This window comes from Cibotium barometz, chromosome 5, assembly GCF_041138505.1.
Source record: "Cibotium barometz isolate CiBa-2024 chromosome 5, ASM4113850v1, whole genome shotgun sequence".
Taxonomy (NCBI): domain Eukaryota; kingdom Viridiplantae; phylum Streptophyta; class Polypodiopsida; order Cyatheales; family Cibotiaceae; genus Cibotium; species Cibotium barometz.
The window spans coordinates 18,758,502-18,830,590 of record NC_141050.1 but is presented as its reverse complement, the minus strand read 5'-3'; the positions used below and the strand labels follow the sequence as shown (position 1 = coordinate 18,830,590).

Here is a 72,089-nt window from a genome sequence, read left to right as displayed (position 1 = left end):
GAAATTGAATCTAATGAAAATAACACTTTTATAGTAAAAAAATATCCAATATGCATCTTTCTATGCATAGAAATTGAATCTAATGAAAATAACACTTTTATAGTAAAAAAATATCCAATATGCATCTTTCTATGCATAGAAATTGAATCTAATGAAAATAACACTTTTATAATAAAAAAATATCCAATATGCATCTTTCTATGCATAGAAATTGAATCTAATGAAAATAACACTTTTATAATAAAAGAAAATCCTTTTATACATCTATTTATGCATAAAATAGGAATAACACTTTTAAAATAAAAAGAATTTCTTTTAGAATGCACAAAAACGGTGGGGATTATTCTTTTTGAATAACATAAAGATAAAACTTATTTTCATAAAATTTAAGAAAATTTTGCCATAACCTCCTTTGTATAGCTGACCATTTATCAATTTTTACATTCTAAATTTACTTTAAAATTTATCCCAAGATGAAATAAAGCACTCTAATCTAATCAATTTTTCACTTCTAAAGAGTAATCAATAGGAAAAGTTTAACTCAATTTATTTGTTACTCATTTTAGGATAAAGAAAGGCTGAAATTCTTAATGAAGAGAAGGGGGCCTTTTCATCAAGGCTTATAATCCATAATCACATTAAAAAGCAAAGAATTCAGAAAACCATAGATTAGAATTTAAAAAAAAGTAGAATTAATAACTTACATGGAGTTTTCTGAGCTTTCCTTTGGCTTGAGGGATTGAGGGTTCTACTCTTGTTTGGATCAAGAGTGGCTACCAATTCTTTGTAGAGGACTTTACTTGGTAATGTAGAAAATTTACAGTTTAGTGTCTTCTAACCACACCTAGACCTTTTCGAAAATCATTTTGATTTTGGAAAAAATAGAAAGGGTCAGATTTACACCTTCTACGAATGGGTCACCTACCTCCATCACTTTACTTACACTTTGCATGTGGCATTGATTCGCTCGCTGTTGACATCCTATTTACACTAATTATTAGTTGGCCATGGCTAAATTAGAATTAACAGAATGTTCATGGCAATTATAACTGACATGGGCTCTATTCTGTGCTCTAACTAGCTATGGCAAGTTGTGAAGAACAGACGACTTGGGACAGAGTTTTCGTTACAGCTATTCAGGCATCGGCTCGCTTCCACCTATAAATACGGCAACTGGTGAGTGCTTTGTCACTCACTTAGCCTGTGTAATCTTGTATGTGCACCATGTCTATTATGCTTGTTAGTCGGGGTTTCTCCTTCCTCTCTCAAGTAATACACTATTTCTTATGTGATAAGCGTTAAACACATTATGTGATTTTAATCTGCATACGAGTATGGGTTAAGGACGTAATGGAAGCCCATAGTATGCTTTCAATCTAATTTTTGTACTACAAATCTTTGATAGTGTACATACTGAGCATCTCTTAGTTTATCTGGGATTAATGATAGATGGTTCCATATGTTCTCTATTCAGTATTGCATCTTGTATTCTGCACACGAGTTTTTGCATCGAAAAATGCATGCACTATCTGATAATTTCAGCTTTGCATGGCTCATACCTCTCAGGGTAATGTATTGGTGATTCGCCTCTAGGTAATGAATACATGTTGTATGGTCACTTTTATTTCAAACTTATATGTGGTAATTCTACTATCAATGCCCTAAAATCTCTCATAAATGTGATGGATTAGTTAGGCAATGTGACTGAGCCTAACTAAGAATGGCATGAGATACTCTAGCCATGTTGACTTGCTATGATAAGATAGCTTGTTGTTTCTGCCGAGATAATATGGTTCTCATCTAAGATTAATGGCAGATGTTTCAATATGTTCTTTATTCATTATTTCATGTTGCATTCTACACATGAGTTTATGCTTTGTACTTGGGGAAAACGCATGCATGCTATGTATGTTATTTTCATTATATCAAGCTTCACATATTAACTTGACTCATATCTCTCACGGTATTGTATATGTGATTTGCCTTTGAGTAATGACTACATGCTATATAGTCTCTTCTTAGTTGCATGTGGCAATCCTATGGTAAGCATTTTTTTACTTTGATGGCTGCCCTAAAATCTCTCATATATATGGTTGATTAGTTAGGATACGTGGCTGTGCCTAACCATGAATGGAATGAGATGGTCTAGCTGGGTTGACTCGATATGATAAGCTATCTTGCTATCTCTGCCAAGATAATCCCTGTGGCCGAACTATTGATGGTTATCATGAGATCCCCGATGGGCAAAAATAGGAATCGAACTCTAATATATACATGTTGTTTAATTGCTTAGATAAAGGGTTACATACACATTACCTCGGAAACCAATACATGAGGTCTAGAATTATTTCTTGAGGGTAACTGATGTTCCATTCTCATTCAGTTTTTTGTGAGCAATTGCATAAATGCTCCTATGAGATGTTCTGAACCTATATACTGCCTTTGAAATATGTACATGACTCATTATGTTTTCTTTCTTATAGTAAGATACTAACAAGAAAATAGAAATTCATTGGTTTATGATGAGGGTAACTTTTTATATGAAAGTATGATACACATACATAATTATTTTCTATCTATGTGATAAAAGACAAATTGAATATATTAGGGTATACTAATTGTCATGAGAGTATTTTATAGACAACTCTCTTCTATACATATAAACCAAGATAATGTCTGATTCCTTGACTCCTAAAGGACACTAGGATAATAAACCTAAGTTATATCAAAGGTCCACTATCCCTCTACCGCATAAATCATAAGATAGTTTGGGTGACATCTATAACACATGGTAGATCCTATGACACCTGCAAGACACACACACAAGCTAACTTTTTGGATGGATGCAGGTAACAGGATCTACTCTCTCAAAATATATTCGTCGTTTATGCTCAGAGGCTCAAAATTCTCTTTCACCTAATGGAGTCACTGGCTCCAAGTATCTGTAAACATGGTTATTGTAAACAATTTGTTACATAATCATGTTTAATGTTTTCACTAGTCAAGTTGGATAAGGTTCTTAGAGTCTCTCTGACTGATTGAAAACACACAATATAACTACAGTATATATCTCTTTATAAGGGAGATATATGGAACCTCTAGTTTGATACTTTTGACCCTAGAAGTCTAGCTCTCTTCACTATCATTATGCTCCATGAGATGATAGGTTTCAAGTAGGGTGCTTTACTTTTAGGAGAGATCGGGACTCACAGCAATTTTGCTGCATGATGGTTGAAGGTAGACCTTATCTCATACTTTTCTCAATATTATCTCAAAGTCTAATACCTTTCTTTTTATTTTCAATCCTGCCACTTCTAAGGGGTGTCGAGATTCCAATGGAACATACCCAGGATAGTATGCCACAATGTTTTTGCGATGAATTCATAACATATTCCAAATGAATTTTGGATTTTGGATTACATGTATGCACGACAAATATAAACATTGTTTCAGATACTAGTATGAGAAACCTGTTTTCCAACGGTTTGAATCACATTCCCACTAAACCATTGAATCCACATTTAGCAATTAGTGCTATACTAAATTGCCTGGCAGACATTGCCAGTAAACTCTAACTAATAGGGGAGACGAGACTCATGAACATACTATACAAGGTATGCAACATGATATTTGAAAAAAGAAAGAAGGAAGGATTTTATAAGATATCCCTTAGACACAACCTTCCACGATGGATTAAAAAACCATTAGCTACATTCCCAGATATAGTTGATGGAGAAGAGATGTAACATTTGCTATTTTGGCTCTTTAACCACAACTTTATTCAACTCGGCTCACAAGTCTTTAAACTTATTCCCCTCTTAAATAGAAGAAAGATCTTGTTTTACCCTATTTTGGCCTAGAGAGAGAAAAAGTCTAGATTCCGATGGGGTTCTCTTGCTCCCATGTGATGTGTAACATATACTTTGCTTACTTTGAATATTGTTTTGTTACATCTCATGCGGATCCTATTCACAAATCCATGTTAGAGGGCATTATATATTCCTTCCGATACATGGACGATATCCTCAACCTTAATTACCGTGCTTCTCTACTTAGAGAAGTCTATCCAACTAACTTTATCTCCATAGAACCCACGCTCTATAATGGGATAAAGATTGATGACAGTGGTCTTCATCACTAAAACTAATTATTTGAATATTGAATTTTCCCTCTTAAGCCCGTATACAGGTAATTGCATTACGAGATATACCTGGAAACGTGAGAAACTCCCTATTGAACCTTCTGAGTTTGTAAAAAGAAAAAGCAACCGTCCTTTTATCCAAAGCCTAAAAACAATTTTGGGACCTTTTCACCTCGTTGTCTATTCTTCCACTAGCCCTTTTGTGGCTTATGAAGAGATATCCAAACTCATTGATAAGTTTTACAACAATGGATTCAAAAAAAAAGACGTACTTAATAGTAATCACTAAAAGTCTAGCTAATAATGAATGGCATGGAGCTAGATTTGATCCTTCTTTGATTATCAATCTTTTGAGGCAATAGGCCGATACTCATGGCACCTATTGCCTCAAACTACTATGCTTGGGTAGGGATGGGCACACACACACACACAAACACTCTTACTTGAAAGAAAAATATTTTTCTTATTAGTAATCCGGATCTTTGAATGGTTAACACACACATTTTACTTGGTAATGTGGAAAATTTGCAGTTTATTGTCTTCTAACCACACCTATACCTTTTCGAAAATCATTTTGATTTTGGAAAAAATAGAAAGGGTTGGATTTATACCTACAAATGGGTCACCTACCTCCATCATTTTATTTACACTTTTCATGTGGTGTCGATTCGCTCGCCTTACCTCCCATTTAAACTGGTTATTAGTTGGCCATGGCTAAATTAGGATTAAAAAATTGTACATGGAAATTAAGACTGACATGAGCTCTATTCTACACTCTAGCTAGCTATGGCGGGTTGTGAAGAACGGACGAGCGACCTGGGAGGATAGAGCTTTCATTACAGCTATTCGCAGCACTGGCTTGCTTCCACCTATAAATACTGCAATTGGTGAGTGATTTGTCACTCACTTAGCCTGTGTAATCTTGTATGTACACCATGTCTATTGTGCTTACTACAATCGGGGGGGGTGCTTCTTCCTCTCAGGTAAATCATAGCAATATGCTATTTCTTATGATGATAAGCATTAAACACATTATGTGATTTTAATATACATACGAGTATGGGTAATGGATGTAATGGAAGCCCATAGTATGCTTTCAATCTAATTTTTGTAGTACCAATCTTTGACAGTGTAGGTTTCAAGTAGGGTGCTTTACTTTTAAGAGAGATCAGGACTCATAGCAATTTTGCTATGCATGCTTGTTGAAAGGTAGACCTTAACTCACACTTTTCTCAATATTATCTCAAATTCTAATACCTTTCTTTTTATTATAGATCCTTCCACTTCCAAGGGGTATCGATATTCCAATGGAACATACCCCTTCAAAAGCTTGACAGGATAGTATGCCAAAATGGTTTTGCAACGAATTCATGACATATTCCAAATAATTTTTGGATTTTGGATTACATGTATGCACGACAAATATGAACATTGTTTCATATACTAATATGAGAAACTTGCTTTCCAAAGTTTTGAATCACATTCCCATTGAACCATTCAGCAATTAGTGCTATACCAAATTGGTTGGCAAATGTCTATTCCCAATAAACTCCAACTTGAGTCTTCACAACTTAATGAAATTGTAGAAGTTGTGCCCCACTTATTTATAGAAAAAATCAAATGGACTCCCAAGAAATGGCTATCAAAGGATAGCTCTTGGATTAATCTTGATTTTTTACACTCGATAAAAACACTACTCGATAAGTTCATGGTGATTGGGTTGGACAAAGCACCCAACAATGTATCTATCATTTGTAAAAAAAACTTTCATATGTGGCAGGGAATCAGCAACTATCTGGCTACAACGAGTTTTACAAACTCACTAATAATCCATTTCAAATTGCTATTGACTTACAAGAAGAACTACTACGTAATATGAATATTGAAATAACTAACATAAGGCTACCAGTGTTGGTCCCGACGTTCAAAATCCAAAAAAACAAATTTAGATGGATCTCTAATGCGGCTAATTGTATCTTTAATGATATTAGAGTCATCATTACCAAAGTGCTTAACTTGGTTCTTGAGGACTTTCATAAATTTTGTGGGACAAAGATTAAAATGTTTCTTAAAATACAAACGAATCCTTTTTGGATTATTAGAAACGCCACAGAAGTGATACTAAATCTTCCAAATACTATCTTTCACATTTATACTGCGGGTATCACGCAATTCTATGAAAATATCCCACTAATAGGGGAGACGAGACTCATGATATGAACATACTATACAAGGTATGCAACATGATATTTGAAAAAAGAAAGAAGGAAGGATTTTATAAGATATCCCTTAGACACAACCTTCCACAATGGATTAAAAAACCATTAGCTACATTCCCAGATATAGTTGATGGAGAAGAGATGCAACATTTGCTATTTTGGCTCTTTAACCACACAACTTTATTCAACTCGGCTCACAAGTCTTTAAACAAACGAAAGGTATTGCGATGGGGTTCTCTTGCTCCCCCGTGATGTGTAACATATACTTTGCTTACTTTGAATATTGTTTTGTTACATCTCATGTGGATCCCATTGTAACGTTACATCTCATGTGGATCCTATTCACATGAGATGTAACATATACTTTGCTTACTTTGAATTTTGTTTTGTTACATCTCATGTGAATCCTATTCACAAATCCATGTTAGAGGGCATTATACATTCCTTCCGATACATGGATGATATCCTCAACCTTAATTACCCTGCTTCTCTACCTAGAAAAGTCTATCCAACTAACTTTATCTCCATAGAACCCACGCTTTATAATGGGATAAAGATTGATGATAGTGGTCTTCATCACTAAAACTAATTATTTGAATATTGAATTTTCCCTCTTAAGCCCGTATATACAGGTAATTGCATTACGAGATATGCTTGGAAACCTGAGAAACTCCCTATTGAACCTTCTGAGTTTGTAAAAAGAAAAAGAAACCATTCTTTTATCCAAAGACTAAAAACAATTTTGGGACCTTTTCACCTCGTCTATTCTTTCACTAACCCTTTTGTGGCCTATGAATAGATATCCAAACTCCAACAATAATGGATTCAGAAAAAAAGACATAATTAATGTAGGTCTAGCTAATAATGAATGGCATGGAGCTAGATTTAATCCTTCTTTGATTATCAATATTTCGAGGCAGTAGGCCCATACTCATGGGGCCTACTATCTCAAACTATTACAAGTATGGTGCCTGGTAGGGGTGGGCACACACACACACACACACACACACACATACACAAAAATCACACATTCTTCTTCTTTTTTCTTTGATAAACTTCTCTCCCACACACACACACACACACAAACACTCTCACTTGAAAGAAACATATTTTTCTTATTAGTAATCCAGATCTTTGAATGGTTGACACACACATTTTACTTGGTAATGTGGAAAATTTGCAGTTTATTATCTTCTAACTGCACCTAGACCTTTTCGAAAATCATTTTGATTTTGGAAAAAATAGAAAGGGTCAAATTTACACCTACGAACGGGTCACCTACCTCCATCATTTTACTTACACTTTGCATCATGTGGTGTCGATTCACTCACCTGACATCCCATTTAAACTGGTTTTTAGCTGGCCATGGCTAAATTAGGATTAACAGACTGTTCATGGCAATACATAAGCTCTATTATGCACTCTAACTAGTTATGGTGGGTTGTGAAGAACAGACGACCTTGGACACAACTTTCATTATAGCTATTCACGGCACCGACTCCTTTCCACCTTTAAATATGGCAACTAGTAAGTACTTTGCCCCTCAGTTATTATGATATTTCCTCACTCCACTCAGGCAGCACCATATCAATTTTGATAAGATACATCTAGAAGGTCATCATCGATGCTAGTATGCAAGTTCTCCATTTGGAATTCTAGACATATGGTCTGCTAAAACATGTTGTGTTCCTTTTCTCACCGTGACCATAAAGTTGAATTCCAGCAGGAGTAAAAGAAACTAGCATGTGATTCTCCCCATGGTGCATGGTTTATTCACTAGTTATAATAAGGCTTGGTTATCAACAAAGAATACAAACTTGTTGGCCAACAAGTAATGTCAGTATTTCTTTATAGCATAAACCATGACCAACCCTTCACGCTCAGAAGTTGTACTGTAGTTTATCTCTGCATAATTCAATAGATGACTGGCAAAGTAAACTGGGTAATCCAATTTGAATTCCCTCGGTTACACCAATATGTATCCTCTATCAAAGTTTGATGCATCGATGTGCATATAGAATACAAGATCCCAATTGGGTCTCAGAATTGGTGCACTAGTGTTAAAACCCTAAGATCTCTCTAGATAATTGTTATGCATAAATCAGGCATAAACTCATCCACCCGACCATCCCCGAGCCCAAGAGATGCACACATGAATTATAATGAAGTACATCATACCTTTACCTTGATGTCCCATACCATCAAGAGAGGTATAACTCCAATCCAATAGCATGTAGCTATAGTGTGAAATGGTAGGTGAGTAGTTATAATCATCTACACAAGAGAACATAACATAACCTAGCCTCAAGATAACATCAAGAGATCATAGCCTAAGCCTCAAGATAACATAGCCTTGGCCTCTCTTGAGTGTGCCCCATGCCCCTATTATATAGGAGGACCCTCAAGTGACTCTTGACTCTCCATTTCCCATGTATGACCCTTGGATGCCTGACCCTAACCTTAACCCTTAAGGTTAGTCCTAACCCATGCTCCACGAGAGCTTGTTCCCATGCTCCATGCTCACAAACCTAATGTGAGTTAGCCTCCTAGTATATGCACACATAATGTGCATATAACATACTTTTCCTCTCTCAAAACATTGCACTCTTGCAATGAAAAAAAGGAGAACTGCGTTGAACAATCTCAACCGACTCCCAAGTCGAATCCTCTATTTTCCAATCTTTCCACCTAATTTTAACCTCAGCGATTAGTCAACTACAAAATTTCCTTTCCCTGAATTCAAGTACCTTATCAGGTTCATGTGGAACATAGGATAATTCTTTGACTTCAACGAGTTCTTGAGGAGTAACTATGTTATCCTCACCTCCCAGTTTCCCTTTCAATCTATTGATATGAAAGACTAGATGAACTCTAACATGTGGAGGTAGTTTAAGTTCATACGCAACTGTGCCAGTCCGATGTATAAATCGAAATGGACCACAATATCTAGGAGATAAATCCGAGCATTTTCCTTTTGACAAAGTCTGAGAATCTTTAGGAACTTTTAAATAAACCAACACTCCTAGTTCAAAAGACCAAGTTGAGCGTCCTCTATCAGCATAGAACCGTGCCCTGTCCTAAGCACTCTTGATAGAATCCCCAACTTTGGTCAGCATTTCCTACATATCACGCAAGAAATCCCTCGATGCATCAAGCTCGATGTCCTTTAAGACTGACATCAATAGGTGCCCTAAGTTGATACCCATACATAAGTATGCACGGACTAAATCCAATAGCCGTATGTTTAGAACTGTTATAGGTAAATTCCATCATAAAAAATTCCCCATTCAGAATAAAGTAGGAAAACATAGCATTATAGCAGGAACCAGGTATCCATTGGCGACTCGACATATCCATATCTGCACATGGTATTATTGACATCCCAAATTACCCATATCAACATAGAGAGTCATCAACGTCTCGATGAGTCACATATGACCATCAGGTGGACTGTATAAATCACCTAAAGGATGGAACTAGAGAAAGAAATGCCAACAAAGGAAGAATCCAAATTTCCTTAATCCGAACACAACAAGATAAACTCGTTGAACTCTAATGAAAGAGATTTCAACAAATGAATATGCTGTGACGAGATTACACTCATCAATACATGCAAGCTATAGATAAAAGAAGTTTATCTAGAGAATGCCTACACTATAACTTCAAGTGAAGTCAAAAAATCAGATTGTCTTTGAATGTTGAGGTCAACATGCCAAGTGATGTTAACAAGGCAACAATCTTGAGTCCAAATTATCCCATACGATAATATATATGAGGAATCTCTAGCATCCCATACCACCATAATACCACCCATACATACCTCATCAATTTGAGAGTCCCTAGTATGAGATCTAGGAAATATGAATAAAATCCTATACAAAAGGAATACAATGGCCTTGTCCTAGACTTTCACATACTAAAACTTGTCTCTATATTCCTAAGACCACATCAAGGAATAACTCTTTCCGAGTATATCATTAGAAACAAATTTTGAATTATTGGCGCCTTTCTAATGATAACTACCCAAAACACAATAAAGTTAGGGTAGAAAAATAACTCACCTAGATACATAAGCAACTAGGTATTCGAGTTGGAATATGTACAAGAGTACAAGGAACATAGTCCAAAATGAAGGCAAATGCTACCTTCAAAGCACATGAAATTATCCAAAAGATCAAAAGATCCTTATAAAACCATGGATAAAAGCATAAAAGCTCCTCAAATCCATGAAAACCATAGTTGATCATAAAAATCAATGCATGCCATCTAATGGTCATTAATCATGCCAAAAGAAGCATTAAAATTGGTGGCCAACTCATCAATCCAGAGTATATGAATGTGGTGTCATTCAAGTAGCAAAACTCTAAAGTAAGCAAGTGAAACACATGTGTAACACTCAATAAAAAACCCCTAGACACAAGTGATCTAGGTAAAACCTGATGAGTCCATATAAAACTTGGAAAACATCTAATAAAATCGACCAAAATAAATAGATCAACAAACCCATGATAGAATTTATCTTGGGCTTAAGAAATTAAGCATAGACCACACTTAAAAAAGTGTAAAATAAATTATCATGGAAAAGTGTCAAAGGTGAGACACACTTTATACACAGATTCTAGCCATCATTGAAGAAATTAAGGAACATGTCCAAAAAGAATGGCTAAACAAAGGTAAAAAATCATGAAAATATTATTCAAAATTAATCTAACAAGAAATATCTACTAATACGAGGTACAATCATATTAATAATATGCGAATAACCCGCATCTATCTAATGTCAATACGAGAAAACATACTTCAACATTAAATAACCCTCAAAAATATTAAATTCTTGAGAAAAAGAATTATCATGATTTTCTCCAAATTTTTTCTAATTTTATAGGGCCTCAAAATATGATAATTTTTAATTCCACTAAACCTATCTTATGGCATTCCAAACCTATTATTTTCCAAAAAAAAATTCAGCAAATAGATTTACTAAAATACCATTGATATTTTAAAAAGTATCAATTTTTATGATTTCTAAAAATAATTTCTAGAATATTCCTAATTTCTCCTGAGAATCCCATCGTTCACAAAATTTTCAATTCCGCCTGACAATTCTCAAATCCAAATGAAAATTTACAATTTTAATGGATTTTCTAGTTTTTTTGGGTCAAAAATATATATTTTTAAAGGAATTTGAATGGTCACGGGTGCCCGAATGGACACACCACATGCCAAACACCAACTACACATTTTCCACAAATTTAAAATAATCTTTGTCTAATTTTTCACCAATTTTTAGGAATTTTTAAAAATTTTTAATTTACTCCGAACGCATTTAGAATAGGAACAGTCAAAAAATTTTGGAATCCCAACGGTCTTCCCGGAATACGAAAAGCCAAGAGTTTCGGGAAAATGAAAAGACAAAAAAATTGAAATGTGAAAGGTCAAAAGTTTCCGGAATCCAAAAGGTCGAAAGACTTTCCGGAATTCGGAAAGCCAAAAGGTTTCGAGAAAGCGGAAAGCCAAGAGATTCCAGAAAAAAATTTCAGTGAAAAAAAAATCAGATAACATCTCTTTTTTCCCTTTCTTTCAAGCTTTTTTGAAAAGCATTGAGAAGATTTTTTTTTTGAAAAAAACTCTTTTTTTAATATATTTTGAAGCTAAAAAAACTTTTTGTAAGCTTTGAAAAAAAGCTTTTATACCTAAGGTTTTTAAAAAAACCCTTTTAAAAATGCATATCATGGGGGGGGGAGGGGGGGCAAATTTCCCCCCTCCCTCCCCCCAAGCGTGCACACAAAATTGAGAGAGAGAATACTCTCTCCTCTCCAACTTCTCCATTCCATCTCTCTTTCTCCACCCACTCCTTCTCTCTTAACAGACAATTGGATTAGCATTTAATTAGAAAAACTTAATCATAATCAAATACTAATTATGATTAAAGTTTTAAGCAAATTATGCCATATAAGAGATATTCACACGGGCGGGAGGAAAATAGAAGGAAAATTTGGAATTGAGAGAGGCGAAGAGAGTCCCACGCACACGGGAGAGCATTTCATGCATCAACATGCTACCCCCTACTGCATTTCAGCAAAAAATCGACAGAAATTTGATAGCATACCCGCGGAGAAACCCGCAAAAATGTATTAAAAATACATTTTTAGCCATAAAAATGCTCAAAATAATTCTAAAAAATTAGAAAAAAAAAATTCTAAAAATTCTAAAAATTTAGGGAATCCATTCTACCAAAAATATCCAAATAAAATATGTGGTATTTTCATAAAAATTTTTATTAATACTTATTTTAAACCATAAAAAATAGAAAAAATAGCATTAAACTCACGAAATTCCCCCGCAACGTCGATTAGTAGTAACACGCATTCCAACTGCCATGTCAATTATCCACGTGTAAATCATCAACACAAAAATCAATAAAATAATATTTTTTATTTAGTAAATATTAAAATTTACTTTAAAAAATGCTAAAATTTACAATAAGAAAGAAAAAATAACAACAATTAACTAGAGATTGCTCTGATACCACTGCTAAAACCCTAATATCTCTTTAGATAATTGTTATGCATAAACATATATAAATCAGGCGTAAACTCATCCACCCGACCCCCGAGCCCAAGGAATGCACACATGAATTATAATGAAGTACATCATACCTTTACCTTGATGTCCCTATATATAAGAGGTATGACTCCAATGCAATACCATGTAGCTATACTGTGAAATGGTAGGTGAGTAGTTATGATCATCTACACAAGAGAACATAACATAACCTAGCCTCAAGATAACATCAAGAGATCATAACCTAAGCCTCAAGATAACATAGCCTTGGCCTCTCTTGAGTGTGTCCCATGTCCCTATTATATAGGAGGGCCCTCAAGTGACTCTTGACTCTCCATTTCCTATGTGCGACCCTTGGATGCCTTACCCTAACCTTAACCCTTAAGGTTAGTCCTAAACCATGCTCCACTAGAGCTTGTTCCCATGCTCCCATTTTACAAGCCTAATGTGGGTTAGCCTCCTAGTATATGCACACATAATGTGCATATAACAACTAGCCAGTGCTTTCTTTAGCTTATCATATGCATTTTGGCATTCCTTAATCCATTCAAATATGATGAGTAGTCTATACAATGGCCTGGCAATTTCAGCATAGAATATGATGAATCATCTATAGTACCGAACGTGTCCCATAAACCATTGCCCTAAGATTACACCATGCTTGACCCAAAATTGACACTTTAAAGGGTTTAAGGATATATGATATAATCGACATCTCTCAAACACCTTCCTTAATCAAACCAAGTGGTTAGCCTAGCATGACTATGCACATAGATCGTCAATGAATACCCTCAGCCACTTTTGCAAGTAGTCTTTGAAGGCCATGCACATCAATCGTCGTTGTTGGAAGGTTGTTGGGGTGTTGGTAAGCATAACCTTATAAGCATAGGTTCCCCACATCATGTTAAAGGCCATCTTGTGTAGGTTTCCTAGTGCTATGGACACCTGATTGTAGCCTGAAAACCCATCTAAGATGCTGTAGGCTTCCTTGCATGTTACCCATTCTAACACATGTTCCGTGTACGACAGTGTGGGTAGTGGTTTTTCCTAGTGGCCAGCTGCATTGACCTTTTTGAGATCAATCGAGACTCTTAGTTTTCCATTCTTCTTTGGCATAATCACAATTGGTGAGAGACGATATGTGTTCTTAATAATGTCATAGATGAAATCCGCATCAATGAGTTTATTAATTTCCTCCTTTATAGTCGTCGCATATTTTGGATTCATCCGCCGATACGTTTTTTGCCTGACAATTTCAATCCTTCCATGATCAAGATAGTGTGTTGAACCACCTTAGGTGGTACACCCTTCATTTTCATGATCAAGATAGTGTGTTGAACCACCTTAGGTGGTACACCCTTCATTTTCATGTATTTCCAAGCAAAACAATCCTTGTACTCTTTAAGGAGAGCAATGAGTTCCTCTTCTTCAGCAGCAGCCGTTAAGTCTTTAGCAATGTAGACAGGTTTGGTATCCTCCCTTGGCTTTGTAATTTCTATCTCCTTAACTTTTGTTGGACGGTGTAGGAGGATGCAGATTGGCCATTTTCCTTCACTCTTTTGGCTATCAATTGGACCACTTTTTGTTCATCAATGGTATAGGTTTTGAAATGGTTCAGCACTGAGAGCAAGCATGTCTTGTCATCCTCATCATCTTCTGTCCTAGGCCATTGCCTTCTTTGCCTCTTACTCAGCTTCAACCAGAGCCTTATTTTGTTTTCTTCTTTGCCATTGCCTTCTTTGCCTCTTACTCGGCTTCAACCAGAGCCTTATTTTGTTTTCTTCGTCTTGCCTTAGAGAGTTTTGGTGTATCTGGCTCTTGAGGCATGGCTTTCTCTTCTTGTTTTCCTACCTAGGTTATCTTACACAATTCCTCACCCCAATTCTTACAAACCTCCTTGTGCACCTTAGTGACTTCGAGATATCTTAGCCCCACTAGGCATCCATGGGTTTACTATGTGTAACAAGGCATTTCGTCGAGCGATATACCTCTTTTGTTTTTGCCCCTTCCTTAGGCATTGGGTGCTATTGCGATCTTGTAGTCTAGACCCTTCTATGTTGGAGGTTTCTTCCTCTGTTTCCTCTTCTCTTGATTGCACATCTACCATGCACACTGAAGTGGTGGGAATGGTTCCCTATTTAACGTATTTGTTTTCTATGGGGGGCAACACATCTATGGTGGGCGAGCACATGCATCCAATTTTCACTAAAGTCCGGAGGTGGAAATGATGCTGTATACATTTCGTCCTCTTCCTCTTCTCGTAATTCTCACTAAGACTTGCAAGGATGTGGTTTGCTCTATGGGGTGACTGAACCATCTCCAAATAATTTCCCTTCCATCATGGGGTGTGCCTTCCACGTATGGAGATCAATTTTCAGGACTCTTTCAGGATTTGCAAATCCCTTTAAATATACACTTGGTCTAATGTCCAATCATGCACCACCTTAGATTCCCTCATGAAGGGTCTGCCTAAGATAATATTGTAAGAATTTGGTTGGCACAAAAATTCCATTACAACAAATGTATGATGGTAACGGAACAAAAAGACCTTAAGCCGAATGTTTTTCAATAGCCCCATAGGTTTTGAAGATGTCCCATCTGCTATCTTGACGATTAGATCCACCCTTTCTAATTCTATTTTTCCCCAGTTCTCCCAAAATCTCTTGGTGATGATGCTCACACCCGCACCTCCATCCAAGATAGCCAGTTCTTGGTACTTGTTATTACGGTGAATTGGGATTATGGCATTCGTGACTCTCATAATACCGGCCCAATTGGTTGACAAGTATTTAGATGAATCTGGGGCTCTCCCTTCCTTAGGCACTAGGTTCTTTTCTACTAGAGGTGACTGACTCTCTTACTTATTGGACATTGGGTTCATTCTTCCTTCTACCCAATCCTTGACATCTGCGCACAATGCCAACGTGTTGCATAGCAACGGTCCTAGCAGCATTTTGACAGTTGTGGACAATATGGCTGTGAGACTGCCTATGTCTCTAGGTTCTCTGGCAAGTGAGGGCTCCTTCCATGTGTTCGCATGTTCAACCCTAGGGAACGAATGGATCAACAAATCTTCATCTGCCTCCTCAAACATTCTTGCCATGAGGTCACTATGAGTCCCTTCTTTGGACTCTTCTAGAATTGGAGCAGGCACATCCAATTTCCTTTTGCTAAACAGCTCATTTTGTGGATACATTGTATCCATAGCCTTGTTAGCCCTCAATTTGGCTTTGTGGTTGCATTGACATTCCTCAACAAGGATCTTAGCTTCCTCCAACTTCCTTATCTCTTCTTCAGCATTAGGGCATTGTCCAACACCTTTGGGGGGGGGCGCAACTTCCTTATCTCTTCTTCAGCATTAGGGCATTGTCCAACACCTTTGGGGGGGTTGTTGGTCCCTCTTTTGGCTGCTCATCTAGTTTTGGCACTTGGTCATCTCCTTCCTTTGATTGGGTGGATCCGATGTCAATGGTATCTTCCTCGGATCCATCCTGAATTATGACCATGGTATCACCCTTACCTACTTTTTTCACTCTTCTCCTTCTTCTCGTCTTAGAGGTTGTAACACCTCCTAGGTGTTTCCCTTTTTCTACTTGTTTTGCTTGGGCACATGTTAGGACATAAAGTGGCATGATATTTCCAGGTTGCACACTTATAGTCCTAATGGTGGCATGGTTTGAAGTAGAAGTAGAGCCATTGACACGATATGGATAGTCCTCGATAAAATGATCAACACTGCACTTAACACATGAAAGTATAGGCATGACATTGGTCTGTGCTGTGATTCGCTAGGTTTGGCCCCGCATTAGTCACATTCTTTAGAGGACATTATTCTACTCAATGGTCCACTACAATGAAAACATTTATGGGTCCTGAGTTCATGTCTTTTCTTTTCCATTGTATCGTGGTTTGAAACATTGGTACTAGCATGTTGTTTTGTAATACATAGTACTCTTGTGTGATCTCCGTGGGCTCCTAGTAGTAGTCGTATTTATTGACTTCTACCTCGCAGGCTCCTCATAGTAATCATTTGACTTCTACCTTACGTATGATTCCTCCCTCTTCCAAGGGTTCCTCGATCAACACCTGGTTGATCTTGGCCTGTGGAGGCTATGGGGGTAGGACAGGTGGCAAAAATGGCGACATGTCCTGCATTCTGAACATCCCCCTTTTGGTAAGTGGGAGGTATTCAGATACCATGTAGCTGCATGGGTTTGCATTGGAGGGGCTAGTAAGGCTAGAGGCACTTTGGGTGCTAGTAGTTGTGCTAGATGTTGGATCCTTGGGGATATCTACACATGGCAATGTCATGGTTCCCTATTCTTTGAATAAAGTAATTTCCTTGCTCTTAAGTGAGGGCATTCAGTGCTTGTGTGATTTTGTCTACAAATAGAGCACCAAATCAACTCTCTTTGGGGGTAGAGATGGGCATACCTTTAACTTCTTCAAGATGGCATTACTAAGTTCCTCGATTTTCATGTTGCCAAATTGCTTATTCTTGGATCCTGTGTCTTGATGACTAGACATGTGATGCTGCCACTACCAAAGCTACCTTGGGGTCTTTTGGCCATGCGGAGGCAACTTGAGCATGTTATCCTCATATTCAATTGCTAGCTTACAGCACGTATCTAGAGTGGTCCATCGGGATAACACCAAATAATCATGCATCTTATGATCTCAGACTCCTCTCCGGAAGTAGGGCAATAATTGATCACATCATTTAGCCTTTCCTTCACTTTACATCTTGAGTTCAAGTGTTTGAGATGAGAAACATAATCTTGCATCATGGACTCATTGTCCTTTTTCTTGATGTTGTGGAGTTGTGCCACCAGGACTCCACCTATCACCACTTCAAGGCGAAGCTCGGTATGAAAACATTCTTAAACTAAGTGAAATTGACTTTATCCTCAAGATTTAGGGCTTGGTACCATTGGTGGGCTTTCCATTCTAGGGTCAGAGAAAAAGCATGTATCATGGTTACATCGCTCTCACTGGCCTACATGTTTCGCAAGTTGAATCAAAGACCTCTATGTGTTGGATAGGATCTCCATCTCATGAAAACTTTTGCACCAACTTTAAAATGTTGTGTGGCTTCATCATAAGATGGTCTGGATTCAAGGGCAGTGCCTAGTTCCCTAACCATACCTCTGCCCATTTCTACAACCATATTCAATAGATCCGCCCTTGTGACCGCGTTTAGATCTATGTTAGGATCCACAATTGGTCTTTGAGGAGCTATCCTCTCTACCTAGACCTTGTCCTCTTCCCACATTTTGGCTATTCTAATTCCTCATCACCTGGCTCATTGTTAGTGGCTAAATTCGGGTCTATGGCTAAATTCAGGTAGTTCCTCATCACCTGGCTAAATTCGGGTAGTTCCTCATCACCTGGCTAAATTGAGGGAAAATTTATAATTTTCTACTAATCCTAATTAGCAAAATGATTAGCAAGATAATAGGCTCACAAAAGTGATGGATATGAATGCATGTGATGTGATAGGATGTGAATCAGGATAGATGTGAATGAATATGAATGAATGTGATGTGGCATGGCTCTGATACCATGTTGAAATTAGAGCAATGTGATAAGCTATGGTGGATCAAACACTAGAATCAACATCATTAACAAAGTGATTAGTAAATAATTAAGATGTGATTAGTGAGTAATTAACAACAAATAGCTTAATGTAGGCATGGATAATCAAAAACCAGCAAATTCTTATCAGGCCAATGCCTCAATTAATAGAGTTTACATCCAAGCATCAAATCCCACTGATTTCTCCTTGATTCACTCCACCTCTTTTGCTTGATTCTCTCCACCTCTTTTGCTTGATTCTCTCCACCTCTTCACTTTTCCCAAAATATCTCCACACTTCCTAAATCTTCTCATGCTGCCCTTTATTCTCTCTCCCAGTAGATTCTTCTCACCTTTTCACAGGTTCTTTCACATGTACACATCCTCTTTTACAGCCTCTTATCCCAAGGGCTTGTTCCCGCACACACCCTATTCACTTGTGTATTTCAACATGACCTAAATCATCACTTGGGGTATTGTCACTTGGGCCACCAAGGCTAGAGTGGTCAAGAATTACGAGGAAGATGGGGGAGGACTAGCCCTTCAGCCCCCCCACCATCATATTGTAGCAGTAACAATCATAGCCCCACCGGCAGGTGTATGGTGACCAGGCTCATGCCAACGATGGGAGATCTGCGTAGCATAGCAGCCTGGCACATCTGTCATGCTAGATGTAGCGAGGCCATCAAGGGTACCCACACTTCGCCGACTAAGACCATCAGGAGCATATGGCTCGATATCATTCACACCCTTCGTGGTCAGTGGGGAAAGCTGCAGGGAGGTTCTGACCTCAGCACGAAGCCTTCTTGATACCTTGGAGGCATGGCCCTTTCCTCACAGATAGAGGCGATGATCCCATTTAGCATTACAGACCACCTGTATGGTTGTTTCCCCCCCCTCCCACATACGAGATAGTCTTCTCCTCACAAAGCGGCCAGCCGCCGTAGGAGAAGCATCTCTTCCCCTTTGATCATTTGTCTCCTGCCCTTACGCGAGGTGAGGCTTTATTTAGCCCATCGTGATTGTACTTAGCCCTTTGCGGGTGTTTTTCTTTAACTAATTGAAGGATCTTTTTCTCGAAAAAAAAATAAAAAATAAAAAATAAAGGTACTAGATTCAAAACTCTCATTAGGTAGAAGTGTTATTAATTGAGAGCTTGTAAGGTGACGATAAACAAGAGATCACCTGAGAGATAATCTCAAAACTTTCATTAGGTAGAAGTGTTATTAATTGAAAACTTGTAAGGTGACGGCAAGCCCCAAAAACAATCTCAAATTGAAGGCAAAGACATATTATACTATAATGATAATAATAATCTCCTTGTGGTGATCTACAAAAGGTGTCTACCTTAGTTTCAACCTTCATATCATTAATTTGTTCGTCTAATTAGTTTCAACCTCCGTTAAGGCCCCTGGTCACTTCAATTAAGGAACTGCAATGACCACGAGGCGACACACACATATACATGCACGCATAAATATAAACACACGCACACACACACACACACATAAGCACTACCCTAGGACAAGGGGAACACACACACACACACACAAGTACTACCCTAGGGACAAGGGACACACACAAGTACTACCCTAGGGACACACACACACACAAGTACTACCCTAGGGACAAGGGACACACACATAAGCACTACCCTAGGACATGGGGAACACACACACACACACACACAAGTACTACCCTAGGGACAAGGGACACACACACACACACACACACAAATATACACACATGCACACACCTTACCCGAGGGGCGGGGGTGCAGACACACATACTATAGATGCAAAAATTCATATACACATTTTATTTAGACCTTATTTAAAATAACCCTAGCAGATTGGATATCAATGTTTTGGGCCTTTAAACCACGTAGGAGGCCTAGCATGATGACTGCTTTTCTCTAATTTTGACTTTTTGACATAAATAGTACTGCTCAACACGAGCAAGAGTTATTGCATGGCATTCTTGGGCTCATGTATACACAGACTTGCTTCTCTTGCATGGCTGGCATTTTGAGGGCATTATCGCCTAATTTGACAGTATACGAATATAGGGAAATTGATTGTTTAGTGGACTGTGGTATGGTGCTCTACAGATTATACTCTAACGGATTTGCATTGACACCCCAAGGCAGTGTTAGCTAGCTGCTTTGATGCTTTACAGATATAAAATGGCTTGCATACCTATGAGTTTACTCACTTAGCCTCTGTATGTTCTACGTGGTTCTTCTGCCATGTCACTTGTTCTGGCTTCCACGGGAAGTTCATCTTCTTCTCAGGTATTTGTAGTGTGGGAGTTTGTGGCTACTTGCCCTAATGTCATGGATTTATTATGTACACTCTGTGTTAATGACTTTTGTGAGAATCATCTGATGGTTTTGTGGCTAGGGCATACACTTGATAATGGTATTTGAATCATCTACTATCTATGATTCATGGTGTGCTTCTTAAATTGTTTATACACTCAAAAAACCTGCATGCACTACCTTTTGTTATCATTTTAATTTTTGGTTGTAAATGCTTCACATCGTGCTTGCGATTTTTATCTTTACCTACATTCTAAATAGGTTTTTCTTGTTATCAGGCTATTTTTTACGATTACATTACTAACTAACTATTATTTTTGTAACTATAACCATTTTTCATCTGTGTGCGCCTTCTGATAAATTTCTAAGCCTTAGTAAAAAAAAAGTTAGAGAATGTGTGTATTAACGGTGTACTAAACCAAGCTATGGATTTAGATAATCTATTTGGATTTTTTGTACCAAATTTCTAATCTTTGTAGGTATATGGATTTATACTTTTGATAGTGGATGTTGTTCCCTCTGGTTTTGTGTGCTCTGATTAACGTTCATTGGTTAAATAAATATGATGGCTTGGCTCTGCTGTTTTCCAACCTAACAGTTTTTATGTCAATCTATATTCGGGACTCATTCTCTGTGGCTTGATATGACTAGATTTGTGCTATGGTCCATAGTGGTTTACTGAGGATATGGATATATTTGTTCCCATTACCTTATACCATCTAAATGAATATTTGGGACTGTAGCCCCTTAATGACTTGGGTGTATTGGTATTTTATAGAATGATACCTTTTGGGTTACTTAGTACTATGGGCTATGAATCGATAAGATGCCTTATGATATACATCTACATTACTAATGATCTACATAGGTGATTTGTTCATTGGTATGAAGAATTGTGTGAAAATACACTTTTATGATTATTATGCATTTCTTTTAGAAGACTACATTATAAGCACATGGGTTATCTAATTGATGGAATAGAACAATGATTGGGCCACTCTGAGACTAATTGATCCGATATTAGTTTACACTTTGGGATACTTGAGTGACATATATAACATGTGGTAGGGCCTAAGCCACCTGTAAGACACACACATGCCGCACTATTTGTTTGTCGATGTTGGATGGATGCAGGTAACAGGTTTTACCCTCTCAAAAATCTTGCAGTCTAAGCTTTTGGACACATGGTGTACTACCTGAGAGATTTTCTCACATAACTCTGATAACATGATTATTGTAAAGATACTCTTGTTTTATAATCATGTTAAACATTTTATTTATCAAGAGTGGTATGGTTCTTAAAATCTTTGGGTTCGGATGGAGATATGTTATATATATGATATTCAAACACACACGTGCACACACACACACACACACACACACACAAACACTACCCTAAGGGGCACACAAATACACACATGCACACATAGTACCCGAGGGCGAGGATGCACACACACACACACACACACACATGTACACATGTAAACACTAATATGCACACACACTAATATATACACACATACACTAATATATATACACACACACAAATACACACATGCACATAGTACCCAAGGGGCGAGGATGCACACACACACACACACACTATCCTAGGGGGCAAGGGGGGCACAAACACACAAATAGGTGCACACACACACATGCACACACAATACCCGAGGGGCGAGGATGCACACATGCACACACTAATACACACACACACACACACATACCCGAGGGGCGAGGATGCACACACACACACACACACACACACACACACACACACACACACAAACACATAGACACACACACACACACAAATACGCACCTACACTCACACACACACACACACACACACACACACACACTCACACACACACACACTATCCTAGGGGCAAGAGAGCACACACTACTTTAGGGGGAAGAGAGGGTTTTTTTGGGGGGGGGTCTAAGAGGGAGGGAAGCACAAGGTTAGGAAAAGAGGGGGGCCACACACACACAAATACACACTGAGGGGGGAAGGGATCCACCACCTAACGTTAGCACTAAGTTATATAAGCATGCTACAAAACTAAAAACCAAGGCAGTATCCATGGCAACCAAAGGTAACAAATATCGTCGCATATTACAGGAATCATGCTCTCAAGGATGCATTGGTCAGGATGAGGATACGGTATGTCCACAAGTGAATGCATCAGTAGCATCAGAGAATGCATCAGTTCAACAAGAGAATGCGTCAGCTCAGCAAGAGAATGCTCCTTCGCAAATTGGGGAACCCTCTAACATGCACTCGACGCCTTCTATGTGCATTGCTACCTCAAGATGAAGTAATGGTGTGAGCAAACAGTCTAGTCCACTATATTCTACCTTTGATTGAACTGCAACATTGGAGATGCATTTGAAGTGGACACAAGCGTTTGTTGCTTGTGGGATATCATTTAATGTCAAGCATAACCGTGTATTTTAAGATGCGATGTTTTGCACAACAAAAGTAGGATCAAAATTTAATATTCCACCTTACAATAAAAGGCACACAGAGTACTTGGATAAAGTAAAGCATACAATGGAGCAAAGCCTTCCACGTACAGTGCTTGATTTTGTGCCAGGCTTTGGATGTACTATTGTGCTGGATGGATGGACACGTTGTAAAAAAAAACCATTAATTAATATTATGTGTATATGTCCAAGGGGCACAGTTTTCCTAGACGTAATTGATACTTCACTTAAAGAGAAGGCAGTTTCTTATCTTGCTAAACTGTATGAAAGGGCTATTGCCCGTTTGGGTGGTCCAAAATATGTAACTGCAATATGCACTGATAATGCGTCAAACTTCAAAAATGCTGGCCATTTGATTCAACAGAAATATCCTAAGATTACATGGGTGCCATGTGTTGCGCATACATTGAATTTGTTGTTAAAAGATATTGGAAAGATGAGTTTTGTTCATCCAACTCTTGTAGAAGCTAACCATATTGTGAAATTCATTCGCAAACATCAGTTTACTTATGTACTCTTTCATACTAAGAGTGATAAGTGCTTGCAAATATTCTACGCCACAAGATTCGCGACAAGCTATTATGTGTTAGAAAGGCTTCTGTTGGTTCAAGCTGCTCTACATGAAACTATGGCAGATCGATGTTTTCAAGCATGGATAAGCAAGCATGCCGCCCATACTGTGGTTGCCACAAGATGTGTCAACTTAGTGACCTCGACTTCTTTTTGGAGTAAGGTACAACAAATTCAAAGTGTGGCTACACCATTTGTGGAGTTGCTATGCATTGTTGGACACCAATAAATTTGTCATGGGCAAGGTGTACTGGCTGATATCTCAAGCTATCAAAACTATTGAATCTCATGAAAAACTTACAACAAGAGAGCGAAAGGAGATTTCTTTTTGCGCTACAGAGAGATGGACTATGATGCATACTCCACTTCATGGTGCGGCCTTTGCATTAGATCCAGTCTTTCAAATGCATGAGCAGTCTAGCAACAGTGAGGTCATGGCTAACTTCAAAGACGTGTGTAGCACATTATTGCCAGGTGACGAATATGTATATGTATATGTATATGTATATGTATATGTATATGTATATGTATATGTGTCTGTGTGTGTATGGGTAATATATACGGGTATAAGGTGGACTGAAAACCTATGTCCTAGACAATGGTTTACTGGTTGTGAAACACTTTTATGCAGAGTTAGAGAACTAAAACATGGTTGTTTAATCTTGTTTCACATTTATTATATCTAAAAGGCACTAGATAAATTGTTCAATACATCTTATGATGATATTAAATCCACTAATATTGGTTGTCTTCAAGTGTGATAGCAATGAATGCAATTGGTAGAAAGTGTACCACCTTATCATGCTTTCACCCATACATGTGAATCCATCATGTACATGTCTCAATTTTTAAATCAAGATAGGTGCTGATAGACCATATTGTGCATGCAAGTACCTTTATTTTCTATATTTGTGTATCTTTAGGTTAGATGCAAACCATATGAAACACTATGCAAATGGCATGCAACACTATGCAAAGGGCAAGTAGTACCATGCAATGATATGCACATGTAATAACATCCAAATGCAATGCTATGCAATGCAATGTATTGTAATGGCACATACATGCATTGACATGCAAAAGGATAATAAAGAGCGGGCAATGTCATACAAATGCAAAAAATAAACTCACATGTGCAATGCTATGCAAAGGCATGTGAAGATGAGGTGTGTGTGTGTGTGTGTGTGTCTGTGTGTGTGTGTGTGTCTGTGTGTGTGTGTGTGTGTGTGAGAGAGAGAGAGAGAGAGAGAGAGAAGAGATGAAAGAGAGACAGGAGGACAAAGGGAGGGAGAAGGGTTGAAGATGAGCCTAAGGGAGGGAAGAAGAGATTATGTAATAACATCCAAATGCAGGGTGGTTGCAAGATGAGGGTACTCACTTTCGTTCACTCTCTCCAAAATTGGGACATCCATCCATCTCGGGCGGAGTACCTCGATCGTGATAGAGCCGCGAATCAAAAGACGACACGTGGCTCCCGAGCCTAAATCGACATATCTCGATCGAGATGCCAACTAATGCCACGCTAGCAGGTCCGGCTTTCCAGGCGTCATCCATGTCACCAATACATGTCACCGCCACCACAATATCTCGATCGAGATATCTATGCCACTCGGATCCACATCATGGCCACGCTGTATCCCCGTAGGCATATTTGACTAGCACATCTCCATCGTCCACGTATCTCGAACGAGAAATATACATCCAATCGCGACCATTCATTGTTCGAGGTAATCGGATAAAATCTCCACCGTCCCCATATCTCGATCGAGATACTGAGTTCAAATCTCAGCCGTCCAAATATCTCGATCGTGATATAGAGATTCAATCTGCACCGTCCGAATATCTCGATCGAGATACGTAGATGCAATATCCACCGTCCAATTATCTCGATCGAGATAAGGAAACGCAATCTATACCGTCCAGTCACGTACGCTGGAAGATGCGATCTCGGCCGTTTAAATATCTCGATCGAGGTATATAATGAATCTTGACCGTCGAGATACCTTTTCGTGGTAATGCCTCTAAATCGTGGCCGTCCAATTACCTCGATCGAGATATTAATATCAAATCTCAGCCGTCGATCCTTCCCCAACCCTAGAATTAGGTGTGTATCTTGGCCGTATGTTGCACTAACCCTAATATCCAGAGCGTTAATCTTGCAAACCCTAAATTGCATGATGTTACCGAACCTCGATCGAGGTTATAAAACCGGAAAACTTTTTTTTTTGCCTCATTTTCACAAGTCGTTTTCACTCCCTTGCTCTCTCTTGATTTGGATTAGTGTTAGTGAGCCCATTAGCTTTGTTTTTAGCTTCATTAGTGCTACTTAGCACTAAGCATTAGACCTTTCACATTAGACCCTTCACATTGGACCCTTCACATTGGGCTTAGGTTTTAGCATGGAGGGCCACGAGGAGGGCCACGAGGAGGGCCGCTCATCTATTGCGGACCTCATCGCGGAGATAGACCGTGAGTTAGCGGCTATCCGTAGGAGTGCTAGAGACACTCCGTCTACATTACATATCGTGGCAGACTTGGAGGCGATGCTTGCGTCCCTTCGTAGCCTTCACGATATTGTTTATGTAGATGAGTGGATAGCCCACCATCGCGCTGCTCCGGTGTCACATGGCCTGACATATCGTCAGGTCTGTGATCTTGCTCCTATTAGGGATGGGGCTTTCCTAGATCTTTTCCTCGATAGTCGTGGGATGAGGCCCGGGGCGGGGAAGCCCCTCACTATTTCGCGGTGTTCGCATCCTCGTATGGCGGCACATATCTATAGTCGATATGTTGCCGCATATGGGAGGATGCCGAACAACCGCCAGATCCCCATATACTTCGCAAAGCAGTTATATGCGGAGTTTGTCTTAGGGGAGGAGGTCGATTACACCAGCCATCGTCCGGGTGGTGGTGCTGGCCGAGGCCGTCTCCAGGACCAGGGTAGGCGGCCTCCACCAGCACTTCGTGTAGCACCTGCCACCACAGATCCTTCATTTGTGCCATTGTCGACAGTAGAGGCTCTTGGCACGCAGGTCGGCATTGACGTACGGAGTACCACGGAGAGCATCCAGCACGTGGTGCGCCTATTCTCACGAGCTATACCGACGACAGATGTGGAGGTATTTACATATATATTACGTCTTAAGTTTTTTTGGTCATTTATCTTCATGTTTATATGTACTTTTCTATATTTTTACATGAGCAGCATGGTTGATTGTGTCACGCAGGTTCCCACACCTGCCACTCAGAGGCTCACTCAGGAGTTGGTAGAGGCGAGAGCGGAGATAGACCGCCTCCGAGCTGCATTACAGATGGCAGAGGCAGCTACTGCAGAGGCACAGCATCTGAGAGAGTCCGACATCCAGCAGGTAGGTTTCTCTTGCACGTTTAAGTTACAAATTTCTTTAAGTAATACCTAATGAGAGACTAATCAAATATTTTAATGCTTTACTTTTTTGCGTAGGCTCGGACCGAGGTAGAGAGCTCCAGAGCTGAGGCACAGCATCATCAGATTATGGAGCAGATTGCCCAGCACAGGGCAGAGCAGCTGATGCTGCATGTTCGAGAGTATCGTAGATCATCGGATGTGACAGTGCCTTACCTACCGTTATATCCACGGCCTATCACAGAGGTTTTTCGACGACCTCTCCCTCAGGATGCACCTCCCTTCCTACGTGATGCGTGCTGCTGTTTATGTATCGAGGACATTGATAGTACAGGAGGATATGCCCTAGGATGTGGACATATTTTCCACTTGTCTTGCATCACCCAGGAGCTCGTCCGGTTCTCAGCATGCCCATCCTGCCGTGCACGCGTCGACTTAGCGACGTACAGGGTATTGGGCATCGATGATCTTCACCCAGGCCTTGTACGAGTAGATGCCAGGACTGGGAGGCCTGTCGACTTTACATCGGCTATGGACTTGGGACTCGACGCCTTCGACGATAGAGCCCAGGAGCCTGAGGTGCCTCCTGAGATAGAGTGGAGCTCACATGAGTTCGACGCTTACCAGAGAGTGCTACATGAGAGCCAGGTGACAGCATTTGAGCGCGTGGGTGGTGCTGGCCCTAGTGGCACAGCGGGTGATGGTGCTAGCAGCAGTGCTGCTTCTCATGAGCAGCGTGTCCTTACAGCAGAGGAGCTTACACGAGCAGAGTGGCAGACACGCACCATTGCAGATTATAGATTTTGGGTGTACAGACAAAGGCGTCTTGCATTAGCACGACGCAAAGAGAGAGAGAGGGCCATAGCAGCTTTTGGGACTCGTGAGCTCCCGAGTATACCGGCACCAGCTCACGATCCTTCCTTTGAGGCAGACCTCCCCGCAGACATTCGACGACCCCCGCAGCCGGCACAGCCTCCTCGACGTGCACAGCAGCCTCGACGCGCACGTCGACCGGCAGTTAGAGATGACGATTTTGATTGGGTTGCTGTTGATAGTGACTAAACTCAGACTAGCTGGGTTAGCTCACTTACATTGTACTTAGATTTTTGGGCAGTGACTAACCTCAGGCTAGCTGGGGTAGCTCATTTTCATTCTGATGTACTTATTTGATGTTTATATCATTATGAGTTTTCTCATTATTGAGTATCATTACATTTTAGTTGATGTTCTTGATTTTATTATATTTCTTAACACTTTTGCTATCATATTGTTTGTTGAAAATCTCCATGCCATCGTACCCAAACATGCTCCGATGGGGACCAAACTTCGCAAGCATGTGGGGGTGGGCCCCCCCCACATGCTTGCAAAGTTTGGTCCCCATCGGAGCATGTTTGGGTTGGCAATGGGCGCCCAGTGCGGTTTTTTCAAGTCTCTTGGTGCTTAAGAGGCCATGGAAAATCCGGGCCTTCCCCATACCATCGTACCCAAACATGCTCCGATGGGGACCAAACTTTGCAAGTGTGTGGGGGTGGGCCTCCCCCACATGCTTGCAAAGTTTGGTCACAATCAGAGCATGTTTGGGTTGGCAATCGGCGCCCAGTGCGGGTTTTTCAAGTCTCTTGGTGCTTAAGAGGCCATGGAAAATCCGGGCCTTCCCCATACCATCGTACCCAAACATGCTCCGATGGGGACCAAACTTTGCAAGCATGTGGGGGTGGGCCCCCCCCACATGCTTGCAAAGTTTGGTCCCCATCGGAGCATGTTTGGATTCGCAATCGGCGCCCAGTGCGGGTTTTTCAAGTCTCTTGGTGCTTAAGAGGCCATGGAAAATCCGGGCCTTCCCCATACCATCGTACCCAAACATGCTCCGATGGGGACCAAACTTTGCAAGCATGTGGGGGTGGGCCCCCCCCAAATGCTTGCAATGTTTGGTCCCCATCAGAGCATGTTTGGGTTGGCAATGGGCGCCCAGTGCGGGTTTTTCAAGTCTCTTGGTGCTTAAGAGGCCATGGAAAATCCGGGCCTTCCCCATACCATCGTATCCAAACATGCTCCGATGGGGACCAAACTTTGCAAGCGTGTGGGGGTGGGCCCCCCCCACATGCTTGCAAAGTTTGGTCCCCATCGGAGCATGTTTGGGTTGGCAATGGGCGCCCAGTGCGGTTTTTTCATGTCTCTTGGTGCTTAAGAGGCCATGGAAAATCCGGGCCTTCCCCATACCATCGTACCCAAACATGCTCCGACGGGGACCAAACTTTGCAAGCATGTGGGGGGGGCCCACCCCCACATGCTTGCAAAGTTTGGTCACAATCAGAGCATGTTTGGGTTGGCAATCGGCGCCCAGTGCGGGTTTTTCAAGTCTCTTGGTGCTTAAGAGGCCATGGAAAATCCGGGCCTTCCCCATACCATCTTGCCAAAACATGCTCCGATGGGGACCAAACTTTGCAAGCGTGTGGGGGTGGGCCCCCCCCACATGCTTGCAAAGTTTGGTCCCCATCGGAGCATGTTTGGATTGGCAATCGGCGCCCAGTGCGGTTTTTTCAAGTCTCTTGGTGCTTAAGAGGCCATGGAAAATCCGGGCCTTCCCCATACCATCGTACCCAAACATGCTCCGATGGGGACCAAACTTTGCAAGCATGTGGGGGTGGGCCCCCCCCACATGCTTGCAAAGTTTGGTCCCCATCGGAGCATGTTTGGATTGGCAATCGGTGCCCAGTGCGGGTTTTTCAAGTCTCTTGGTGCTTAAGAGGCCATGGAAAATCCGGGCCTTCCCCATACCATCGTACCCAAACATGCTCCGATGGGGACCAAACTTTGCAAGCGTGTGGGGGTGGGCCCCCCCACATGCTTGCAAAGTTTGGTCCCCATCGGAGCATGTTTGGGTTGGCAATGGGCACCCAGTGCGGTTTTTTCTAGTCTCTTGGTGCTTAAGAGGCCATGGAAAATCCGGGCCTTCCCCATACCATCGTACCCAAACATGCTCCGATGGGAACCAAACTTTGCAAGCATGTGGGGGTGGGCCCCCCCCCACATGCTTGCAAAGTTTGGTCACAATCAGAGCATGTTTGGGTTGGCAATCGGCGCCCAGTGCGGGTTTTTCTAGTCTCTTGGTGCTTAAGAGGCCATGGAAAATCCGGGCCTTCCCCATACCATCGTACCCAAACATGCTCCGATGGGGACCAAACTTTGCAACCATGTGCAGGGGGCCCACCCCCACATGCTTGCAAAGTTTGGTCACAATCAGAGCATGTTTGGGTTGGCAATCGGCGCCCAGTGCGGGTTTTTCAAGTCTCTTGGTGCTTAAGAGGCCATGGAAAATCCGGGCCTTCCCCATACCATCTTGCCAAAACATGCTCCGATGGGGACCAAACTTTGCAAGCGTGTGGGGGTGGGCCCCCCCCAAATGCTTGCAAAGTTTGGTCCCCATCGGAGCATGTTTGGGTTGGCAATGGGCGCCCAGTGCGGTTTTTTCTAGTCTCTTGGTGCTTAAGAGGCCATGGAAAATCCGGGCCTTCCCCATACCATCGTACCCAAACATGCTCCGATGGGGACCAAACTTTGCAAGCATGTGGGGGTGGGCCCCCCCCACATGCTTGCAAAGTTTGGTCACAATCAGAGCATGTTTGGCAAAACATGACTAAACTCAGACTAGCTGGGTTAACTCACTTACATTGTACTTAGATTTTTGGGCAGTGACTAACCTCAGGCTAGCTGGGGCAGCTCATTTTCATTCTGATGTACTTATTTGATGTTTATATCATTATGAGTTTTCTCATTATTGAGTATCATTACATTTTAGTTGATGTTCTTGATTTTATTATATTTCTTAACACTTTTGCTATCATATTGTTTGTTGAAAATCTCCATGCCATCGTACCCAAACATGCTCCGATGGGGACCAAACTTTGCAAGCATGTGGGGGGGGCCCACCCCCACACGCTTGCAAAGTTTGGTCCCCATCGGAGCATGTTTTGGCAAGATGGTATGGGGAAGGCCCGGATTTTCCATGGCCTCTTAAGCACCAAGAGACTTGAAAAACCCGCACTGGGCGCCGATTGCCAACCCAAACATGCTCTGATTGTGACCAAACTTTGCAAGCATGTGGGGGGGGCCCACCTCCACACGCTTGCAAAGTTTGGTCCCCATCGGAGCATGTTTGGGTACGATGGTATGGGGAAGGCCCGGATTTTCCATGGCCTCTTAAGCACCAAGAGACTTGAAAAACCCGCACTGGGCGCCGATTGCCAATCCAAACATGCTCCGATGGGGACCAAACTTTGCAAGCATGTGGGGGGGGCCCACCCCCACATGCTTGCAAAGTTTGGTCCCCATCGGAGCATGTTTGGGTACGATGGTATGGGGAAGGCCCGGATTTTCCATGGCCTCTTAAGCACCAAGAGACTTGAAAAACCCGCACTGGGCGCCCATTGCCAACCCAAACATGCTCTGATTGTGACCAAACTTTGCAAGCATGTGGGAGGGGGCCATCCCCACATGCTTGCAAAGTTTGGTCCCCATCGGAGCATGTTTGGGTACGATGGTATGGGGAAGGCCCGGATTTTCCATGGCCTCTTAAGCACCAAGAGACTAGAAAAACCCGCACTGGGCGCCGATTGCCAACCCAAACATGCTCTGATTGTGACCAAACTTTGCAAGCATGTGGGGGGGGGCCCACCCCCACATGCTTGCAAAGTTTGGTTCCCATCGGAGCATGTTTGGGTACGATGGTATGGGGAAGGCCCGGATTTTCCATGGCCTCTTAAGCACCAAGAGACTAGAAAAAACCGCACTGGGTGCCCATTGCCAACCCAAACATGCTCCGATGGGGACCAAACTTTGCAAGCATGTTGGGGGGCCCACCCCCACACGCTTGCAAAGTTTGGTCCCCATCGGAGCATGTTTGGGTACGATGGTATGGGGAAGGCCCGGATTTTCCATGGCCTCTTAAGCACCAAGAGACTTGAAAAACCCGCACTGGGCACCGATTGCCAATCCAAACATGCTCCGATGGGGACCAAACTTTGCAAGCATGTGGGGGGGGCCCACCCCCACATGCTTGCAAAGTTTGGTCCCCATCGGAGCATGTTTGGGTACGATGGTATGGGGAAGGCCCGGATTTTCCATGGCCTCTTAAGCACCAAGAGACTTGAAAAAACCGCACTGGGCGCCGATTGCCAATCCAAACATGCTCCGATGGGGACCAAACTTTGCAAGCATGTGGGGGGGGCCCACCCCCACATGCTTGCAAAGTTTGGTCCCCATCGGAGCATGTTTGGGTACGATGGCATGGAGATTTTCAACAAACAATATGATAGCCAAAGTGTTAAAAAATATAATAAAATCAAGAACATCAACTAAAATGTAATGATACTTAATAATGAGAAAACTCATAATGATATAAACATCAAATAAGTACATCAGAATGAAAATGAGCTACCCCAGCTAGTCTGAGGTTAGTCACTGCCCAAAAATCTAAGTACAATGTAAGTGAGCTAACCCAGCTAGTCTGAGTTTAGTCACTATCAAGATAGAGATCTAGTCAGCAGCACCCTCTCTAGCTCTCAACTGCTCTAGAATGCTCTCATGGTCATCCACTCGAAGCCGAAAACGAGGGTGAGAACTGTGTTTTCGGCTCTGTACTCGAACAAGAGTGAGCCTGGTAGCAACCACTAGATGAGAGAACTGAAATGCCTCTAACTCCCACTTCCACTGCTGGAACTCAAGACTCCCCCGATGAAGTCGAATCTGCTGGTAGAACCGGCCTGCCACAATCATGCTATGGGCGTCATAAGAAAACCCATGATCATCCACTGTATCCTGGTCAAGCATGCACTTTGGCCTAGTGCAACTCATCAGATAGTAGTCTACTCCCTCGCTGTTTCCCTCACTGGCAATAACAGCAAATACATCACCCTCCTATAGCAAATCTGTCAGGTCATCATAACTGACCATGAACGCAGGACCTGTGTGCTCAACAGACACCACTGGATGTGAAGGATGCTCGGGGGAGAGGAATGTCTGTATCCATGCATCTGCCCATCCTCTCGAGGCACAATGTGACCAATCGCCATCCATACATGCTCCACAGAAGCATGCAAACCGTCGTGTGTAAATCGTGGGGGCCGCCATGCACGTGCTCCTGATGGAATGTAAGCCCAAGGTGCCAGGTACTGTGTCACAATCATGGGAGGCTCTGCGGTCAATCGTGCCACCATCCACATGCCAAAAAAATCTCCTGACAATCCGAGCATCACGTCTGGGGTACGATGATGCTGCACTCCCACACAAATGTTGGGAGCACCACTCGACTACGTGGCCCGCATCTCTGAACCGCTGAGCATCCTGTCGCAGCTGATGATGCCTCAAGGCACGTTTCACACACGCGCCTGCACCATCATGCTCACCCTTCCCGTGACCAGTCTCAAAGAATGACCAAATCACTGGGATACTAGACTGCACATGCCACCTATAAATCCATAAAAGATAGTCTTAGTTATTGTTTTCTTTAAGATGTTCTAGTGAATTTAGTTTAATTGAAAATGTAAGAAAGCCATAAGTACAACCTGTAGAGCCAATAGAATTGACGTGATGACTTGAACTGTGCGCCACAACCATCCGACCAAACCCATCGCTGGACATGTCTGATCCCACAATCTCCTAAAAAATCGTCATGGAGACGAAAGCAGTGTTGCACAAAATGTGCATCATGTGAACGATCATCACTGATATAGAAATGATACTCTCGAATAATGACACGGGTCTCGGGGGTACTCGCTATCCCATCTACATGAGCCTCTGCATGTCGATAGCTAATGTGGACCAAAATAGCAACCTGGTGAGGGAAGCAATACATACGTTTAGGACACAAAAAATCAATTAAGTAATGAAGCTCAAACATAAAACAAATAGTACAAAATATAACCATTACCTGCTCTGAGAAGTAATACTCAGATTGTATCTCCTGAAAAGGTGTGAAAGTGTAGTTCTCTGCAAAATCAATCACAGAGACGACCACACCAATAGGAAACTCTGCTAGGCATGCTCGGAACTGACGATCCTGCCACTTGGCACAATGACTGTGCCGTATGTAGGGGTAGATCTGCTCCCTAAATGTGGCTGTGAAGTGACAACGTGGTGTATGTTTGTCCACGAGCTGCAACTTCCTGGACTGTCCACCACTCTGGAGCTGGTGTGTCACATACTCATAACGTTGCCATGCCACTATCTCTTGGTCACTTGCATCAAGATCTACCATCTGTAGATGTGCAAGTGAACCACATGATGTGCAATTGCTCTCCACACAAGGCATCCTATGGAACTGGGCATCCTCCGTGCGTGCACACAAAAGAGAGTGGATGAAATCACGTGGACTACGAGGCAACTCTCTATGCCCACTAAGAGAATGGAACACATCATAAAAAAGATTGAACTCAACATGGTAGCGACAACAACATGTGTCACGCTGACGTGAGTACCTCACAAACCAAGGCTTACACCCCTCAAATGACCTTTGCCCAATTTTAAGCTCTGGATACGAAGCTACAAACTGAGAATACAACTCAGTTTGGGACATTTCAAGAAAGCAAGCACCGTGCTCAATGAACACTCCTCTTGTCACTCTCTTACGCAAAGCTTTCTTGAAAACTGGCGATGCACGACAATTCTCCTCCCAAAAACTTTCTATCAAGGTTCTAGTGGTTTCATCTAGTAGGCGATCATGCCTAGCTACACGACCACTACTCGCCCACATAGCACCAACCTCATTGGCATCTAAACTTTGTCGCCTAATAGACCCAACTCTAAGTGCGTGTGGTGCTATGGAAAGGATGCGAGATGTGGCACTAACCTTACCCTTCATTTGGGAGCTACTTATGGCTGCCACAATAGCCCGTCGAGCAGCCAAAGCGTCCGCAGAGTTCCTCTTCTTGTTAACTATATAGGAATGACGAACACTTTGTAGCACCGCCATGCCAGCTCTCCTCTCTCTTCGACCTCCAATGTCGGAAAGCGCCCTGCAGTTGGCCATGTTGGGCAGATCAATCAAAGCATCAAGCACACATGCCTATGATGAAGACGTGAGGTCTTTGAAATAGGATTGGAAGATTGCATGGGCACGACGATGTGCCCCTGACTTTGATAGTTCTTTCCTATCCACACGAAGGGCGCCCAAAGGAGGGGGGGTGGGTTCTTGTAGAAGAGAGGACTCAAGAAGGGCGGGTTCATGTGGATTATCTAAACTAAGGGGTAGTGGGGGGGAAGAGGGCGAAGGGAGAGGAAGTGGAAGAGGAGGAGCAAGGCTTGGATCATCGCCAACGGAAGGTGTTGCTCGTTGACGTGCTCTCCACTCTCTCTTTCTCTCACGAGCTACCCTTCTCCTCTCCTCCTCTTGAACTTGGTGGATGGGGGGGAGTCTAGTCCTATCACATTTCCGACTCCTACGGCTTTGAGAACCCATTCTCAAGGAAGCTAAGAGAGAAAATATTATAAGGGCTCAATGATGGGATAGTACTACAGATAAGTGTGGGATAGTACTAGAGATGTGTGATTATATAGGAAAAATAGGTTATCCACTTCAAATCTCACTGGATTTCCTATCTAAGATTGATTGGATAACTAAGATAAACATAAAGATATTTAAAGATAAACTATTATCCACTTAAAAATTAATATTATTTATAATATTTATTAACAAGTCTAAATATTTATCATTACCAGATATATAAATATATATAAATATATCTTTAAAGAAATCTTTTATTTTATAATTATATAACTGCTTTTTTTAAATAAAGTATTTTTTTCATATTTTATTCAAAGGTTTATTCTACATAAAAAATTTTCAAGAAATATAAAAATAAAAAATTTATTTTTTTAAAATTAATAATATGATCTTTAATAATATTTTTATTGATCTAATCCCAAAATATAATCCTTTTAAATTAGTGATTTTAAATTCTTTTATTTAATAAGTTACATATATTTTATTATTTAAATTTCTATATTCTATTTCTCTAAATTACTAAATTAACTTTTCCAAAAATATGTTTTTGAAAAAAGAGGGGAGGTGGGAAGGAGATGCCACGTGTCACAAGCGTGCATGACACGTGGCATTCTCTTGACATGTGGCACTATTATGGTTGATGTGGCAATTCCATGATGTGGCATGCCATGTCACCATGTGCGAGGTGGCATGCAAAGGTGGCAAGATGATGTGGCATTAATGATGACTAGGATGATGAGGTGGGGAGTCAACTAGGTTGACCATGTTGACATGGAAGGTGGAGGTGGCAAGCTGCTTATGTGGATCCTCTCGATGCTCACGTGGACATAAAGTGGCATGCATGTATAAGGTTTGGGCCTACCCAAGCCTCACACATGGAATGAAACCTAAGCTGTGAAGTTTACCAAGCCTAGATTTCCAAACCTAACTAGGATTGGTTTTAGACTTGAAAAGGGGAGAGTGGACACAATATGGGAATTTTCACTTGGGAGGATTGAAAATGGACCTTCCCATACTCAAATCAAGCCAAATTTTTTTTGATAAATTCATGGCAACAAGAGTATTGATCCCATGAGTTTTTAGATTGAAAGATTCAATATTTAATTTTCTAGAATTAAATTACTATTGATTTAATGGGCCTCTGACAGTCATAATAAATTTTCCAAAGTAAATCTACAAAAATCAAACCGTTAGATTTGTAATTTTATCTTATACCCACATTATACTAATCTTTCCCAATCTAATCATCACTAGATCCATACAATTTGAGCATTTTAAATGGTAGATGTGGTGGGAGGATAAAATAGTATGTTTTTTAACAATTCTAATATCTTTTAAATAATATAGAAAATAGTAGAACACATCAAAAATTACTCGATAAATCAAGTTAAGCTCTATGTTATTTGTATTTGTGAAATGCAAAGTGGGAACATCGTATGAGTAATAATGTAAAAGTTATAGGCAATTTACTCACATTCACTATACCTGTCTAAACCTAGGACAGGGCCTGTATACAAACTTGGTTCCCAAAGAAAAGGGGATTTGCAATTATTGGATATTCGATCAGATTATAGTTTTAGGTGCCCAACTTTGCATATGATGTTTCATTAGAAGACCTTGAAGTGAAACTCCTTGGCTAACTATGAGAGATTGGCTATTCTTCTTGAAAAAATGCCTGTTTTTCAGCTAAAGCCAAGGGCGCCCACGCCATGAAACTAGATAACCTCATCTTGCAACCACCCTGCAATGCAATGTATTGTAATGACACATACATGCATTGACATGCAAAAGGATAATAAAGAGCAGGCAATGTCATACAAATGCAAAAATAAACTCACATGTGCAATGCTATGTGAGAGAGAGGTGGGGGGAGGGAAGAGTGTTAACCTATGACGGACATTGAGACGTACTATGTTTTACATCATTAATTTAAATATTCTGAGTCATGGGCCGAGCTTGTCGGCACCATATGTTAAGGATGAAGGGATTGGGTGATCGCCGATGAGAGGCGCACCTTGAATATCAGTAGGATAAGGGCTAGGATCGGCCGGCCATGTATGGGCGCCCAAGTGTGAACGGCCAAGTCACCTATAAGAGTCAAATGTAACCCTAAAATCCTTATTCTCATGTGTTGTGAATACAAGAGTGCTCTTGCCTTATCTCCTTGGTTTCCTTCTCCTGCGTGTGTGAGAGAGAGAGAGAGAGTGAGTGAGAGAGCGATCGAGCATTGTGTAGCGGCACGGCAAGACAGAGAGGCGGTAGAGTGGCGACGGCGGCTCCTTCTTCACTGCGACGCGGGAATCCTTCAAGGCGGCGGTGGTTGAGCGGTGAGTGACACACCTTTTGCATTCTGTTTGAGCTTCCTTCCCTGGTTGTATGCTTGCAGCCATTCGTGGCTCGCATACGGTGTCCGGCAAGTCCCCAGCTACTTGTGCGACAAAAGCGCACATTTTTGGCGCCACTGCCACGGAGTTGCCCTGCACCAAGCTCCAGTTTGCAGCTCGGGCTGCTGCGTGAAGTTTATTTTACACTATAGGAAAGTGACTGTGTGTTTGCTGTTGAGGTGTTTCTGTGTTTTGCAATCTGTTTCTGCAATTTGTCTTCTGTATTTCTGTTTCTTTTGTTATTTTTTCGCTCCGCGTGTGGGCGTGCATTCTGTTATCTGGTTTTCTGCGTGTGAGGGGGGATTTCTGAATCCCCAGACCTATGTTGTGTGCGAACTGCGCCGCGGCCAAGGCTGAAACCTAGAAAGAAAACCTAGAAAACTTATCTCAAAAAATAAAAAATAATAAATAATAATTTTAAAAAATAAAAAAATAAAAAATTAAATTTTATTTTTAAAGAAAAAACCAAACGTGTGGAGAGGAAAGATTTTTTAATTGGAGAAAAAAATTTTGAAAAGAAAAACCCCCCATTGACCCTGACCTCGGTCTCGGTCCTTTGATATATATATAGAGGAGAGTGAGCCTCCATAGCTTTCTTTCAAGTGAGAGCTTATGGGAAGTTGTGTCCTATATGTAGCCCACTCCCCAAGGAGTAAAGTGAGCATGTGGGATAAAGCCCTCACCCTTTCCTCCACAAGCAAATAGGCTTTTGTCCCTTCCCCCATAGGGAAACGGACTGTTTTGAGGACCACGAGAGCTCTGGATAGGCGAACACGGTGCTGTAAAGCACGCTAGGATCCTTTAAACGATACGCTCATTTTGAGCTATCACACGCCCTAGTCCAAGTTCGACCGTAAGTAAGGGGGTCAAAAACGAGTTAAAAACAATCTAAAAACAAGTAAAAACGGGGTGCGAAACACCTAAGAAACCACTTGTGTGAGTTTCAAGGGTAGTTACCAATGCACGTAGGGTACCCACATCACATGCATCTATGTTCTGGTCGGGTGCTAGAGTCTGAGCCACTAGAAAGCGTTTCGGTTTACACAGGCTCACACCATCCCTCCACGTTAGCATCTTGGCCTTCGGCTGGAACCCAAGGGAGTGCAACCCAAGATCCACGCATAGTGGATAGTGACTCGTCCTCTGACGACTCAGAAGCCATGGAAGGGCACCCTACCAAGAACCCTGAGGAGACAAGCCAAAACATGCCAGTGTGGGCCCCACAACCCGGATCTAGCATGTTTAGTCGTCTAATAGAGACCTTTAGTAGAGCTACACGCTCTGAATATGCGACAAGCGAAGTAAATGAGGAAGGAGGGGTAGTAGATTCGCCATTCACATCTTATGTAGACCCTACCCTCCCAAAGAGTGTCCATGTGGATATTCTACCCACTTCGTTTAATGAGGGCCCTACTAAGCTACCACCTTCCTATGCTCTTCCTAAAGTGGAGGTCCCTCGAAGCCAATCCATAAGAAGTGACATTGCGTCCACTTCAAGAGAACCGTTTGGCACACCAAGTCTGGATGGGATATTTCTCAATGAAAATTGGGAATATGATCTACACACAGAGACTCTAACTGACCTATACACGGGTTACACATACCATGTAGGTTGGTTAGAAGTCCTACGATCTACATCTAGTGCCACTAATCTAGAGGAGCAACAACAAATGATATGTGAGGTTATTCATAGAATCATCCAAATTGAGAGGCAAAATAAGTGAACTTAGTTTCCACTGGCCCTATGAGATTTTTGGATACAGGCAAGGCCAAACAACCAACCCTATCACAATTGGAGACTCCCTCGGTGAGTCCCATAGACCATTCGTATGTTGTTTCGCCTGGAGTCTCAATGCAGGTTGAGCCCACGAGCAGTAACCTTAGCTTTCCAACCTTGGCTCAACTTTCCATTAAGGAATCCACAATGCCTACCCCAATGATGAGCATGATAGAAAGCGCACCTGTTACCACTGTAGTTAGTACGACACCGCTACCATTGTAGTTAGTACGACACCGCTACCTAGTGGAACAGTACCTACAACAGTGCGTGCCAGTGCCTATCGACCCTATGTACCTATCGCTACTCATGCTCATGTAGCTCCTATGCCTCTTAGTATGCCAATGGCGTATGCTCCACGATCGCCTTATCACAACACTTATCCAAGAGGAGCTAGGCCTAGTCACATATCATATCCTACGTCATTTGCCAACATACTCAGACCAACCCCAACTCCTATCAGCCAGGCTATCCCAGAAGTGCCTCCACCAGCTATACCTGCTCACCTAGGTGATCTCGCAGCGTTTGCTCAGACGATCAGATGATCTATTGCGGAAAACATGCGGGGTATGCCTGAGAGAGAACCTAGAAGCAAGGCAGTACAAGTGGCTAAGCTCACTCAAAACTTCAGTGGTAACGAGGATGTTAGGAAGCACATTGAAGTCTTCGAACACGTGTGTGATTCCTTGGAAGAGCACAATGAGCTGCATAAGTGTAAAGCCTTAGGCTTAACCTTGAGTGGGAAGGCCGGAGATTGGTATCGAACCTTAAGGGTTGAAGAGCGCACTCACTACCCCACTCTCAAGAGATTGTTCTTGAAAGAATACATACGCGAGGGTGTGCTTTGGGGGGTAGCATCTCAACTCCAAAAGGCTGAACGCGAGGAAGGGGAGTCAGTGAGAGACTTTATAAGTCGATTGAAGCATCTAAATTCTCGCTGCACTCCCGATGAGTGCTTCAATAATAACCAACTGCTCAATAGATTCATCCGAGGATTGCGCCACGAGGACATATACAATGGCCTAGTCATTAGAGGTCTTACAACGTGGGAAGCAGTCACTGCCAATGCAATCCAGTTAGAAGACAACTTGATGATTGCAGGTAAAAAGGTGTCTTCGGAGACAAAATCCGTTAGTTCGCAAGTATCTAGGCACGAGCCAATGACGGTAAAACCTATTGCCAAGGAGCCCAATATATCCGAAATATCTGTGACCGACCTTACTAAGGCTCTCCAAGAATACTTTAGGGGTAATCGAGCTCCTCAAAATAGCCATATGTACCCAAGAAGAGAGCAACAATGGTGTTCGGTTTGCTTAGGACCACATAGCACGAGTGAATGTCCCACATTCAGAGTCAAATTCAATGGGAATTGCAATGCATGTGGTAACTATGGCCATCAATCTAAAGATTGCCTAGTACTTAAGTGAATGTTGGTGAATCAGGCACCACTAGCCTGGTCAAACACACCTCAAGTACCCGCGCTAATGCCTACACAACCTATCAAGCAACCGTTCACAGCACATAGTTCCAAGGAATCCGAATGTAGTCCAGTCTATGTCGTTACCACCGCCAGTGCTAGGACCACAACCTCCACATCCAAGGATTACCCCAATAAACCAGATGGGTTGTGAGACACATAGTGCGTGTGGGGATTATGAAGAGGAGATAGACCCCACTGCTCCATATGGGATTGATACGTTTGAAATGATTCCCCAGTACTACATGGAGGATCATTTCGGGCAAGTCAAGCCTGTATATCAAGCGGCTTCTCTCGCCACAAGAGGGCAAAACGTTAATACCGGAGACCACCTCTTCAATGCTACGAGTGTGGTGGACCGCATCGTGTAGCGGAGTGCCCTAATAGGCTACAGAAGATTGCTACTCAGATGCAACCAAATCAAGGGAGCACATCGGGAATGCCGATACTTACATGTAATCGTTGTGGCATAGATCATTTGATTGCCCAATGTCCACATAATCCTAATGCACCCAAGATTACGCCATTGAATTTGGTTGAGGTCACCAACCAAGCACGAGGAACCACACCCGTTGTACCCGCGAATGTAGTTACACGGTCAATGCTTCAAAATCAAAACTACATTCTTGAAGAGAGGGATACTGCATTAATCGCTCAGGCAAAGAAAAAGAAAACACGACGGAAGAGATCGCTTAATGCCACGAGCTCCAAGCCTAGTTCAAAGACTAACATAGGGACAAGAGATGACCCCGTGTATATGAATGATCCTGAAGATGATTCTGATTCAATAGAAACCATGGGGACCAAAGCCACTACCTTAAGGGAGGAACCCACTCGGGAGCTCAATGAAGGAGAATCAAGCGAGTACATAAATAAGGGGAAACAGAAGGAAACTTCCTTGGCCCCACAACCAAGTCAGTCAATGCCTTCTCGACCACCCAAACTGACTAAGACTCCCCAAGACAAGCCACGTGGGCCAAAAACCCTCAAGAAAAAGATTGGAACTTACCCAAACCCAGTTGAGGAGATTGAACAAGTGCAACACTTAAGGGGTTTGGTGGAAGAAACACAAAGAGAACTGGAGCAAAACCCAAAAAAAATCAAAATTCCAGACACAGTGTTTCCTACGCAAGTTCAACCTCACAGGAACCATAAACCGTTAGCTATACCTAGTATCATTCGGGAAGAAAGTGAGGATAGGACATCAGGAAGTGGGCAAACACCCTTCTTGCTGGAAAGAATGTTTAGTGAGGGAATGCCTGACCCCATTGAAGAGGAAGTGATTCCATCTTCACCAGTTCCTAGTCAAGGAGCGATATCTCGAAAAGTACCATTGAATGTGTCTAAGCTAATGGATTTCATGTCCTCTGAAATCAGAACCACGATCATATCCAAATTATACGGAGATCCTGAGCTATTCTTAGCTCTTCGGGCATTTCTCAATGGAGAACTAAAGGCGGGGCTACCACAATTTGCAAATATGGATAGACCTGACACGCTTCAAGATGAAGGGGAACATTGGGATCTACAACCCAACCCAAATGAAGATTCGGTCGTTGAAATACCTGTGAACAAGTTGGGATAGTACTTTGAAGGTGACGAATCTAATGCCACTCTCCCCATTACTACCACCAAGGGATTAACTCTAAAGGGAATCCTTGATGGTGGTGCTGGAGTGAGCATTGTGACTAAAAACTGTTGGGAATCTATGGGGAGACCTCACCTCGAAGTCACAAACATAGTGGTTAAGATGGCAAACGGAACTATTGCTAAACCTATTGGAATGTTAAGGGACCTTAAGATCAAGGTTCTGGGATACAAAGTACGACATACCTTCATTGTAATGGATTTCTCCAAGCATCCTATGTCATATCAAATGATCTTAGGACGTCCTTTCATGATCTTAGGACGTCCTTTCATGAGGGAAGCACAAATGGTGCACGACTGGTCAAAAAACCATGTCTATCTACAATTCCAAGACTCTGTCATTCGAGTTGATCTTGAGAATGGTTGTGCACATCCTTTAAGAAGCAAGGTTATCATTGATAATCGATCGGATACCACTATTCACTCCGCCCCATTAAGGTATTGCTATACATGCAAAAAAGAGACTGATGATGGGAAAGATTCTCCTTATATGGATGTCCTACCGGGTATGACTGAGTCGGATAACGTGGATTGGGTATACCTAGCGGCAACCATAGACACATGGGGAAATAGAGGCACAAGTTGGGTAACACCTGAGGGGCAAGATATGCCACCGGTAGTGCCAATAAACATGATAGGTGTTATGCACTTGACTCCTGATGGGGCAAGAAAGTGGCAAACTCAACTGACAATAACAAAGACTCTGACCAATGTAACTCTGAGAACAAACTAAGCCTGATGGGGGGGATGAATCAAATATTCACCCAAATGCGGAAGCAAGGTGCTCAAGGCCTAGGACAGTGACCTCCTGCAGTTCATTCGAAGGTGAAGATCGACCAAGTGAGTCCGAATCTGATAGAAACAAAAATCAAAAACTTAGTAAGAAGAAAACGAGACATAAGCGCCAACGCTATCGAGCTAATGTATGCACTGTAATAAACAAGGAAAGATCCACTGCAGAATGGCTCAGTAATGTAGGAGCCATTGATGCGAAGGTTAGCGGATAATTGGGGACAATACCTCCAAAGTGTCATGTGGTGTATTCCGCAACCTCATGACGTCGCCCAATTAGAAATCGAAGAGAAGCTAAAACTAAGTCGTACTGCAAGAAGGCAGCAAAACCAAGAGTTGGCTCAGCAACAAAAGGAAGCGGAATTGAAAGAAAAAAGCCGGGCACAACAAGAACCAGTAGACTTACACCCCGCACCGGAGCATTTCAAATCATTTACCACAGGGGAATGTAAAGTGGTCTACACAAAAGCCCAACGAACGCCTACCAATGGGAGTAGCGGTGTCTACAATGGCCTTGTGGTAGTTAAGGAGATAGACTTAGCAGATCCGGGTGAGGAGTCTAAACCAGTTTTTATTGCTCAAGACCTCACCAAGGCGGAAGAAGCTGTACTTACGAAGCTTCTTAAAGAATTCAAGGACATATTTGCTTGGACATATCATGATATGAAGGGTGTTCCACCCTCGGTGGTGCAACACACGATTCCAATGATTAGCACTACTAAACCAGTCCAGCAACGTCCCTACCCAATGAATCCTAAGTACGCAAAGATTGTACAAGAGGAAATCGAAAAGCTTGTAAAATGTGGATTCATATACCCTATTGAGCACTCGGAATGGGTTTCTCCGATAGTCATCGTACCAAAAAAGAATGGGAAACTCAGAGTGTGCGTTGATCTCAAAAAGGTTGATGCAACCACCAGAAGGGATCATTACCCCTTGCCATATTCTGAACATGTGCTTGAAAGAGTGGCAGGCAAGGAGGCATATAGCTTTTTAGATGGGTACTCAGGTTACAATCAGATCACAATTGCAGTCGAGGACCAAGCTAAAACAACATTTATCACAGAGTTTGGAGTGTTTGTCTTTCGCGTCATGGCTTTTGGCTTGACCAATGCACCTGCAACATTCCAACGATTGATAAACACGACTTTTAAGGAATATCTAAGAGACTTCTGTGAAGCTTTCTTAGATGATCTTTGTGTTCATTCCTCTTGAGATGATCACTTGATGTGTTTACGAAAAATATTTGAAAGGTGTAGATTATATCGCATCTCCTTGAATCCTTTCAAATGCCAATTCTGGGTTAAACACGGAGTTATCTTAGGGCATATAGTGTCCAAAAATGGGATTTCCATGGACGAGAATAAAATCAAGGTCATTCTGGAACTGCCACCACCCACCAACTACAAGGGAGTCCAACGCTTTATGGGCCACGTTAGTTATTATATCGAAGGTTTATTCTCTTCTTCGCCGAGATAGCTCGACCATTGTATAAGCTTCTCATCGAGTTTATTTGGACCGAAGAATGTGACCGTGCCTATGAGCTATTAAAGAAGGCCTTGGCGAGTGCTCCAATCTTGAGAATGCCTAATTGGGATTTACTCTTCCATGTGCATATTGATACATCAAACTTTGCTATTGGGTGTGTGTTAACTCAATCTGGAGAACACAAGCTAGACTACCCCATTAGCTTTGCCAGTCATCATCGCCAGTTGAACGATTCTGAGATGAACTACACCACTACGGAGCGAGAAGGGTTGGCAATGATATATGCAGTAAGGAAATTTCGTTATTACCTCCTTGCCACCAAGTTTGTTTTCTATGTGGATCATCAAGCATTGTTGTATCTGGTAAACAAACCATGCTCCACAGGAAGAATCACACGATGGCTATTGATTCTTCTTGAGTTTGATTTCACTATTGTTGTGAGACCTGGCAAAAAACATGTTATGGCTGATCATTTGTCTCGCATACCTAATGGTGAGGCTCCTACGGGGGTTGATGATGACTTACCTGACACTTCACTGTTCATGGTGGAGACAATGCCTGAATGGAGTGAGAAGATTGTTAACTTCTTGGTTAATGGCTTTCCACCCAAGGAGCTTCGTAAAGATCTAGCTCGAAAGCTAATCAAAGAATGCGAACCCTATTGCCTGATAGCCGGGACTCTTTATAAAAGAGGAAAGGATGATGTTCTTAGGCGTTGTGCTCGAGAGGATGAGTATCTATACATTTTGCAAGAGGCACATATGGGCGTAGCCAGTGGTCACTTCTCAGGAGACTTAACTGCGCGAAAGATCTTACAATCAGGGTATTGGTGGCCCACTATGTTCCAAGATGCATCACTCTTTGCGAAAGGTTGCGATGAATGCCAACGTTACAAGAAACCCCAACGGAAAGATCAGATGCCCCTACATCCAATCAAATTTGAAAAGTGGGGTTTAGACTTTGTAGGTCCAATTAGCCCGAAACACACAATCTTGCTATATTATTGTGGCCACTGACTATATGACCAAATGGGCTAAAGCAAAAGCGACACGTAAGGCAGATGCGAGGACAACAGCCAAGTTCCTCTTTGAAAATATAATCACACGCTTCGGTTGTCCTTTTGAACTTGTGAGCGGCGACAATGGGACGCATTTTATAAATGACGTGATTAAGGACCTCACAACAAATTTCATGATATCCCATCATAAATCTAGTCCTTATTATCCGCAACAAGCGAATGGCCAAGCCGAGAGTACAAACAAGACATTAATCTCTGTTTTGACAAAGACAGTTGAAGCTCATCGCACGGATTGGGATCTAAAGCTTACAACAGCTTTATGGGCCTATCGTACTGCGTACAAAGTGGCTATTAATTGCACACCATTCAAAATGGTATATGGCCAAGAAGCAATCATGCCGTGGGAATTTGTCATTCCTAGTCTTCGTGTTGCTACTCAAGAGGGTTGGGATGGTAATCCCTTAGTAGAGCGACTGTATATCCTTGAGCGACTAAACGAAGAAAGACAATTGGCTGTGTACAATGCCCTTGTGGAGAAGGATAGAAGGAAAAAATGGTTTGATCACCACCTAAAGGACAAGGACATCAAGGTTGGGGATAAAGTCCTGATGTATGGAGTGCGAAACGAAAAGAAGAAGCTCAAATATGCTGGTAAGGGACCATATAGAGTATGTAAAATTACCCCACAAGGTACCATCAGAGTGCAGACTCTCGACGGAGTTGAAACCATTGGATTCCTTAATGGGAGTAAATTCAAAAGATACTATGACCCCCTAAGCCAAGAGGAGTTACATGCAATCCATCAAAAGAAAGCAGCTAAAGAACAAGCTGAGCTTAAAAAGATACAAGCGAGAGTCGAAGCCAAAGAACGTCAACAGCGTGCTAGGCGACAACGAGAAGCCAACTTGGGGATTACACAAGCATTTCTCGAGGAGGCAGATGAGGATTCACTGGAATCTGACCCACCTCTAAGATACCCAATTGAGTTACAGAGTCCTTACGGAGAGGTGCTGTATACCCAATTGAGTTACAGAGTCCTTACGGAGAGGTGCTGTATAATACATTATTGGATACAGGAGCGCAACATAATTTGCTATCATATGGCGTGTGGTGTCAACTTGGAAAACTGCCTTTATCCAAGAGTGCTATCCAAGTTCAAGGTATCAACAAGAAGAAAACCCCTGTCTCAGGAATTCTGCACACTTCGGTTGCCTATGATAAGGGGACCGTAATTCAAAGCTTTTTGGTTATGCCTGCTGGTACCATGGAAGGCACTATAAACTTAAGGCGCAAATGGATGTTGGCCACCAAGTGCAATATCGATTGGGCAACCAGACGAGTCACAATGCAAGAACCAACACTCAGTATGACCGCTCAAAATCCTGCTCCTAAGCCATCGACTCTGGACAAAATGCTGGATAACGAAAAATCACCAAGTCCAGTGGCAAAACCATCTTTGATTGTTTGCCACCCCTCTAACGCTTCAACGCCAAGAGTGGGAACAGGCAAGGTGGTCTCTAAGGTTCCGCTTACTATGCCAAAGAGTATATACAAATGGGTCCCGAAAGCTTCGTTAACAGCTACTTTCCCTGCTCAATCTCGTTCAGACAAGAAGCCTCGTAGAAGGAAAACAGCTACCCACCCGAGAAAGGGAAATGTAACATCGCGATGGATCCCTAAAAAATTATTAGTAGCCCAAGGGTACTACGAGGGGAATGACCAGATTTGGGTCCCTAAACATAAGCTGAATCCCTCTACATCACCTATAAAACCTTGCAAACCAATTGTTGCCACCCCAACGACAATTCAAGACCGTGGTAAGAGAAAGGTAACAGAGTGCTCCGCACCACTTCTTCCAGAGCTAGTTTGGATTCCCAAACGATATCGATCAATACCACCTACTAGCTCAGGAAGGGGGGAGCCACATGAAGCTTCTAGCTCTTCATGCTGCCAAACACACATTGATATAGAAGTTTCTTCATGCTCTACACCTACTCTTGTCAACACCCGATAAGAGACCAATGAGTCTATGTCTCCCTTTGTAAAAGTATCGTCAGAAACCATTTCCTCCATTCGTCAATGGGAGCGTACACTACCATCTCTGCAATTGGATATGGCCACAAGGGTCATAAAAAGCTATCTGCCCACATCACAACCTATGACCCGCTGGACAAATTGGTTCCAAGAGGTTGCAACATCATTGCAAATAATATGATCTACCCAAGGAAAGGGGGAGCATGTACTCACGCCGCTCGACATTCCAATGCTTCCTCCTTAACCTTCTCCCCTGACCATGTAATTGCCAAATTCAAGGGGATGTATATATATAGCTTCATACATTTTTAAAAAAAATAAATAAACAAAAAATAAACAAAAAATAGTAAAAAGAGCAAGAGCACAAAAAGAGGAGAAATATCCGTAAACAATCAGGAACTAGATTGACCTATCATAAACCTACTGATGCTATATCTGCGTTTGCAGATATGGCAAATGCAAGAGCATCGCACACTTCATCCACCTTTGGTGAGAGGTATCATCTGTACCTTTCTCAGATATTGCACATGTGCTATCCTGTAATTGAAACTGAATGGGATCATATAGATGTACTAGCCAGAGAGGAAAATGTTGAGGAATTAGAATGGCTAATTCGCCTATTGACCATGACTGACCCCTCTACTCCGTAGTAGAGGACATATCCCCAATAGCCCAATGCTTTCCTTTTCCACAAGATGACTATCCTCGCATGGTTACATTCTTGATGAGTTTATGTGGATGGGAAAATGAAAAGGAAATATCTGACAATGTGATGAATGGACGGATGAAACTCATGGCACTACTGAGGTTGACTTTATTTATTTGGATGATGTGGATAGAGGCTTAGCCTTAGGGCTAGAGCCAGGACTCTACAATATCCTCTTACCGTATCCTCAGTAGTAGTGTGGTGACTGGTAGGTAGGTTAGTGTTTTCTAGTTTTTTCTAGTTTGGATTCCTTAAACGAGTCTTTATTTTTTCACACTGATGTGCCTCTCGAGGTATAGTGCTTGTTAGTTGATTGTACAGGTTGAAAAGTTTGAGGTGGGTTTGCTTTCAAGTCCTGAGATAGCCCCAACGCTCATACATAAATATCTCATCAAATTGCAGGCATTTCTCTCATCGAATCAAGGAGATCTCCAAAATACAGGTGTAATTCTTCCATACCCACTCTCTTTCGTTTTTTCTCTTCAATTAATTGCATGAACTATAATGCATGACCACATGGAAATTGTCAATGTACTACTTAGTTTTTGAAGTTGCTTGACGTGCTAGTGTAAGTCATTAATGAGCTTAACCTTATTGGATATATTCCTGAGAATGCATGACGTCTTTAGTTAACCTTGGAATACGATTGTCTTAGGTCTAGGGTTAAACCATCTTAATGTTTGACACCTGGCCATGTGTGTGTTGACCTCTAGGACATAGCTTTTACCCCTTTGTCGAAAGGATGCAAGACAAATTATAGTTCAGGAGCGAAGATCAAAAGAAATTATAATTCCAAAAAAAAAGAGCCTACAATAAATGGCAATACAAGTCTATGATGTGCTTTAATGTTGGCCTATCGCCTTATTGATACTTGGTAGGCGAGGAGTATTCTACTCCACACCGATGCCTTGGTTGGTAGGGGGTAGCCTTGCCTAAAGTGAGCTAATAGATTCCTGGAGAATGCCTTGTGTTAAACATGGTACCAGGATCGATGTTAGTTTTGCCTTAGGAAGGTCGCCATTGTGTGTAAAAATTGTCCATGCATTTTTTTTAAAGGCAAAAGGCTCCTGTAACTCTGATGTTTCTTGTGTCCCTAGGCTCGTGGTATTAACTTGTTCTTAGAGTAGACACAGTGTGGTCATCTGTTTATTTATTAAGCTTGGTAATTTTTCTTGACTTAGACCAGTTATAAACCTTGATTAACCTTTGACACCTTACTAACTCTTGATTTACTTTCAATAATTTTAAACTCCTGTTAATTTGCTACACTAGCTCATTCATGTGACCCTTAAACTAAGTTCTCATAGCAACATCATGCTTGAATTTCTACACTTTATATCTTTTGAATTCCAGCATACTTTCACTCTACTTCCCTATTTTGCAGATGGTCCACCACAACAACCCTATCGAGCTTACCATACCATAGCTTCCGAGGACGGAATCTACATCAGGAAGGGGGGCATGTTAACGTATGACGGACATTGAGACGTACTATGTTTTACGTCATTAATTTAAATATTCTGAGTCATGGGCCGGGCTTGTCGGCACCATATGTTAAGGATGAAGGGATTGGGTGATTGCCAATGAGAGGCGTACCTTGAATATCAGTAGGATAAGGGTTAGGATCGACCGGCCATGTATGGGTGTCCAAGTGTGAACGGCCAAGTCACCTATAAGAGTCAAATGTAACCCTAAAATCCTTATTCTCATGTGTTGTGAATACAAGAGTGCTCTTGCCTTATCTTCTTGGTTTCCTTCTCCTGCGTGTGTGTGAGAGAGAGAGAGAGAGTGAGAGAGAGCGATCGAGCACTGTGTAGCGGCACGGCGACGGAGAGGCGGTAGAGCGGCGACGGCGGCTCCTTCTTCACTGCGATGCGGGAATCCTTCAAGGCGGCGGTTGAGCGGTGAGTGACACACCTTTTGCATTCTGTTTGAGCTTCCTTCCCTGGTTGTATGCTTGCAGCCATTCGTGGCTCGTATACGGTGTCCGGCAAGTCCCCAGCTAACGACTTGTGCGGCAAAAGCGTACAAAGAGGGTGGGAGAAGGAGAGAGAGGGTGGGTGGGAGAGTGAAAGGGAGGGAGGGAGAGGGAAATGAAGGAGATAGAGAGAGAGACAGAGAGAGACAGAGAGAGAGAGAGAGAGAGAGAGAGAGAGAGAGAGAGAGAGAGAGAGAGAGAGGGCGGGAGAGGGCGGGAGAGGGAAAGAGAAAGGGAAGAGGGGGGGAGAGGGAGGGAGAGAGGGAGAGGGAAGAGGGTGGGAGAGGGAAATGAAGGAGACACAGAGAGAGAGAGAGGGAAGAGGGAGTGATAGAGAGAGAGGGAAGAGGGGGGAAGAGTGAGAGATATGGAAAGAGAGAGGGGGGAAGGAGAGAGAGTTAGAGGGAGGGAGGGAAAGTCATCATGAAGGTCTCTAATATGACTTTAAGTAAGAAAGGGTGAGATAGAGGGAAGGAGAGATTGTGTATAGGAAGAGTGGGAGAGGGAAAGGGCACGGAAGGAGAGAGGGAGGAGGGTGGCAAAGGGAGAGAGAGAGAGAGAGAGAGAGAGAGAGAGAGAGAGGAAAAAGAGTGGGAGAGGGAGATAGGGGGAGAAAGGAAGAGAGTGGGAGAGAGACAAGGGAGGAGCTAAGTTGGGCTAGAGGGGAGAAAGTGGGCTGGGCTAAGAGAGGAGTTGCTAGAAAAAGCTCTCTTAAAAATCACACTCCTATGTACAAGCAGTCCATAATGTGAACACGCTAAGTAGATGAGTTGATAAGTATGTCATAACTCGGTTGGACTAGGGAGGTGTAGTCCAACTGTAGCAAAGATCCATCGTATCGGTTACCAAACACGCCACTAGTGTAAAGGCAAAATGGTCACCCAGACATGTCATGACTGTCAGGTCATGTTGAGCTTGACATCTCAACACTCCCCCTTAAGATCAACTCCATCTACTACCAAACACGCCACTAGTGTAAAGGTGGAACGGTCACCCAGACACGTCATAAGTGTCAACTCATGTTGAGCTTGACATCTCAACACTCCCTCTCAAGATCAACTCCATCTCGAAGACTCTGGCAAGCATAGTGAAAAATCTGTGAAGCTTTTCTGCTCCCAAGGCCTTTGGTGAAAATGTCTACTATTTGGTCCTCTGTGCTAAGGTACAAACGAGTCATCTCTTACCAAGATCTTCTCTCTGATGATGTGAGATAATGAACCTCTATGTGTTTTGTCTGCACATGAAACACTGGGTTCTTGGCCGTTGCTAAGGTTGTGGAGCAATAGATGACATTTTGCCTGTCCACATGCAACCCCAAATCTCCAAGTAGCTTACGTAACCAAGCTACCTCACATGCTACCATTGCAACACCCATATACTCTTCCTCTGTACTTGATAAGGTAACTATTGAGCTGCTTCTTGTTGCTCTATGTAACAGCACCACTCCCAAAGGAGCATAAACCCACTAGTAGATCTTCTATCTCCAAGATGCTAACAACCCAATCTGCATCATTGTATCCATACACCTGCAACTATATACCAACCTCATATAGAAGAGGCCATAATCCACTGTTGACCTCATGTAGCGTAGTGTGTACCTTAAATTATCCAAATGTGGCTTCCAAAGAACCTGTATATACTGGCTCTCTAACCGAATTGTGTAGGTTCATGTCTGGCCTGGTGATCATCATGTATACCATATTTGGACAACATGTCTAATACATATTATCTTTGTGATAGCCATATGCCCTCAAGCAGGGATGGTCATCGAGGGAGCTCGGTGGAGGGAGATTTTCTTGGCTGTCCTCTCTCTCTACTTGAACAATCTCTCTCTAACTATTCCCACCACCATCTCCACCCACCACCTCCCATCCTAGCCCATCCCAGTCCCCCTCCACCAACACTAACCTTTCTCCTTCCTTTCTCTCTCTATCTATTACCATCTTCCCTTCCTCTCCTCTCCTCTCTCCAACCATCTCACATCTTTTTGTTGCTCTTCTCTCTCTATATCTATCTCTTTTCTTACTCTTTATCTACCATCTCTCTCTATGCCCCCTCTCTCTCTTTGTATCCTTATCTTACCTCTTTTCCTCCTTCTCTCTCTCTATATATATATCCTCCTCTCTCTCTCTCTCTCTCTCTCTCTCTCTCTCTCTCTATCCATCTCTTTGCTCACTCTCTATTTCCTCCTCCTCCTCTCTCTCTCTCTATCCTATTCTTTGTTCACTCTCCCTATCCTATTCTTTGTTCACTCTCTCTATACTCCCTCTCTGTCTCTATCCATATTTTCGCTCACTCTTTATAGACTCCTCTCTCTCTCTCTTTGTCCTTCTCTTTGCTCATTGTATCCTTCTCTTTGCTAACTCTATTTGTCCTCCTTACGTCACTCTCTCTATCCTTCTCTTTACTCACTCTCTCTGTCCTCCCTATCTCACTCTCTCTGCCCTCCCTATCTCACTCTCTCTTTACTCATCACTCTCTCTATCCTCCCTCCCTCTCTCTCTATCCTTCTCTTTGCTCTCTCTCTCTCTCTCTCTCTCTCTCTCTCTCTCTCTCTCTCTCTCTCTCTCTCTCTCTAACTCTAACTCTAACTCTCTCTTCTTCTCTTTGATCACTCTATCCTTCGAGTCTTTGCTAACTCTCTCTGTCCTCCCTATCCCACTCTCTATATCCTTCTCTTTACTCACTCTCTCTCTCTCTCTCTCTCTCTCTCTCTCTCTCTCTCTCTCTCTCTCTCTCTCTCTCTATCCTTCTCTTTGCTCTCGCTCCTCTCTCTCTCTCTCTCTCTCTCTCTCTCTCTCTCTCTCTCTCTCTCCTTCTTTTTGCTCACTCTCTCTATCCTTCTCTCTCTTTTCTAACTCTCTTTGTCCTCCCTCTCTCTCTCTCTCTCTCTCTCTCTCTCTCTCTCTCTCTCTCTCTCTCTCTCTCTCTCTCTCTCTCTCTCTCTCTCTCTCTCGCTCACTCTCCCTCTCTCTCTATCCTTCTCTCTCTCTCTCTCTCTCTCTCTCTCTCTCTCTCTCTCTCTCTCTCTATCCTCTCTCTCTCTATTTCCTTCTCATTTCTTAACACGGTACACTTAACTCATGTTTTACATACAGATCCTCGAGTCTACAAACTTAACACTACCTTATTCATCCACACAATATAAAAAATTTCAATTCTTTATTGCTTTTGTAGGACATGTGCATAAACACATTGAAATTGTCAAGGATATCTTATTGCAAAACCTCAACATGCATTGCTCTCACCCTTTCTCTCTTTTTTCATATGAAAAATAAGATCATGACATAATCATAAACAATTGCTAAACCCAATCACTTGAATATTCACAAACAAATATGTTTATTGCACTACAATGAAACCTTCATCAGGACACCCTCCACAACGTCCTCTCTGAGGTCAATACAAACAATGTTCATGCCTAATTTGTGCGCTACCATAGCACAATCTCCACATCCTGTATAAAGCTCTACTATTACTTGCCCTTTTTTTATATGATGCTTTAACAGGTTATCCCAAAAGTCATATCCACGCTAACATCCACCTGCAAAGAAAACATCTCTAAATTCCATAGAAAATGTAACACCCTTAATTTAGATCACTTATATGTTTGTACCATACCTCACCATGCTGTCCCATCTAGGCGTCTATCCTAGTGCATCATGGTGCAAGGATCAATGGTATAATCAAGCGAGAAAGGTTGTGTATGGTTTACTCCAACTATGCTTGTGAAGGTGGCACAGCACGAGGGTATGAGTTTGCACAAGAGTATGAGATGATTTATTGTAAACAAAAAATGATGTTCAATGGCAACCTCTATGGTTAGTGTTACTTACCTCTTGTCCAAACACCTTTCCAATCTGTGTTGTACATCGCACATCACTAGGGTGTCTAAGAAGAAGCCACATTGCTCGGTATGTGCTATAATGGTTGCCACTTGATACATAGTATCGATGATAATAATAGAGCCATTATCGTCTAGCATGGTCTCACAAATCTGAAGAAATAAAGGCTCCTCTCTCCATCTACGTGGCATAGACATAAAACATAAGAATGCCATACAACATATACACAACAACACTTACGGTCTTAAAGAAGGAAAAGTCATCTCCTCAGAATTTCTTTTGTCATATTCTAATGCAGGGACATCACAGTCATCCTCTTCCTCTCATTCCTTTCCTTTTTTATTTTCCTTTGTTGCATCCGTCTTTGGCACTTTTTCCCCTTCATCTTCATCATCCCCTTCATCTTTCATAAGACCTTTACCCTTGTCTTAAACATGTGATTGGTCACATAGACTTCTACACAATAGAAATCACGATTCAAAAATATATAAGAAATAATATTAAAAAAGAATTGAAATATCTAATTGTATAATTCATACCATGGTTGATTGTTTTGATTTATAGGCCCGAGTATACATCTCCTTCTCGCTCTTCAAAAATTTGCCACTTGGAAAGTCAAAGGTCAACATCTCATGCCAAATTCTTCTCTCTGACAAAATGGTAGTGGACCTCTATATGCTTCGTGCGAGCATGAAAAATTGGGTTCTTGGCCAACTGTATACTGCTAATGTTATCATCACAAAAAATGATAACTTGTCTATCCACCACTGATAGACCCAAATCTGCAAGTAACTTTCTCAACCAAGCTACCTCACATGCTGCCAGCACCTCTGTACTCGGCCTCTGTAGTAGTACTGGATAGAGCAACTGTAGGCTGCTTCTTACTGCTCCAAGTTACAGCGGCACTCCCCAAAGAAAATAGGAAGCCACTAGTAGATCTTCTATCTGAGATACTACCAGCCCAATCAGCATCTGTGTAGCCATGTACACATATCTCTGTCCCAGTTTCATAAAATAGTCCACAATGCAAAGTAGACCTCACATACCTCAGTATGCGTCTCAATGCATCCAAATGCGGCTTCTGACGAGACGAGGAACCTGCATAAACTGACTCACCAACCCAACAGCATAGCTCAAATCTGGCCTGGTGATCGTCATGTAGATCAAGCTTCCTACTATGCACCTATACATAGTGGGATCCTCCGAAATCTCTCCTGAATCTGCACTCAACTTGCCATTCTGATCTAATGGCACTGAGATAGGCTTACAGTCTGTCATACCATACTTGGACAACATGTCCAAGCCATACTGTCTGCAGTAATCCAATACCATGTGGTGACCTAATCACCTCAATGCCCAAGAAATATCTGAGCTCCCCCAGATCCTTCATCTCAAACTTCTATCTAAGCAAGATCTTTACATCAAAGATCTCTGCATCATGGTCCCCCGTAATGATCAGGTCATCTACATAGATGACAACAAGCACAACCCCTCTATCATTGTGTCTCACATACAACAAGAAATCTGCATTGGCTACATGAAAGCCAATAGTGACAAGATATTCAAAAATCTTGTCAAACCATGCGCTTGGTGCTTGTTTTAAGCCATACAAGGCTTTCTTCAACCTGCAAACATGTTCAGGATGACACACATCCTCATAACCAGGTGGCTGCAACATATACACCTCTTCCTGCAAATCTCCATGCAAGAATGCATTCTTTACATCCATCTGATGTAAAGACCATTGCTTTGACGCAGCCACTACTATCACAACTCTCACTATTGCCATCTTGGCAACTCGACTGAAAGTTTCCTCATAATCAATGCCATATGTCTGCGCATATCCTTTGGCTACCAATCTAGCCTTGTACCTGCTTATGCTTCCATCACTGTTATGTTTTTCTTTGTACACCCACTTGCATCCAATGGCCTCCTTACCTTCAAGCAATTGCACTAAATCCCAAGTCTTATTTCCATATAGTGCATTCATCTCCTCATCCATAGCTTTCTCCCAACACACATTTCCAACAGCCTCATCAATGTATGTGGGCTTTCTCCTCATCCATAGCTTTCTCCTCATCCATAGCTTTCTCCTCATCCATAGCTTTCTCCCAACACACATTTCCAATAGTCTCATCAATGTATGTGGGCTCTACAACTTGTACAACTTTTGCCATGTATGCATAGTGATGTGCCACATAACCATCATAGGTAAACCTCTGCACAGGATTCTTCACTCTCCTAGATCTTTGCAGCTTTGCATTCATGGCTTCCATAGCCTTCTTTACACCAAGTGTTCTCATAGCTGGTATCCCAAGATCCTCATCAAGGCTCATCTCTGAGCCACTAGACTCTCCATCAACTTGAGAATGCCCTGCAGAAATGTCATGCATACTAAGGGGCTGAATCACTTTCTCTTTGCCTTTATGTGATATACTAACACATTTGCAGGACTGGTATTATGACGCAGCCTGCCACTCCATGGTCTATCAACTGAACCACTAGATGAGGACTCGCCTGGTCCACTCAAAGACTGTGATTGCTGACTTGCATTCTGTGCAACCACATTTCCACTCACATCAGCCCCAACAGCTTCTTTTTCATCAGCATACCAGCTGCTCATCTCATCAAAAACAACATCCCTACTTACCCTCAACTCACGTGTAGCAGGGTTATAACACTTGTATCCCTTTTGCTCAAGGGAATACCCAATAAACACACATTTTTCAGCTTTTGGATCCAACTTAGTTCTTAGCTCATCTAGCACATGCACATATGCAAGGCATCCAAAGACTTTAGGTTTTGTGCTAGTAAACCTCTCCTCTAGAGTTACATCATGTATGACTGTAGTTGGAGTCCTGTTCATGATGTAAACTGCTATAGAAACAGCCTCAGCCCAATTATAGCTATGCAGCATATTCTTCTCTCCCATCAATGCTCGGGCAATCTCAGCAATGTGACTGTTTTTCCGCTCAGCAACTCCATTTTGTTACGGAGTGTATATGCATGTAAATTGTCTCTAAATACCATTCTTCTTCAAAAATTCAGAGAACTCATTGGAAAAGTACTCTCCCCCTCCATCTAACCTTAGGCACTTTACATGTTTCCCTATTTGCTTTTGAACCATAACTCTGAAATTTTGAAAATGAGAGAATACCTCACTCTTCTCCTTCATGAAGTATACCCACACTTTCCTTGTGTGGTCATCAATAAATGTCACATAATACCTACCTGTAGCCTCCCATAGACATGGTCTTCGTAGGACCCCATACATCTGAATGTACAACATCTAGTGCATTTCTGCTCACATTTCTGTCACGTGGAAATACATGCTTTGTTTGCTTTCCAAATTGGCATGCTTCACATATTTTCTGCATACCTTCAACTTTAAACTTTGGCAGCCCTGTCACAATTCCTTTAGTCTGCATAGACTTCATTCTCTGCACATTCACATGTCCAATTCTTTTATGCCAAATGTCTGTGTCTGCAACAATTTCTGAACCATTTGCAAACACCGCAGCACTCACTTCAGGCATGTTTACATTCAATGTAAACATTCTGTCCACTGTGTTGCCTTTTGCAACCAACCTGCACTTGTTTTAAAGTCTTCAACATAACAACCATCAGGATTAAACCAAACCTGCAAACCCTGCTCAATCATCTGGCCAACTGAAACCAGATTCTTTGTTATGTTCGGAAACATGAAGTACATCTACAAGGTACTTCATTTTGCCATCCTGCATAGACAATGGCACATCTCCCCAACATGGGCAATTGGATGAGCAGTGTCATCCCCTATTTCCACAAAACTTGGTCTTTCAAGGTTTTTCATCTCCTTGAACCACTCCCCATGACTTGTCATGTGGTTTGAAGCACTTGAATCAACATACCATACATCATCTTTATGTGCTGCTTCAAGGTTTTTCATCTCCTTGAACCACTCCCCATGACTTGTCATGTGGTTTGAAGCACCTGAATCAACATGCCATACATCATCTTTATGTGCTGCTTCAACATTTTCAGACATGGCATTAACAACATCCTTTCATTATCCTCATTATTTCTGCTCGAGGATGCATAGTTGTTTTGCTACAATTTCCCATTTTGCATGTTAGCCTGCTTCTTATAACAATCTGCCTGCACATGTCCAGGCTTACCACAATAAAAGCATCCACGTGTATCATTATACTGCCTTTGCCAATTTCCACGACCTCTTTGACTCCCCCTGCCTCTAAATTGGCCTCTTACACCTGTGTTGTTGTTGTGAATTCTGGGACTGTTGTTGTTGCTGCTACTACTGGCCATAATTCTGATTACTTGTTCGGCCACCTCCTTGGCCGTGTCCGCACGGCCTCCTCTATCTCGTCCTCTTCCTGAACTTGTGTAGAAGGCGTGTTGCTCTGAAGAACTATTTTTGTTTTGTGAAGACTGTTGGTCTTCACCCAAGCTCTTCTCTTCTATAATCAACATAGACACCAAATCTGTGAAATTGGGAATGTTTTCCCGAGTCTAAATAGACGTCTTGAATGCCTTGTATTGTGGCCCGAGACCACATAGACAAACTTCCACCTTATTATCACTCATCATCTACTGAAACGCTAATAGATGCAAGGGATTCCACAATACCCTTGATCTTCAATGCATAGTCATTTACAGACATACTCTTTTTCTCCACAGTATGAAGTTCATTCTTCAACTCTATCTTTCGTACCTTGGTATTCATTTCATAGAGTTTTACCAAGGTGTCCCACGCCTCCTTGGGGGACTTGGCATCCTGTATGTCCCCAATCATGGTGTCTTGTATACTGATAGAGAGCCAATACATAACTTTTCTGGCTCCTTGGTTCCAATCCTTGAAGTCTTTCACATCTGCACAGCAGTCGGTATCTCCAGTGCCTCTTCATGCTCACCTTCTATGTAGTCCCAGTAACCCTTTTCCATCAGAAAATTTGTCAACCTGAACCTCCAAGCATGGAAGGTGTTCTTATCAAGCTTCTTAGCAACAATCTGGTTTATGCCATCATTTGACATCTTGCCAAACACACAAATTTACTAGAAACAGCACTCTGGTTTGTCCTGCACAAACTGTTGTATTTTTTGCAGCGGTACTGTACTACACTCAAATGTCACAACCAGTGACCTCAATGTGCATACATAAACCCAATGGTAACTATTGACCTCCTTGCAACATACACAATGTCTGCACAACCAATCTGTCTTCCTACAGTTCTTAAAACAGAGTTCTGCATAGAATCGATGACTTACCCGCAATGCTTGAAATCGCCTTCTTTCTGAAAAACGGAGGTCCTAACGCACCCGAAACGCGTTTTTGGCACGAAAAAATTTTTCTCGATAGGGAAGAGTAGATGAAGCTCTTACCCTCGTACCGCTTCTTGTGCTTCTCTTGCTTTGCAGCTCAGCCCTTAGCATGAACCAGGCTCTGATACCATGAAAAGATGCAGGGGAGAAGAGAGCTTGAGCTCTTGCAACAAGCACACACACACTCACAAAACCCTGAAAGAGAACACACAAGGTGAGAGGCTAGAAATCTTCTTCTTCTTCACACAACACTCAACACACCATATACAAAGATAAGAGTACACACAATATGAAAAGGTACTCAACCAAATACATACTAGGGTTCTCTATAGTGTGAACCCAACTAAAATGAGCTGACGCTATAGCTATGCCAGCAGTCTCTAGAATGGCTCACACAGCATGTCATCCCACTGGCCACATATTACCCATGATCTCACCAACCATGCCAGTGGTGTAAGTGTGGGGCCTATCCCCTAGGGGGGTCATCAATGTCCACCACCTCACTAGATGAGCTTGATATCTCAACACGTCAAACAATCTAGTTTCCTCTCCCAATTAACTTACATGGGGCATTTTTTGGCGAGCTTTTTTTAGCGAGCACTTTTTGGGAATCGGGCGAGCGGGATCCAAAAAGATACCATCCCCCCTCCATAAAGAGAGAGAGAGAGGGGCGAAGACATTTGGAGAGAGTTTCATGACATAATTATTTGAACTCTTTTATCCTTAATGGGAGCACTAAAGCATGTGAGGTTGTTGGGTGATGGCCTCTATAACACCACCATCAAGCACACAAGAAGAAAACACAAAGGGCACCAATCAATTCTACACCTATTCTTAGAGCTTCATTTGACACAATCAAACACATCAACACTCCCCAATCTGACCCAGTTGACTCCTCCAGCTGTCCTCCCAAGTCAGACCTGATCTCTAACACCTCTAATCTTCAACCTATATGCCATAGAGCTGACCTCAGCTGACACCCTCCTGATCTTCTACTGACACATGTCTGACTGAAATTGACTCAACTATCGGAAACAGACCAAACTGATTCAGCTGCCTCGCGTGCCTGATTGAGATATCCTCACTTATGTGTCCTCTCAGACTCTCTTAGAAACTCAATACACTTAAACCTTAGAAGGATCCAACACTATGGACACTCAACTGATTGTGTAGTTGACTCACACCTGACTCTAAACCACTATTCAGTCTATTTGATTGCCGACTGACTACTGAATGACAGTCTTCTAACTATTTAACATGACTTAAAACCACCTCCCTCAAACCTAGATAAACCAATCCTAGCCCTCTACACCTTCAGCAGCAGCTAATCGTATCTGATGATGCTGCCAACTCTGTACCCCCTCATCTGATTCTGAGTGAGTCAGCATTGACTCAGCACCAGTATCCCAAACATCAAACTGACACACAGAGATTCCATCTCCATGAACTCTATCAAAACAACACCTTTACCCATAACTAAAACATCAAATCAAAACACTTTTCATTCATTCACAACAAACATAGTCTAAACTCTCTATCATCAACAAATAGATAAAAACACCAGTGTCTCAACATCCCTGAGACATGGGCTCTTAACATATCAGAAGAAAACATTAAAAAAATTTTGGGGTCCTCCACAAATAGACCTCAATAACACAACTTCAAACTCTCTAAATCCACTACCAACAGGTCTTTCTCACACACAAACCAACATTCAACAGACAAATAGCAGTTACAGTTAAGCAAGAACTGGTCTAAGCTAAGTCTCTAACAAAGATTCTCCTCAAAGATCCTTGGGCAACCACATCCTAGAGCTAACTCTCTGGTCTTCAACACACCCTCTTCTCTCACGACACAAACAAACCTTCTCACACTGAACTGGTCTTCTCTATTATTTTTAAAATCTACAGGACCTTCAGCCTGTAACCTTCAACAAAACAAAGAGACCTACACAGGTAACCTCTGTAATGTAGTTGCTCTCTTTCTCTCTTCTCTCTGGTGGTTTCTCTAGCCACACTATCAATAAACCACCCCTTCAAAAAAAATCTCCCATGTCTTTAACCCATCACCGCCTCCTTTCTTCCAGAAAGTTTCGCCACCCAGTTCCTTCATTCACCCATGCTCTTTCCTTTCTCATTTCGCACCTACGCACATACACTTGTTGGTTTGCCACGTTCTTTTTGCCACCTAGTATCCACCACACATTATCGTATATAAATTACATAGGTCTCAAAATCCTACAGGTCAACTAATTATCCATGCATTCAATTGTCTAAATTAGGGTAGTTTCTCCTACGAGAGACAAGGCACTGTAAAGCTCAAGGTCCGATAGGATAGGTTGGTGGATGAACATATTCTCGCTCTGGCTTAAGCCTAGCACACGTATATAAATGAAGTACAAGTGCTTTCATGGAAGATACTTCTTCCTGGATTCCCTATCTGCAAAATTTGGACATGTACAACACAGTTTGTCTTTCACATGCACATCATATTTTCCCATGTGTGCATCATCCCCGTGCGATTCGATCTTGAAAACTTCATACTTGTTCTCCAATCTCTACACTTCTTCTACCACTGTAGCTTTCATTTTCAAAGTGGCCTTTATTTTTTTGGCCGCTTCCAACTTGCAGTACTTGACTCTTATGCCATTTCACATACTTGAGCCACTAGCTTCTGTGTTAGTAGTGGACCCATATGGCGTCTCTTTTAAAGTTGCAATTGTAAAGAACCTTAAAGCCCCACTACTATATGTGTTGGGGTGGCCATAACACCTTTTGCATTCTTGCTCCCCACTTGGTATCCAGCTTTCCATAAAGAATATACCTCCTCGTCTATGAGGTTAGTTCCTATAGAAATTGGCCATATCTTGGGTGGTGGATTGGGCTTTAGGTCTATGTTGGTGTCCACAATATAGCAATGAAGCACATGGTCAGGAAAGAATCACTTCCATTGTCTAATGATACCATTAGGGTGCTTGCAATAGCCTTCAAAAGCTGGTGCAGGCACACCCTTCACAGATTTGACTATGTGTTGCCCACACCTCTTACTCCCACGAGGCGTTTCGCTACATGTGGCCTTGCTGCCAATGCATGCCCTTTGGATTTCCCACATTGCTTCATTCACCTTGTGCTCAATGACACCACTCTGTGACTTTTGATGTTCTTTCTAGAGTACTGCTTGTATCATGATCCTTAAAAATGATCTTCCATGGCCTCCCAACATACTTGTAGTCTCTTACATGTGTGTTGTACTCTGATTGATGCGTAGCCTTATCATCAATATCACAATGACCACAGCGGGGTGGTCTCTTGTGATGTGCACTTTCTTTGTCCGATGAGAGTGGTAGGCACCTTATACATTGGCAGTTGAATGATTAACTGTTTGGACCACTTGGGCTAAGCTTGTAGAGCACCGTTCTTTTAGTTTCTCCAAGCTTGGGTCCTCTTCCTATGTGCTTGCCTTGAGAGTAAGAGACTGCCTTTGTGCTTTGTAAAATTTCATTTTCCCTATTGGTATTACATGCATCGTAAAGAGAAATCTTGCATCTATATCCTTCCCTTGTCAGCCAACTTCCATGCTTGCTTTCTGCTAGGTTTGTTCTTGGGGTATTTGGATCATCATCACTTCTCTCTATTGTTGTCATGACTAAACCCCAATGTGTTGTGCGCACCTCCCACTAGTTCAACCAAGAGTCCATTTCCTGACATATTCCTATCCATCACATGACCATTGTGCCACCATTGACGTATCAATCACACCTCCACTGATGCAGCTTCACTGGTTGGAGCCATGCGCCACTTCTCGCACATTGCTTTGTGCTCTCGTTGAGATGTAACGCACACATACTTTGTGTGCAACCATGCTCTTCTCCTAATGAAATAGGCAAGACCTCTCCCTATCTGTCTCAGGACGTTATATTTTCCCACCATTAAACACATGTCAAATTGCATTCCAGTTAGCTTGAGCCTTATTTGCTATGTAACCAAAGAAATCTACCCTTTCACAACCACGGCTTACCATTAGTTCATTAATGCATTCCTAGAATAGACATTGGGCCTCCATATCCTCTTTCATTTCACATGTCACAATCATGCATGCTGCGTGAAAACTCTAGTCATTTATGATGTAACACCACTGACAAGCTCTAACTACCTTAATACTCTACATTGGTAATATGCTACCTTGGATCATACACATGACAAGGCATGGTCACCCAATCTGATGTTCATCGGGTGTGGCCGAACTATATCCAGGCATGTCTCCAAAGCTAGTCTGTTGCATTTGATTCACCAAATCCAACCCTGAAGCGGTTCCAATGGTGGACATCTTGAAAACATAGCACTTCTCATGTAAGGACCCTTGACCCGAGAACCTACTTCCATGGAAGAAGTCATAAGTGCACTCTCGCTTTTCAGCTTCAGAAGTGCATCCAAGCCAAACCCCTCCTTTGAAGACCCTTGCCAGGCACTAACCTCCAAAACCTAAAAATTAAAATTGTTAAAATTTCACACTTTACTTATCTAGATTTCAATAACTCTTTTACAGAAACATAATCAGATTAGCCTACCAGATGTCTTCTGCCAGTGGTCACATCTCCTCTGCAATGTTGATGAACTCTTGTTCCCCAATGAAATGTAAGGAACCATCTTCTTGCACTAGCACTACCATTATGATTTCTTTGGCCACACACATTTATACCTTCCTTGCCCCGTCATTCCAATCTACCCCTAGCACCCTAGATGCCATTTGCCTTGTGTCAAGACATAGAACAAGCCAACGAGGATGGTGTAAGAAAAAGAGGAAAGATCTCATAATGGCGCAAATGGTCTAGATTTCATATCCTTTTTTCAAAGACAAATCAAGAGCTTCATGGTGCATAACTTAATCTATATGTGGCAATCTCAACAATTCAAAGACTGTCTGCTAATAACAAGGTCTCATGACGTAGTGGTCTCAGTGATGATTTGAATGGGACTTCTTCATTCAATCGCTCCATGACATGGGTCTTGGCCCCACCAATTTTATTAGATTTGTCAAAACTCTATTCCATAATGCTCTTGCTAGAGCTACCATTAATGGTAGTCTCTCAGAGGCCTTATGCCTAAAAAGATCCACTAGACAAGGGTGCCCTATTGCTCCTCTCTTTTTTTGCCATAACTGGAGATGCTCTCTCGTGGTGGCTAGTAGATGACGCTATCAAGTTAGGATACCTCACAAGTATCCACCTCCCCAACAATGTAGGCCTAGATTAAAAACAACTGCTGGAATATGCAAGGGGCTTGTAGCGAACTACTAATTTAAGGAATAAAATGAGATTTAGTCTATGTGTTGGTACTGTGATCAGGTCACAATATTAGCACACATTACTTATATTCATACCAATAAAAATTATGTGAAAAAGAATTATCACTTCTATATCTCTAATGATAAAACACATGACACACTGTTCATCCAACATTGTTTACCTTTGCATGATAGGTGGCTTAAGGATCAAGGGCATGAGTTGAAACGTCATTGGGTGTGGTCAGATGGTTGTGCAACACAATTAAAGGTGAAGCGTCCATTCTATTTTGTGGTGAGATACTTTGCCAACGACTGGCTTGGAGATGGTGTGGAATTTTCCATGTTCAGGGCACGGAAAGGGAGAACACGATGGAGCAAGTGCAGTCATAAAATGAGGATTGACACGTGAATAACTTAAACCAAATGGATGCATGCTAAAATGTACACGTGATTGTGTTACTTTCTTGAGGACACGGTTTTCTCACAATGATGTGCACAGGGTCTTCTAGGAGATCAAGGTAGGTGATGTGTCAAGGGAAAATAAGTGGGATTACAAGTGCATAAACAAGTCCTGCTCTATGCATTTAGTGAATGGATATTCATCCACTCATACATGGGCTATAATTTGTCGAACACTATCATGCTTTTGTGATCAATGTATGGATGGGCATTGGAGAAGATGGAGGAATAAGCTAGTTGTATAGAGCTGGGAGTACCACACTGGAGAAATAAGCTAGTTGTATAGAGCTGGATGGGCCTTGGAGAAGATGGAGGAATAAGCTAGTTGTATAGAGCTGGGAGTACCGCACTATTGAACCCCTGGCTAATGATGAACAGGATGATGGTAGCTCAGGTGATGAGGATGATACCGATGTCCCATTGTATGCAAGTCACCCAAATGCCTTGAGTGATGCCAACTTTGCTGTAAATGTATAGGACATCCATAATGGTATATAGTTTTATATCATTAAGTGCATTGCTATAAAGGAAAAACTTGGCAGAGCATGATCGGACAATTGGGGTAATGTTTTGGCTGCACGTTCATTGGTAGTTACAAGACACTACTATGAAAAACTCTATGATGATTTTTGGTAGCAAGCCTCCTGTTCTCATGTACTCACACTTGGTCAGTGCCATCAAGTTACATATGGAGCCTATACTTGGTCATACAAACCTTTATAGGTTGGATCAAGAGATGAAGAACATATTTATAATAACATACCTTTTAACCTGTAGTTTGATCCTACTTTTCCCCATGCCTTTTGACATGTAGTTCTCCTCTTAAAACTTAAGGGCTTGGACACCTTTTGTTAGGGTGAAATTTCAGCAATTATTTTTTTGTACCTTTACTCATGTTTTATCTACTTTGTACCTTGAGCTCCTACTTCATCCCATGTGGACATTGTTATTTCTAGTATAAATTTCTACTCTTCTTTCAAAAAAATTGATGAAAGTGTGAGTTGAAATACACCAAAATCTACAAGGACAAAATTGCCAAATATATTCGTATCAGTGCACCAAATCCTTTACAATCCTTGTTCATATGAAAATTACATAGGTATACAAAGTTGACACAAAAATGACAGTATAGTCTTTACAATCAAAAGATCATTGCCAAGCCTAATGGCCTAATCTTTCTTTGAGCATTACGACCGCTTGTACTTTCGACCTTGCCTCGCTTGGCTTCTCCTTTGCTGGGAATCTCTATAAGCAATCTACTCCTCGTAACTCATTTCATAACCTAGTTCTAGGTTATCTTTCATAGTCTTTACTGCCATTAATTATTTTTGATCTCACTGCATACCCCAAGGGTCTGCCTTTGCCCACTCTCTAGGTTCCATTGAGTTCACCCACTTGTACATCCACTACCCCAGATCTTGCATTAAGGACTTGCCGAAGCGTTCCTCATCCAAATCAATCATACCCGACATGACAACGAAGTTCCCTCTGGATTCCCAAAGACCTTGTTGTTGAAAGAGTCTTAAATGTTATATGCACATTATGTGTACATATACTAGGAGGCTAACCCACATTAGGCTTGTGAGCATGGGAGCATGGGAACAAGCTCTAGTGGAGCATGGGTTAGGACTAACCTTAAGGGTTAAGGTTAGGGTCAAGCATCCAAGGGTCACACATGCCAAATGGAGAGTCAAGAGTCACTTGAGGGCCCTCCTATATAATAGGGGCATGGGGCACACTCAAGAGAGGCTTGGGGGGCTTGGAGGCTTAGGCTATGGTCTCTTGTGTAGAGGTCCATATCTACTCACCTACCATTTCACACTATAGCTACATGCTAGTGGATTGGATTTATACCTGTTGATGGTATGGGACATCAAGGTAGAGGTATGTATTTCATTTATAATTCATGTGTGCATCCCTTGGGCTCGGGTGGATGAGTTTATGCCTGATTTATGCATGTTTATGGCATAACAATTATCTAGAGAGATCTGAGGGTTTTAACAGTGGTATCGGAGCAATCTCTAGTTAATTAATGTTGATTTTTCTTTGTAATTTTTGGTATTGTTTTTGAAGTAAATTTTAATATTTACTAATAAAAATATTATTTTGTTGATTTGTGTTTATTATTTACATTTGGATTGTTGATATGGCGATTGGAATGCATGTTACTATTATTCAATGGACGAATCGACGTTGCGGGGGAATTCCATGAGTTTAATGCTTATTTTTCCTATTTTTTATGGTTTAAAATAAGCATTAATAGAAATTTTTACAAAAATACCACATATTTTATTCTGGATATTTTTGGTAGAATGGATTCTCTAAATTTTTAAAATTTTTAGGAATTTCTTTCTAATTTTTTAGAATTTTTTAGAGCATTTTTATAGTTAAAATTATATTTTTTATACATTTTTCGGGTTTTTCCACGAGTATGCGATCAAATTTCTGTCGATTTTCTGGTGAAATGCACTAGGGGACATCATGTTGATGCATGAAATGCTCTCACGTGTGCGTGGGACCCTCTCTGCCTCTCAATTCTGATTTTCTCATCTTTTTTCCTCTCCTGCCGTGTAAACTCCTTTTAAAAGGAATTTGTTTTATTTAAACAATAATCATAATTAATATTTAATTATTAATTAAAACTTTAATAAAATCATTAATTAAGGTTAAGCTCTCTGTTAACAGAGAGAGAAGGAGGGGGAATTGAGTGGAGAAGATGGAGAGGAGAGAAGGAGTGGAGATGGAGAGGAGAGAAGGAGTGGAGATGGAGAGGAGAGGTTCTCTCCTCTCCTTCATATTTTATGCGCACGCGGGGGGGGGGGGGGCGCAGCAGCCACCGGCGGAAAAAAAATGCCCCCCCTAAAAATTTTTATATAAGCTTTTGATTAAGCTTATTAATATTGTTTTTTTTATTATTTTTTTAAAATGAGTTTTTTATTACCAAAAAAAAGAGCTTTTGAAATTGTTTCAAAAAAAAGCTTGTAAAAAGCCTCAAAAAGAGGAAAATCCAAATTTTAAGAAAAAATTTCTCTGAAAATTTCTAGAATTTATTTTCTTGAAAACTCTTAGCTTTCCGCTTTCCCGAAACCTTTTGGCTTTCCGAATTCTAAGAAATCTTTTGACCTTTCGGATTTCGAAAACTTTTGATCTTTCACATTCTGATTTTTTTTGTCTTTTCATTTTCCCAAAACTTTTGGCTTTCCGTATTCCGGAAAAATCGTTGCAATTCCGAAATTTTTTGACCGTTCATATTCTAAATGCATTCGGGATAATTTAAAAATCTCAAAAAATTCTAAGAAATTAGTGAAAAATTAGACAAAGGTTATTTTAAATTTATGAAAAATGTGGGGTTGGTGTTTGGCATGGTGGTGTGTCCATTCGGCGGGCGCCCGTGACCATTCAAATTCCTTTAAAAATATATTTTTTGACCCAGAAAATTAAAAAATCCACTAAAATTGTAAATTTTCATTGGATTTGAGAATTGGCGGGCGGAATTGGAAATTTCGTGAATGATGGGATTCTCAGGAAAAACTAGGAATTTTCTAGAAATTATTTTTTAGAAATCTTAAAAATTGGTATTTTTAAAATATCAATGGTATTTTGACAAATCTAATTGCTAAAAGTTTTCTAGAAAAATATAGGTTTGGAATGCCATAAGATAGGTTTGGTGGAATTCAAAATTATCATATTTTGAGGTCCTATAAAATTAGAAAAAATTATGAAAAAATCATGATAATTTTTTTTCTCGAGAATTTAATATTTTTGAGGGTTATTTAATATTGAAGTACATTTTTTCGTACTGACATTAATTAGATGCGAGTTATTCGCATATTATTAATACGATTGTACCTCGTATTAGTAGTTATTTCTGTTTGGATTAATTCTAAACGATGTTTGCATGATTTTTTACCTTTGTTTAGCCATTCTTTTTTCTTCAATGTGGCTAGAATCTCCATTCAAAGTGTGTTTCACCTTTGACACTTTTCTATGATAATTTATTTTGCACTTGTCTAAGTGTGGTCTGTGCTTAATTTCTTAATCCTAAGACAAGTTCTATCATGGGTTAGTTGATCGGTTTGTTTTGGTGGATTTTATTGGATGTTTTCCAAGTTTTATTTGGACTCATCAGGTTCTGCCTAGATCACTTGGGTCTAGGGGTTTTTTAATGAGTGTTACACACATGTGTTTCACTTGCTTACTTTGGAGTTTTACTTGAATAACAACACGTAGATATATACTCCGGATTGATGAGTTAGCCACCAATTTTAATGCTTCTTTTGGCATGATTAATGACCATTAGATGGTATGCATTGATTTTTATGATCAATCAACTATGGTTTTCATGGATTTGAGAAGCTTCTATGCTTTTATCCATAGTTTTATAAGGATCTTTTAATCTTTTAGATAATATCATGTGCTTTGAAGGTACCATTTGCCTTCGTTTTTTGCACTTAATTTTGGAGTATATTGCTTGTACTCTTGTACATATTTCAACTCGGATACCTAGTTGCTTATATATCTAGGTGAGTTATTTTTTCTACCCCAGCTTTATTGTGTTTATTGGAGTTATCATTAGAAAGGCACCAATAATTCAATTTCTTTTCTAATGATATACTCGGAAAGAGTTATTCCTTGATGTGGTCTCAGGTATAAAGAGACAAATTTTAGTATGTGAAAGTCTGGGATAAGGCCATCTTATTCCTTTTATACAGGATTTTATTCATATTTCCTAGACGGCATACTAGGGAGTTTTCAAATTGTTAAGGTATGTATGGGTGGTATCATGGTGGTATGGGACGCTAGTGATCCCTCACATATATTATCGTATGGGATAATTTGGGCTCAAGATTGTTGCTTTGCTTACATCACTTAGCATGTTAACTTCAACATTAAAAGACAATCTCATTTTCTAAATTCACTAGAAGTTATAGTGTGGGCATTCTCTAGATAAACTTCTTGTATCTATAGCCTACATGTATAGATGAGTGTAATCTCATCGGCATTTTCACTTGCCGAAATCTTTTTCTTTAGAAGTTCAACAACGAGTTTATCTTATTGTGTTCAGATTAAGGAAATTTAGACTTTCCTTTGTTGGCATTTCTTTCTCTAGTTCCATACTTTAGGTGATTTATACAATCAACCTGATGGTTTACGGATGGACATATGTGACTCATCGAGACGTTGATGACTCTCTATGTTGATATGGATAACTCAGGATGTCGATAATTCCATGTGCAGATGTGGGTACGTCGGGGCGCAGATGAATCCTTGGTTCCTGCTGTTATAATGCCATGTTTTCCATGTGCAGATGTGGGTACATCGGGGCACAGATGAATCCTTGGTTCCGGCTGTTATAATGCCATGTTTTCCTACTTTATTCCGAATGGTTTACAACGAGGAAACTACTTTGAGTATGAATTATTCTGATTATTCGCACTCTGATGGGCAAACAGACCGTATGAAACAGATTGTAGAGGATATGCTTTGTGCATATGACTCTAGAAAAGCATCAAATTAGAAAAAAATATCTTCCAATGATGGAATTTGCCTATAACAGTTTTAAATATACGGCTATTGGTTTTAGTCCATTCATGCTTATGTATGGGTATCAACCTAGGGCGTACTTGAATTCACGGAAAGGAAACTTTGTAGTTGACTAATCCCTGAGGTTAAAATTAGGTGGAAAGATAGGAAAATAGAGGTTTCAACTTGGGAGTCGGTTGAGATTGTTCAGCGCAATTCTCTTTCTTTTCATTGCAAGAGTGCAATGTTTTGAGAGAGGGGAAGTATGTTATATGCATATTATGTGTACATATACTAGGAGGCTAACCCACATCTCACCCACATTAGGCTTGTGAGCATGGAAGCATGGAAACAAGCTCTAGTGGAGCATGGGTTAGGACTAACCTTAAGGGTTAAGGTTAGGGTCAGGCATCCAAGGGTCACACATGGGAAATGGAGAGTCAAGAGTCACTTGAGGGCCCTCCTATATAATAGGTGTAAGATCCATGTTCCCACCGAGCAACAGATTCGGGGTACTAGCAGCGGAAGTAGCACTTCTTGCGCGGGACAGGGGTCCCACACTCGAGACCTCGCCCACGGATATCCGGACAAGAGAC

At 41.5% G+C, this 72,089-nt stretch overlaps 1 protein-coding gene across 1 annotated transcript; it reads left to right on the top strand.

Annotated features, from left to right (window-relative positions):
* Positions 1–27,084: 27,084 nt before the first annotated feature.
* Positions 27,085–66,447, top strand: LOC147638162 (uncharacterized). Its single transcript, XM_086798746.1, has 3 exons — positions 27,085–27,246; positions 27,342–28,070; positions 66,349–66,447. The coding sequence occupies exons 1-3, from the start codon at positions 27,085–27,087 to the stop codon at positions 66,445–66,447; spliced, it is 990 nt and encodes a 329-aa protein (XP_086654872.1).
* Positions 66,448–72,089: the final 5,642 nt, after the last annotated feature.

Coding starts and splice junctions, on each gene's coding strand:
- LOC147638162 (XM_086798746.1), top strand. CDS start 27,085: ATGGTTGATTGTGTCACGCAGGTTCCCACACCTGCCACTCAGAGGCTC. Junction 27,247..27,341: donor GAGAGTCCGACATCCAGCAG/GTAGGTTTCTCT, acceptor TTTTTTGCGTAG/GCTCGGACCGAGGTAGAGAG. Junction 28,071..66,348: donor TTGCAGATTATAGATTTTGG/GTGTACAGACAA, acceptor AATGATGAACAG/GATGATGGTAGCTCAGGTGA.